At 36.6% G+C, this 63911-nt stretch overlaps 2 pseudogenes; one reads left to right on the top strand and one right to left on the bottom strand.

Annotated features, from left to right (window-relative positions):
• Nucleotides 1-8957: 8957 nt before the first annotated feature.
• On the bottom strand, nt 8958-9585 carry LOC129069972 (40S ribosomal protein S8-like; annotated as a pseudogene).
• A 20262-nt stretch (nt 9586-29847) lies between these two features.
• LOC129069475 (S-adenosylmethionine decarboxylase proenzyme-like) lies at nt 29848-59423 on the top strand (annotated as a pseudogene).
• The last annotated feature ends 4488 nt before the right edge of the window (nt 59424-63911 follow it).

Raw genomic sequence — 63911 nt, 5'->3', positions numbered from 1 at the left:
TTTCTCAGACTTATGGAAATATGTATCTAAAATCTCAAGAGGTGCCTGGTGCATAGCAGACCCTCTCTAAATGATCCTCAGATAAATAAATGAAAAAACAAATAAAGTTCTAATACTTATAGGACACAAACTATGTCAAAAATATTTTATAATTATTTCCCCCCACCGTTGAACCTCATCTCTATTGTGTGTATGGTGAGGCTCTCTTATGTGATTTGAAAGATAAAGACTAAAGATTTTCTAATATTGTATCCCTTGCTAAAAAGATAAAATGCTACTGTAATACTGTGATAACTGTGTGTGGTTTTGGTATGTGCAATCGGAGGAGTTGCTGCTAATTTCAGAAGTGATTGCGTCTGCTGCTACAGCTGAGCTGGCGTCACTTCACTCATATCGAAGCCACTGCCCAGTGCCCAGCTTGTAGTAAGTGCTCAACGAATCTGTCATGGGTATTTGAACTAACATGATTTGTGGGATATAATCAAAATACTTTTGGTGAGGGAGTTTTTCCCCTACTGCTAGATGAAAGCTTTGGCAGGCCCCGCAACTTCTCCAGCCTTTCTATCCTGCTGGTTATTTTTAACCTACAAAAGGCTGATTTTCTTCATCTGTAAAATAAGGGCTGGTACCACATACTAAGGTCTCCATTCTGTTCCTAAACTCCTCTCTCTTTTTTAAGTGTACAATTCAGTGGCACTAAGTACCTTCATGTTGTTGCTCTACTTCTTAATATTTAATAGCATGATTTTAAAATTTTTATATAGAGCCAGATATATCTTAACTTTGTTTCCCCATTTACAGTTTCAAGAAATGGGGTGACATTTCCATAGAGACCCCTCTCTGATTATAATACTGATCTCACATACAGTTTTCAGCAAAGACAGGGTTTGTGCACACAGTGGGTCTTGAGAGAGCTGAAATCATTGACTTACAGAAAATGTACAATCTGTCTGATGATTTTAACATTCTCATCAGACACTTGTCTCTTTGATTTTAAAGGGTTTAATTTCCACTTTATTGGCATACGTATTCAACATGCTTTCTTTCTCTCTATCAAGCTTATCCATAGTTGCCACCAAATCTGAATAAATGGTATTTTTTTATACAACTGATAGATGGATAGTTATTTTGGAACCTTTCCCCACCACCATCATTAATTTTTCATATAAAGAGCTAGTGCTCACATTTTCTGAGCTCCATCCATGAGCAAGTGACTGCAAAATACTGGCAACTCACATTATGGTGATGTCTCTAACTGAGTCATAACCGTCGGCTGCAATTGCATTGTCCCTGATTGATGTTCTTATTTTTTCCAGAATGGAACCAGAGTCAATTCCTCCCATATGTTGCAGGCAAAGGACAAAACAATTTTAGAGCCTTATCCTTTCTGCTTCCTAGCTGAAGCCCAAGCTTTGGGTTTTCTAATCTTAAAAAGAGATGTCAGAGAGAAGTCTTTTATGTTCCACATTGCTGAGCCAGTAATGCACAAATACAAACTAAAAATTCCATTCTACTTTCTAGTACCAACTGAAAAGAAAACACAACTTGGTGAATAACAGCCAAGAAATTGAACTGTGTCCTGAGGGGACAGGAAAGATGAGCATGGCGCTGTGTTGTTCCGAGCAGCGCTATTATGAGATGCAGAGGTCAATGGTGCCCGTGGCCCTCATAGAGTACATCCTGAGCTAGAAATAGGAATGTGTGGGTGGTGAAACATCCTCCTCATGTGAAATCAGGATCAGATCCATTGCTCTCTGTTTCTATTTTGGGAGGAAATAGCCAAGAGATTAATGAGGAACTAAGAGGAGGTTGGATCACATTCTTCTTTTTTCCATATTCATGTATGTATTCTTTCTTTTCTATCATAGATGGTTATTCAGCAGATATCTATCAACACTATGGGAACACAAATTTAAGTGAGGCAAAATATAGCCATCAATAAGCTGAAATCAAGTTGGAAAATAGTTACCTGTACAGATTATTATAATAGAAAGCCATCTGAAGATCATAATCTCTGAATTAAATTTTGCTCTAGTTGGATGCTAAACATATAACTGTCTAGATCATAGTACTTTACACTTGTGTAAAATTTTTTCTTTGCCACACTAATTCACACTCATCCATACTAATTATTAAATGATGAGTATAAACTAAATTTTGAGAGGAAATAAAGATGTGATGGAAGTAGGTATGGTGTCATGCCATACAGAGGAACTTTGTTGAGCAAAGGCCTAGAGAAACAATCACCAGCTTCTTTGAGTGGCTAGAATGCAGGAGACCACATAATTTATTGTCCAAAGTGGGACACTTTTGAGAGAGTAAAAAAGAATGCAAAAATAATTAAAATTATGTAACATAAAAACACAGATTGGCATAAATGGTTATTATTATTTTTATTATATTAGTGGCCCTACAACATAGATATATTCAACAACTACTGTATTTTTAAAAACAAAGTCCTTTCAAAATTTAAAATAAGATATAACTGTATATTGAAGAAACACTGACCATTGATTATCTAAATGTTACAAACTATAAGAAAATAATTATTCTTATAATGTTTATATAAATATTATAAATGTTTGAGTTAACCAGTTTCCAAAACAGTACAAGTCATTGGCAGCATTAAATACTTCCCCCTTTACTCTCTGATACACAGAAGCGTGAACTATTATTGCCATCATTTTTTGTTTATTAATAAATATTCTGCGTTGTGCCTTTGGAAGGAGGATGATATTTATATTAAGCTTGGAAAGGCCTGGGCAAAGAAAGATGTGTATCATTGATCATCTTTCAGATTAAGCCACATATTACAGAGAGAACTCTGTTTAATGTACAAGCAAGTAACTCATCTTTACTAGATAAGACATGACAAAAGCTGAAAGTACAACATTGAGTAGATCCATCCCAGCTTATTTGAATGCATGAAAAACCGTGGATAAATACTAAACCCTCAAACAACATTCATAAACCTGAAGTTTTATAGGCAAAGTGGACATATGATCAGCTGACAATTGAGAAAATGGTAATATAGAAAGCCTGAGGAGGAAGCAAAGGCCAGATTCTAAAGGGTCCTCATAGATTGCACACTGGAGCTTGGAACTGAGTAAGGGGAAAGCAAAGGAACAATTGTTGACAAAATTGTTTTAGTTAGAACACTCTGTCTGCTTTTGCAAGATGAGTTTTGAGGAGGCAGAGCTATTATACATCTCTGTATATACGGAGACAGCAAACCATGAGCTGCATCCACCCCACACATATATTTTTATTTTGTTTTGATTTGTTCTTTGCTTGCTCAATGGTAACATGCAGAGTATTTAACAAACTGGATTTGAAGTTAAGCAATGAAAAGGCAGGAAATATCACATAAAAATTTGGGTTGCTGGCTTCTATGGAAAAAGTGGAAGATCTGGAGTCATTAAGACCTGCTCTCCTGGATGATAATTGGCAGAAATTGAGTAGCAGTTGCCCTCTTGAGGGTGGAATGTGCTTTCCAGCTTGTCTGCCAGACCTGCATTCACTAACAACCTGCATGCCTGGGACCACGGCACTTAAGTGGGAACTTCCAACATATGTCACCTTTTAAATGAACAACACTTGATGAAAATGCCCAGAAGAAAATACATGCTTACACTGGTAACTGAATTCTCCTTAGATGTCCCAACTTAAAGGCACAAAAGTGCAAACCAAACAAATGCTAAGACAAGTTTTAGATGTGGGCAGGGGTAATCCCCATTCATAAGATCACTTCACACATTATTTTGATCTTGTGACAGCATTCCACACTTTATCTATGATGGCAAAATGACCCAAAGATAGAGCAATCTAATGACCATTCTCTTCCTAGGATTACAAGCAGGAATGTGCCAGAAGGAACTATCGTTTAAACTGTTGTTCATTGGCAGCTCCAAGATAAATAGAGCAGAGTAAGCCCACACTCACCTCCGTCTTCCCTCAACCCCATGCTTCGGTGACGTATGGAACCTGTAAGATTTTAAAGGAAATTCCCAAATGAAGCCACTGGTCACTCCCTTCCTAGCCCTGTCAAAAGAGCCACATACTCCACTGATCATTAACTCCTCTATTCCAGGGCCCATGTAATTTGTGGCTTCTACTTTTGGGGGTACTTATACAGTGATTAGACATTTTATTAAGAATTTTAGCCAAAGAGAAATTATGTTATTATAGAAAGTGAGAGAGTAAGATAAAATGGTCATTTATTTTATGCTAATTATACCATGTTGATGGTCCCCCTTTAGTAAATGTTACAGGCCACAGGAAGAATTCCTAACTCCTTTTCATGTTCTATAAAGACTTTCATAATATGCTCACCTCACTGCCCCCTCTGCAGCCCCTTCTGCCCCAAATTCAGCATCCCTTTAAGCTTACCTGCTCTCATTTCTTCAACCACGTTATGCTCTCCCTTCCCAACCTCTGCACATGCTCTTGCCTTGGCCTAGGACACTTTCACAACCACCCTTCTTATTCACTGCATATTGTTATCTCTTGCTGCATAACAAATTAACCAAATTTAGCCAGCTTAAAATAACAAATATTTATTATCTCAGCTTCTGTGGATCAGGAACCTGGAAACAGCTCATCTGGGAGGTTCTGGCTCAGGGTCTCCCACGAGGTTACAGTCAAGCTGTTACCATGGCTGCTGACATCTGATGACTTGCCTTGGAATGGAGGGTCCACTTCCAAGATGGCCCGCTCAGATGGCAGCAGGCCTCTGTTCCTCACCACCTATTGGCAAGGACCTCAGTTTCTCATCATGTGGGCCTCTCCACGTGGCTGCCTGAGTGTTCTGGCAACACACCAACTGATTTCCAGAAAGCAAGTGAATCAAGAGAGAGCAAGGCAGAAGCCAGGTGTCATTTATGACCTGGTCTTAGAGTGAAACATCATCACTTTGGCCATATTCTTTTATTAAAAATAAGTCACCTAGTGTAACCTATACTCAAGAGAGGAAAATTAAGCTCTATATCTTAAAACAAATGCCAAAACATTTGTGGACACATTTTAAACACCACAGCCTTGCTAAACCCAAATTTCAACCTGGTTGGTTACTTTCTTGATTACTCTCTGACTCTCTCAAGACTGTGTTGGTATCTCTGTTTAACTCTCAGGAGGCATCTCTCCTAATAGCTACTGCATTGCTCAAAGTATTCCCTATTTGCTAATCTGTCTTTTGCAGTAGAAAATAAGCAAGTTAAAAGAAGGACTGTGTCCTGCTCACATTTTTCCTTCCAAGCCTGACACAGTGTGTGGCCTTCAGTAAACCATTCAAGGTTTGTTGAAAAATCATCCCACTCAAAGAGATGTTTTTCCTGCCTTCCCATGTGATAAGCAGGAAGAGAAAAAATAAATTTTATGGCACATCCTCTGCTCTGCCTTGAAATTTTTATATATTATCTCAGTTACAGATGGAAACTTTGATAAAAGCATGGTTGTTTGGTGGAAAAGAATAAAGAATTATACTTTTATACTCTCCTGGCACCTATTACTGAAGGGAATTGGGCTGGTAATTAGACTGTTGAAACTTCAGTTTTCTCCTAAAAAGATTACAGGATATAATGAGACAATATAAATGAAAAGGAGGTACAAACCATAAAACATCATATCAATAAGATATGCAAATATTATTATATCTCAGATATCTATGGAGTATGGATGATCTTGCCAAACATGAAGGAGATGCTCTCATGTTTGTAAACATTTTTCTTTCTGATTCTTTTTTAAAATGTTTTAAATTCACCTTTAATTGCTTTTCTATTAAAATCATCCCAGTTGTCTCCCTTTGCTCTCCTCTGCCCATCCTACCACCCACTCCTACAGTCAATTCCCACAGTGTTGTCCATGCCCGTGGATCATTCATGCATGTTCTTTGTCTAGTCCCTTCCCTTTATTTCCACCATTATACCCTTCTCCCCTCCCCTCTGGTCACTTTCAGTCTGTTCCATGTTTCCATGCCTGTAGTTCTATTTTGTTCATTAGCTTATTTTGTTCATTAGATTCTTCTTACAGGTGATATCATATGGTATTTGTCTTTCACCAACTGGCTTACTTCACTTAGCATAATCATCTCTGTAAACTTAATCAAAAGTAAAACTCTTATCCCAGTGATAACCAATATTTTAATTAACTTATTCAATATTGATTGAACTCTTACCATGTGTATGTTCAAGGTACAGGCCAGGTGTTCAGATACCTTAATGTCTTCAGTTAAGTCCAAAGGCTAATGCAAAGTTTTCAAAACCTTTTTATACAGAGCTATTATAAATTCACTTGCAATAATTAACACTTTTAAAATGACAGAGGGAAGTTGTCAGAATGACAGTGCAAACAGTGGACTAGAGCTCTTAGTCGTTTCTTGAGTCAGAAGTCTGGTAGTGCCGCCTGCTGCTGCTCAGGCCTTGGGCAAGAAATGTTGGCACCTGGCATTCAGCAAGTTTTGGTTTAACAGAAAGAACATGTATGAATGACCCGTGGACATGGACAACAGTGTCGCAATTGACTGTGGCAGCAGTGCATGGGAAGGGCAGAGGAGGGCAAAGGGGGAAAATGAGGACAACTGTAATAGAATAACAATAAAAATGATTTAATATAAAAAGGATGAACTATTGTAAATGGCTATCCCTTGCACAAGCATCATTAAATGCTATAGCTGGATGGGATGGCTGAGGTTTGCAATCCAGCTGCTTCATTTTGCAGAGGAGGAAAGAGAAGCTCAATAGGGTTAAGCACTAAGATCATACAGGCAGGTAATAACAGAGTTTTAACTCCAAGTAAATCTTCTGACTCCCAGTTCTATGTTGTTTCAATGTAGTGTGCATTACCTTTAGGAAATACTGGACTCTATTTTGAGAGTTTATTTATAGCAATAACCTTGCCTCTGTCTCTTCATTTGCAAAATTTTGATGAAAAATAACACTGACTTGCCTAATAGGCTTCCTCAGAGGACTATAAAATAATGATGTAAATAAACTACTTCCTGTATTTCACAAATTAGTCCAATTACAGCAATTGTGGCCAAATTTTACAGACAAGCAACAGAGATACAACTCTTTCAGCCTCTAGGGAAACATTTAACGCAACAATCAAAATTGTGCATGAGAGAGATCCTGCAAAGGTTAATGTTATAGCCTCCTTTTTGATATAATAATTCCCAGAGTGAGCGAAGTATCAACAGCAACATACAAGTAAACTAGTGCACAAATTGTACTTTGATTTTGTGCCTTCCTCATCTTTATTTTCCTGATTATTGAAGGACAATAATCTTCCCACACCCCCCAAAAAAAATCAAGTACCATGTCTCAGACAATCACTATGCTATACAACACATGAATTCCCTTGTGTGTCAGTTTTCCAACTTAGATTATTCTGATGTCACTAAAGGAAGAATATTTGCTTTCTTCCTCAGTTTGCTTGAGAAAGAGGAACTACTCCATAGGCTAATCTTAGTAGTTGTTGAAACCTGGAAACATTTTAATCAATTCCCAATATCTTCTAGCTGTACTCTCATTACTTCCCCTTCCCCTAAACTTCTGATCTTGCACTTGTGATTTTTGCATATCATTGTAATATTCTTCACAGAGTACAATTCAGATCAAATCATCTACAGCAATGAGTGGATCAAGCTGGGCCTACATCAGCTCTTCTTAAGGAATTTGGCCTTAGGGTGGAAAATGTCAAATGACAGCAACTTAGTTATCCACAGAGTTATGCTTCTGGACCCATCAATCGACATGAACTGTGATTCATTTTGTGCAGAAAAATATTCACTCAGTTCCATTTTCCCAGAGGAATGTGTCTGGTCTGCTTGTCCGAGTTCCAAGGCAGAAAACCATCATCATGCCTAGCATTTTGGGAAAGAAGTTATAACTTGGAGCGAAGGTAAAAGGAATTATTTATTGTGTGAGTTTTAAAGCAAAATCGGTGCACAAATTGGTGAGAAATACAATGTGATGGTTAAAATATTAGCTTTAACATCAGAACTTTGTTCAAAATTAAGCTTTGTATGTGACAGTTTCATAAACCAGGGATGAAAGATTAAAACTTACTTATAAACTGGAGCTAATAATACCTAGCTGGTGGCAAAATTGTGAGGATAAGGAAAAGGATGACTCTAGGTCATTTATCCCATGCCCAGAGCATATTAAGTGCTGAATACACTGTGGCTTTTATTATTATAAGTAATAATACCAAACAAAGGCAATTCATTCCCTAAATAGCTTTCCCTACTCTTTAAGAATTTGAGTCTGCAATTTATACTTACTTTCACCATAAATATGTAAAGGGTTACTAAATTGACCTACACTCCCTGAGTCTATTGATGAAATGAGAGCATTTATTTCTGTCCCTAAGGATGGGCTCAGGTTCTGTAAAGATACAAAACTCTGAACTTCCAGGACATAAGTCGACGTAAATCGGAACAGTCTCATCTCTTTCAGCGGGCACATTCAAACGCTAGAGTGAAAAACTGTGTGCTGGGTAGAGTGGAGCTTTGCCAGGTGATGGGTGGGTCTTCCAAAATACTTCCATTAACAAAATCCTAGCTACACCACCCAAAATACTTCACAACAAATTATTTTCTTCAACCAGCATAGATTTCAGCATTATGCAAAGGAAAATACCAAGAGAGTAAAAGTCCAGGGTAATCACATTCAGTGATATTTGCTGTCCAATTTAATTTGTTTTTCTCTCTTGTGAGTAAGTAAGCCTAATGACCTAAGTATAATGCAGAATGAAAAATTACAATGCTACTTTAGTGTCATGGCAAGCAGCCAGTTCCTCCAAAGTAATGTTGCCAGATAGAGTACAGGATGCCCAGTTAAATGTGAATTTATGATAAACAATGAATAATTTTTTTTACCCGAGATTAAACACCTTTATTACATGAGCGTGGTTTTTTCTTTTCTTTTTTTAACATGAGCTTTAAAGAAAATAGGGAAGATTTATTTGCCTTTCTGGGCTTTAATTTTCCTCAGCTAGAACTCCAGCTCCTTGTCTTCTAGCACATAGCCATCTGCTCGGCCACGCTGGCCTGGTCTTGAAGCGATGCATTGCAAGCAGCTTGCCCTGCTGGGACTGTTCCTTCAGAAGACTGCTGATTTCGGCATTCTTTTTCCTTTCATCATATTTCTTCTGCATTTTCTTTCATTGTTTTTTGTTGAAAATCTATTCCTCTTAGGAGTCAGCGTGGCCCCCTTCTTGAGGCCCAGGGGCAGTGCCTAGTGGGATTCGCACCACTGTCAGTACGGTGTTCTGTCAATGAGCACCGTGCAGCTCTTTACTAGGGTCTTGATATGGACCAGCTGGATTGTTGGATGCGTTGTAAATAACATCAATAATCCTTGTTTTGCTCGTACAACACTCTGAGCCCCAGGAGAAGTTGCCCACATCCAGCCTCAAGGCTCGGCACCTCTTGTTGCTTCTCCGCACATGAACTGTGTGTATGCAGAGGGGGCCGACCTCAATGTTGGTGGCAGGGCACCCCAGCCCATATTTTTGCCTTTTGTGGTAGGGCTTTCTCTTGCCCCTGGTCTTGCAGGGCTTGTGCCAATTGTCCCGAGAGATGTCCATGGCTTGGTGCTAGCTGGAAAGGGAGCTAAATAATTTTTTTTAAGATAAGTATGTTCCAGTCCGATCCTGGCCTCTGAAGGTAGACTTAGAAAAATCATCAGGCCACCCCCAATGACCAGGTTTCATGTCAGATACACGTTTGCTAAAACTGGCAAACCTGTTGCAAAGGAACTGAAGCATACTAGCCTCTACAGATACTTGTCATACAATTGTTTGACCACCCTTCAGAAAATCATATTCTGATATATTTCAGACATTTTTCAGCACTTGTTTCTTTTAAAGGGAAAACAAAAATTATAGATTAGAAATTTATTGGATGCAATCACTTTTATCATTTGATTTTATATAATTGCTCTTTATATTACTGATAATTTCATAAAGAGGAACTTAGCATGCATAAAAATAGGGCTTAACTCTCCATTGACAATCATGAAATAAATAGGCCAATGTAGGCTTCTGGAATCCAGAGAGAAAAGTTTTACCCTTATAATTGGAACCAGCTGGAAGATTTTTTACATTAAAGCCTGCAGCCATTTAGACACAAAGAAAGTTCCCATTTCAAACTCTGAACAGTTTTCACCAATGCTGTCACAGCACAGAGTGCGATATTTTGGACCTGAAATCAAATCAATATCATATAATCATGGATGGAAAATTTAAATTTCACCCATGCTGATTTTAGACTTTTCCAGATTCATGCCATTAATGTTTTAATGCTCTTGGATGATAAGAGAGAAATTTCAGGAAATTCATTCCAAATCTCAGTGAACAGTTCCAGTGTGGTTTCACAAAACATGCCTGCAAAGAGCTTTGTAGAACCTCCCTCTCACAAGGAGGCTGCCCTATCCATCTGAATCTTTCAGTGTGTGAGAGATTTGCTAGGATGTAGAAATGAGTCTCAACATGTGAAGTTTATTTCTGAGATTCCTCAGGCTTTAGCATGGGTAATAATCTTGATGACGTCTGGCCCCCGAACTCATCGCTGGAGGAATCCAAATCCCTCTGCATTTCCTGTACCCACCGTCCCTGGTGGATTTTGATCCAAAATGGGTAAGACCCAATTCTTGGCTTCAAAAGTGTCATGGGGTCAAGAGAACTGCGGTCAGAGTCATTACCACTTCCCCCTCCATGCCTGTGTGCTGTTCTACTGCCTTGTGGCCCTTAAACCAAGAAAGGACTCTGCGCCCACCCCTACCCTCCAGCCAGCCTGCATGGTTTATGGCAGAGAGTCCATCTCTTTATGTGGATCCCCCTAGGCAAGCTGCTCTTTTTGTTTTTCACAGCCTCTCCACTGAAGGAACCTAGAAGAAATTCCAAGTGCTGGGCCAGAAGCTATTTCAATGGTTCCTGCTGTGTCTCACTGTGGTGAGCAGGACCAATAAAATGGCATTGGTCCAATCAAGACAGCATAAAGTATATAAAACAAAGTGGAGTCACTCATGCCAACCAAAATGGCTGTCAGTCAGCCATGACACTTTGTTTCAAGAGGAAAACAACCTAAGTTATAGCAGACACATCTGGCAAAGAGACATTTCTGCCCATGTGATCAGAACAGACACATCTGGCAAGGAGACACACCTACAATATCTGCACATGTAATCAGAATAGCCATGTTTGCAGAGCGGGACCACCCATAGATAGGCTCCTGGGCAAATTCCACACTTGGCATCAGAAGTGCTGAAGCATTTCTTGAAAAGAGGCAGAAGGGTGGAGTACACCATTTTCAGAATATAACTGAGGCAGCTTCCAGACCACTAAGGAGACAGCCGAGCTCCCCCAACCAGCGTGCTGCTCCATGCCATGCTCATCTCCCTTGGCATCAGCCGTCAGAGGCTCCACCCTGCTGGGCTGAGGACTCCATCTGACCTGCAGCCCACCTGGCTCCAGAGATCCTTCCTTGCAAGATGCCAACAACTCCCTTGCCCACTGTGCTGTGTCCTGGACCTGCAGACTGAGACTCTGGGACTCAGGTTCATTATCCCCCATTGATTGCTGTGTGTGTTATATTTCTCTTTGATTGTTAGAGTGTGAGTAGAATATTAATATATGTTGATGTTCTACTTGAGCAAACCTACATTCAATAAAAGTTGAGTGAATAGCATAGCTACCTTGTGTGACTCTTATCTATTCCTTGGTGCTGGGCTACTCAGTAGGCAGATAGCCGAGCAGTTGCCCGGCTGACTTATAGGAAAGACTGGATCATGAATACACGCTCATGACACTCACTCAAAAGAATCTCTCTCCTGTGAGCTTGCCTCCAGTGTCCCAATCAGGCTTCTGTGAATCCCAATTATTTTCTTCCCAAGAGCGAGCTTCCTGGTCATCCAGGCCACACTTAGTCAATCTGTTATTTTTTAAGACTAACTTTAGAACTTTAAATCATATGTTAAATATAAATGCGTTCCCTCTTTTATCCAAAATTGCATACTTGCACTTGCGTAAGTAACTGCCTTAGTGATCTACTAATTCTTTTATTCATGACTCTATTTATTCAAGTAGTATTTTGGCTCAACAGTGTCAAGTTAAACAATTTGGTTCCTGCCTTCATAAATCTTGTAGCTGAGTAAGGAAGATAGGTGCAGCAAAAATAACTTTTTAAAAAATATTATCTGATGTCTTCTCAATTTCCTCTAAATCTTGTGGTCTTGTAACTTCTCAAACATCAAAAAGAATAACATTTATTTTCTTCAGGGTGAATTCAGTTGTTGCCAGAACAAAGGAATCATTACTGAGGTTTGGGTTTCAAACTGGACTTCTTTCTAAGTACATCTAGAGCTGTCTTGAAAGCTTTATTGAAAAAGAGGTATCTGAATCTCAAAAATTTTCCCTTAAGTATCAGAGAAAAACCTGGAAAATTGACCTGGGCATAAATTATAGAATAGAGAGGACTATTCAGGCAAGAATACAGACTGTGGTATCAGGAAAGCCCCAGGCTTTCCAGGGCTGAAGTAGGAACAATAGGAAGGTCAAGAGAAGGCGAATCCAGGTTTAGATGCTACCTGGACCCCTCTAGACCCAGAATGCATCATGTCATAGGCTTCAACCCAGAGTGAAAATGGGGAGCAATAGTATATGTAAGGGGGAATACAAAACCCCACTGAATCAAACCAAATAAAAAGAATGGGGTTATTTAAGTTCTTTTCTGTGGAAGGCAGCCTAACTAATCACCAAGATTTCCCATTTATCATACCTTCTGGGCATGTGACTCCCTGGAATTAGGCATGGCCATGTGACTTACTTTGAGCAAAAAATATGAGCAGAAATGACATTTTTCACTGCTAGGTAGAAGTACAACACTAAACACGCAGAGCTCTCTGTGCTCCCTTCTGCCAGGCAGCCGAAAGGGACAGATTCTCTCAGCCTCAGTGATATTTGGTCTCTATCTGCCATTTCTTATTTTATTTTTTAATTTATCCTGAACTCAAGAGAGAAAACAAGTGGAATGGGATAAAAATTATGAGTTTGGTATTAGCCTAAAGGCAATATCTAAAACTTAAATACCTAAAAGAAGTTTTTAAAGTGTTTCAAGCAAAGCAGCTTCATGAGAGTAAGGGTATACTTTCTTAAGGTAATCATTTTGAAGATAACACTAATATGTTTGTAAAATTTTTATGCTTTAGAATAAATGGTTAAATTCAGTATCTTACACTGACAGGCAGGGTTAGCTATAAAATTTAGGGAGTGAAATGAAAGTTTGTAGTAAAAATAACCCTGAAAGTTATCTGTAAAGATATATGAACAAGCTGGACCTGGTTGGGGGTAATTATGAAAATAATTTTATTCTTTCTCACCCTGCTCTGTTGAACTTGCTTCATGGTCCTCTTCTTCCTTATTCCTATATGAAATATAGATCCCATCATTTGGGGGACATTTTTAACTAATAAAATTTCTCTCCTTAAACTTTCAAGCATTAAAGACTACAGGTGGAATTAGGTAATTCCATTCTAATGTTGTGTTCAATTTTTTTCGTAATCATTCAAAGGGAAAAATCCATACCTGATCAGGTGGGGCCTGCACTTAACTGCAATAGCCTGCATTGTTCTCTCCCTTTTCCTTCTGCGTCTCTGTCTACTTGCTAGCTGCTGTTGCTCGCCCCATCCAGAGGTTGTCCAAAGCAAAGAAGCAATAAGAGAAAGAGGAAAAAAAACACAACACAATCAATAGCACCCAAAACTATTGCAGCCCAGCATTAGAGACCCCTGGATGGGACTGATGTCCAAAGCTGGCCTGCTCTTTCACTGGATTCTTTATAGGTTCCCTGGAGATCTGCCCCCGAAGGTCTCTTCTCTATTGTTCTAGTACAAGCAATGCCCTCCTCTTGATGGTCCCTTATAAGCAAGACCTTCTCAACCCCTTGGGATTTCAGTTGTCACCTAACTGAGCTTCTTTGACTCTCCAGCTAGTCTTCTCAAAAGTGTCTTGTCTTGGAGTCTTCCTTTGTTCTCCAAGAAACACACTTCTGGCCCACAGGTTTCTCTGCCTGATGCAAAGGCAGCCCTCTCGATGCACCTCTTTCTCCTGCTGTCAGCAGGCGCAGATGTGGCCGTAGCCTCTCCTCTCTCATTCTCATCTCAGGTGTGGGAAGGACTTCAGATGAACTGAAATCATTTTGTGGCTTTACCCCTTTGACCTAGTGCTAAATACATTATATGAATAAAATTTGTAGTAATAATTTTTTGTATCTGAGAAGTGAGTTCTACTTGTTCTTCAAGTAATTACTCTTTTAAGAATCTATTTGCTAGCATCTTATTTTGTAGTTTTGTATCTCCACTCTTAAGTATGGTTGGTCAACAGTTTTTTGTTGCTGTTTTTTGTTCTGGTTTGGTTTGGTTTTTTGTTAGGTTTAGATATCAAGGTTTTGTTAATTTTCTATGGTTATTTGAATCAGTTCCATTGTTGCATGTTCTGGAAAAGTTCCTATGGAATTGAAGTCAGCTTTTCCTTGATATTTTAAATACTTTCTCATACAACCTGCTGCGTTAACATGATGCCGGGCTTGCCAAAGCTTGGCCTGACCCTGGGAGAGGATGAGCCAGCTGGAGGTGTTAGGACATGCTTTGGGTATCCAACATGACAGCCACCAAGACTGAGTAAGGAAGGGAGCACATGGGCCCCAGTGAATCTGGCAGGTACATCAAGTTCTGACAGGCCGAGTTCTTTTTCTCCTCCTGGATTCGCATACCTTTGCCTGACTGGACTATCCTCCCGCTCTTCTGCCTTCTTCTTAATCATCCTTCAGGTCTTGCTTTAAGTGTTCCTTCCTAAAAGAAATCTTTCACATCTATATGATCTGAAATTAGATCATGAGTTATCATTCCTCAGAGTATCCTGAAGTTTTAAAACTGCACTTATCACAATTTGTAGTTACATATTTATTAATGTGATAATTCTTATAATCTGTTTTGTCCTTTGAAACAGTGACCTTTTTAAGGGGTGTGACCTGTGTTTTCCACCACGGCTGTGTACCCAATCTACTGTGTACCTCGTAAATTCATGGCACATAGGAGGTGCCCAGTAAAAGTGTGTAAGTTAGTACAAAACTATATTTTGTAGAGTTACATATCCTTTTGCAACATATAGGTGACTCAATTTTTTTGTGTTGCAGTGCTCTCCTAGAAACCACATCAGTCTGAATCTCTGGAATTCATAGAACCTGTGTAGGAAACTATTCATCAAATCCAGCTCCCCCATTTTACAGACAAGGAAATTAAATGAGAGAATAGTTATGTCACATCTCCAAAGTCCTGCTACCAGGCAGAGCCTGGACCAGAAGCCATATCTTCTTGATTTTTGTTTTCATATAATTCCCACATGCCATCACCTCTCTCTTTTCCTACCAAGCTCTATTTTTTTTCACTCATTTATCTTTCCTCAATCAGGATTTCCCCATCTGTCCCTCCTTATTTCTGAGGTTCCATGGTGTGATAAGAGAAAAGCAGTTACCTTGGTGTACAAGGAACTTTGAAATCAGACAGATCAGTGTCCAAATCCTAACTCAGTATACAACACTTGTATGAATTGGGCCAAATTTCTTAACTCCACTGAGACTGTTTCCACACCCAAAATCTGGATGTAGCAGTGCTATAAGTATAAAGTGAAGCAGTATATATAAAACAAACATTCATCATAAGGCCTGGAACATGCTAGTGCTTAGAAACTATCATTCCGTATCATCAATTATTTGTGTTATGTCACACATGGGCATTTCTTATGTGCTCTCACACTCTGTTTATAAAGTGTAGAAACATCCATTGAGACATGACTGAATTCAAACCCAATATGATTAATATTGCGCTGAGTACTGGGGTTGTCTCTGATACTCCAATGTGGGAAAGTAAAGGCAAGCTCTGATAAAAGCCTTTCTACAGGCTTCTTGAAGCTGCAGTGGTTGCTACAGAGACAAGAAAATCAATCTGAACTCAATCTTTTAATTTCTAATCATGATTACTGTTCTCAAATGCTGAATGCAATTAAAACTAATGCTATATTAGTTCACTTTCCACAAAATGAACATTGATCAGATTCTATGTGAAGGGTCTGTAACATCTCTGCTGTAATCATTTTAAAATATATTAACTGGGATCTGTGTATTGTAGAACAAAAGGGGCTATTTCTGCCAGAAAGGAGTTCTGAGCTCTGGCACTAGCTCCTTCAGGCACCACCCATGTGACCTCAAAAAGTCGCTTCTGGTTGATCCTCTATCTCATCTATAAAATGAGTACATTACCACCCCAGGCTATTATTTAAGGATCACACAGGGCATGTATAACTTAAGGCAAAAATTGTAACACACTTATAATAAACTATTATAATTATTACCCCCATTCCTGAAAAATATGATCCACACAAGATGCATAAAAATCAGAATCATTGGGCTTGACATAAATATGTTATTGTCATTACGATACAAAACAAATGTTACATGAATACTCAGAGAGCTAACTAACTTATAACAAAGGTTATTTCTTTCATCTTTAAATGGCAGTCAGAGAGTGGTATGAAAACAGCTCACACTCACTACTGAATACTGAACATATTTATTAAATAAGTATACCTCCAAATGATTCAAAATAATTGGAATCTGAGCTATGATACATATACATTTGCACTCTTCTCAAAAAGTTTTCTTTGCTAATGTAGACTGTCGATCCATGCCTACTGTTTGTCATAATTACTCTCTGGATTTTGCCTTTTTTTTTCTCTCCTCAACACCTTCTCTGATGTCTCAACATACTATTCTCTAAGAAATGCTTCACTTCTGCAAACATTAATTTAGCCTTTTCAATACCTGTTAGCCTGAACTCTGACCTCTGACAGTGTTTTGGAACTTCAAGTATTCAGTTAACATGAAAATAAAAAATTCTATTGCTATAGTATAAATCTACCTTTAATAGCTCTAGTATTGGATTAATGGTGGCTATCAATAAAGCATGTGTTATGCATAGGGGTATATAATATTTAAACAGACACATAACTATGCCAGGCTTTGTTTATATCAGCCATCACTGTGTCATGAATTTCACCGCATTATAAAATATGGTCCTTCTACCAGCTCTGATTCAGCTAAACAAAATGCTTAACCTTTATTTCAGATCATGAAACTGACAACATTTATATCTAGATTGATGCCAAAAGAGATAGAATTTTCCTGAAGGGGAAAAAAGTGGTCTGCTATCTTACTGGAAAGGCTGGGCCAGCTGCAAACTCATAATTGTCATCAGTCATTACTAGATGGAAGGAAAATGAGAAATTACCTTTTTGACAGAAGCAAGAAACATCATCAGGATCCTGTTTCATTGGATCAGAGAGCTACTACTTCAGAAGTTAACACTTTTTAGGGTTACCTAGGACAAAAAGAAAAATACAATTGAGGATGCAAAGGATATCCTTATGAAAAAAAGCCCAAGTTTCTTTTGACAAATATTTCATTATTCCTTTTCTCCTCTAAATAGCTAAGCTAAATTTTCATTTAACATTCAACAAATGTGTACTGATCAATTAGTAAGCTTCTTTCATTTTTCAATGAATGATATCCAGCCAGATAAGGCACAGTACCTACATTCAGGGAGTGCATTGTCTGGGGGAAAGTAAAATGTGTAACCAAGCAGTCAGAAAACATTAGGATATATAGAAAAGACCGTCTTCTAAATGTTAACGGTGCATGGAAGCATGAATGATCTATGTTGCCAGCTGAAGTGTGCCAGTAAAAATTTCATGGAGAAAGCAACATTTAGCTTGAGTCTTAAGTGTTAAATAAAAGACAAGGAAATGATACTCTAGGAAAATGGAATTGATTGTAAGAAAACACAGACTTGCAAAAAACTATAATACCTTTAGAAAGATAACACGTAATTAATTACATTTGTCTAGATAATAGTTTTTATAGACAAGATTATTGACTCCCAACTCTGAAGAGAATAGCAAAATAACCTCTTTGATCAAGCAAAAAGCAAGCTTATTGCTAATTGCAATAAAGGGAACCACTTATGACCTTGACAGAATCTTAGTAGCATCTCAGATCAGGGCAGTCAAAGTGGCATTTTGTAAAGTTTTGGGGTCAAGTTTAAGGTATGTCTTTCAGTAAGGGATTCTGATTACATTCATAATGTAATTGTGAAAAATGAATGGATAAAGTAAGGGAAGAACTTTGAAGAAAGTCTTGGAAAAGTAAACAATCATTTGATCAGCCCAGTGAGGAATCTATTGTTCTAAGAGGCTATCTAATGAGAACAAGTCAATTGTTCAGGAGATAAATAAATTCAGGAGTTTCTAAAATAAACAATACTTATTTTCAACTTCATCTTCCTGGGCAAAGATTTTCTGCAACAACAAATTTAGGTTAATGCAGAATTTTAAGAGTAAAATCATGTTACTATAAACAGTAAGCTGTATGGGCATAGATGGTTTCAGGTGTCCAAAAGCAGGTAAAGTTTAAAATAGATCTGAATTATGACAGTCCATTTTGAAAAATCTGAAATAGGAAAAGGATAGGGAACAGTCTAGACACCACACTTAAGTGCTATGAAAAACAGAAAAGAAAAAGGAAGAAACTCAATTTAATTCTTGTAGCAACCCTCTAAAACAGATATTGTCATTCCCATATTTCAGATGATACTGAGGTTTTGAGAGGTTATACTTAAAAAGTAATTCTCACCCAATGCCTTTTAAGAAATTAGTGGAGCCAGATTTCAAATCCAGTTCTAGCTGGCTCCAAAATCATCTTGCAGCTTCCCTTACATAATGATGTTTCCAATAAGTTGTAAAGCAGGGGTGCAAAATAAAAAGATTTCTCTTTAGAAACTGACTATTTAAAGTACTTATTAGAAATGCAGAATCTCAAACCCCTCTCTAAAATCAAAATCTGCTAATAAGATCTCAGGTGATTGTTATGTAAATTAATATTTGAGAAGTACAGTTTCAGAGAACTCTGAAGTTACCATCCCTATGAGATTAGCTCATGCTGCACACACGGTGAGGTTTATGTCCCCTTCCAATTTCCAGCCCTGTCTTTTTTCTCCTTATTTTTTCATCAGTGATAAGGAAAAAAAAAGCAAGAGACATTGTGAGTATAGTATCCTATGAAAACTCTGCTTTGGAAATGTAGTGGATAGAGCAAAAGAAATATTGCCTTTCTTTTAGATGTTTCTCCCTTAAAGTTGAAAAACATGAGCCTTGTTTGACGGTGAGTACCACCACTGTCTTCACAATGCACCTGGAGTTTACATAGGGGCAGAACTGAGAGCTTAGATTAGGTGGTGAGGGGAAGGGAAAAAAAGTAGGAAAGACCAAAGGGAAGACCAAGGTTGGGGAGAAAGTGAATAAACAAAGATGGAGACCAGACTTCAAAGAGATTACTAACTACCCACAAAGAGGCAGTGCAATAAATTTTGAGAGAAAACAAATGTTTGACATCATCTGTATTCATATATGTTGGCTTTAGAAGATCATAATCATTCCCTTTCTTGTAACCATATGTACCTGTACTCTAACTAAATCTTTGTCACCCTCTCCATTCACTCAACATCTTTTTTTTTTTTTTTTCATTCTTACAATACGTCAGACTCTGTTTTAGGCAATGGAGATACACTAGCAAGATTAGTCTGCAGCTTCTTGGTGCTTATGTGTTATTGGGAAGGAGAGATAGATATTGGGAGGGTGGTTGGGAAATGATTTTGGCTGTTTAACTTAAGAACTTTTGTAAGTATTAATTTATTATAAATGGATATCTAGGCCATGAGGACAGGTAACATGTGAAATCAATTATTTTGGTAGGTCAAGGGGGCAAAACTGAGAAAGTTAAATGTCTAAAAGAATGGTGTCTAGCCATGTCTTCTTTCAAAGCAGCACAGCAATAGGCGATCATTGTGTCTCTGATGGGAGGGGAGAAAGCAATGTTCCCTGTACCAGGTGAGAATTTTGTGATATTTCTCAGTTTCATATCGATAGTACTCTCTTTGGGGCTCTGAACCCCAGAGATAAGCGCTCTTGCTCTTAATTTCCCTGCCTTTGAATCACATTGTTCAAGTCCCTCTTGTAAATTGCCTTTCTTCATATGAACACAAGGAAGCATGCCATCAATATCTGCTCCATCATCACCTAAGAAAGCCTCCCAAAGGGTCTGACATGCTGTCCCTTGGGTGTTTACTGTGTGAGACATTTCTCTGCTTTAGAAGCTTCATTGGGACTCTACCCCAGAGTGGTCTGGTTGTTCATCTGTGGCTGGGGGCATGGTTTAGTGATGTGACAGAAGCTACTTCCCTTAGGGCTGCTGTTTTTACCGTTTTCTCTGGGAGTCTTAATACTAAAAATTGGCATTTGTATAGTGCATGACAGTTTACAAAAGCTTTTCTCACACAGTTTTATATAGTTTTTATGTTTTACAGATGAGAAAATGGATATCCAAAGACAATGAGCATTTTTCCCAAACATGTCTGTGCCCAAGAAGTGTCATGCCTTCTCAGTTGAAACCCCCTATTCTTTCACTATTCCAGTGATAATATCCCATCAAAGCTAGTCTCTCCTTTCCCTCCCCTTCTCCTTTCTCTTCCTTCTCCCTTTCCCTCCTTCCTCATAGTTTGGATCACTTTAAGACTAAAGAAAAATAAAAATGAAGTAGCCATACTTAACCTGTTACATTACCTTACCTTCCATTTTCATTGTCTTCTTTATGGGAATAAAATGCTTAGCACTCCTCCCCCCTTTTTTTTAACAAAAATAACTTTATTAATAACCCCTATTATAAATTATATACACCATTTAGTTCTATTGGCACTAAACAGCACTGGTTGACATGTGACTGCAGATCTCAAAATAACTTAGATTTTGTTTTTTGCTTTCATTTATATCACATACTAGCATTATTTGTTGAGGCTATAATCAGGAAATAATGTTTGGCATTAAGAGAGAAAATGCCAGCATATCTCTCTGAGCACTTAGAAATATATTGCTAACAATAACAACAACAAAAGTGTTCAAGAATAAAATAATGTTTTCCTCTTCAGGAACACTTTCTTTGATAATATAAGATATTGATTAGTCAATTTCTGGTACTTGAGACAAACTTCCACTGAAATAGATATAATAATATAGTCCGTAAAAATAAATTATGGCAAAGATAAAAAATAAAAGTATGAGCAGTAATCTATGCAGAAATTTAAAGAAAATACTATGAGATTATCATCATCACTCCTCTTTTTGGTCAAATTATTATTGATGGGAACAAACACTTGACTTCCTCTACAGTGGCTTCAGTTTAATTTGGAACCACATAGTTTGGACACTGAAAATAAACTCAGTAACACCTCAATATTGAAGCCTTACAGAAAAGTCAAGTATATTCCGTTTATAGATCATACTTTGCCTCCTTAAAGTATTAAAGAACTATAAAGCAATAAGATTGATACCTAAGGGAGAACCATGTGGATTCACTTTATCTATGTCCTTTTTGAAACCAACGTACTAATATGGGGTGAAAAGTTACTTAGCAAAGTTCCAAGAAATGTCTTAACAGATATCCTTAAATCCTAAGGATAGATGAATCGGGCACCTAACCTGAAGAGACTACCTTCAAAAATTGTTCTTTGTTCATACAATTGTAATAAATAGCATGACAGAGTGAAATTATTTATGAATAGTGGAAGAAAATATGTCTTACTTAGCTTTGCACTTATGAGCTTACTTAGATAAGATATTTAATATAGATTAGACTGAATTAAATATATACTGATATATTGCATGAGCTCTTTTCTTTCCAACATACCCTGGAGAGTAGAAACAAATATGAAAAGGCCAAGAGTCTCTTTTCACAAACACACATGCATGCACACACATGACCTCTCTTGATTTCTAATCCGGCACATGCTTTCTGTGGTGAGACAAGAGCTTTCCCAGCTCCTGCGTAGCCTGACTCTAACCAAAGTGAGCTGGAGATGGAGGTGTTGCCCACACTCTGAAAGTAGGTACCCCTTTGCTGTTGTTTCCACCTTTTGCTCAAGCCCTGTAGAGAGTCACCCCAGGATTAAACTCACAAGCTCTCTTCTTTCTTTTTTGATTATGTCAACAATCTTTCTCATTATCTTTAATGTTTTGCCATTTTATTATGACATTCCTGAATGAATTGTTTGTTAATCCTGCTCCACGCCAAGTGAAATTTTTCAATTTGGTGGCTCAAATATGTGTCCTAGAAAACCTTAACAACCTTTGCTTAAGCAACAAACATTTATTGTGTTTACAGTTTTGGAGGCTAGAAGTGCAAGATTAAATTGTCATTGGGTCAGTTCCTCCTGAGAGCAGTGAGGGAAAAGCTATCCCTTTGCCTCTTTTGTAGTTTCTGGTCGTGTGCTATCTTTGATGTTCTTTGACTTCTACTGTGTCGTCTTGATCTCTGCCTTCATTTTCACAGGCCATTCTCCCTGTGTATGTGCCTATGTCAAAATTTCTCCTATTATAAGGACACCAGTCATGTTGGATTAGTGGCCTACTCTAACCCAGTATATGATCTCATATTACTTACATTTGCAATGACCTTGTTTCCAAATAAGATATTTGGAGATACTGGAGGTCAGAGCTTAAATATATGAATTTGGGGAGGTGGGGAGAACACAATTCAATCCACATTCATCCTCAGATACCAACAGTGCCTTCTATACTATCCTTAGTCTTGTGTCTATGTCTTCAGTCTCTAACCTCTCCAGTCCTAGTAATGCAAAACCTAAACCACATGGCTGCACGCTCACAGTGATGGAGGCTGGAAAGGAGGTATCTGGAGTTTACCTGGTGAAGGTGAGGCTCATAGTGTGGGAATCACAGAATAGAGGAGGGTGTTAAAAATTGTGAGGATCCACAATTCACAGATATGTGTTAAAACTATGTTTTAATTGTAGCTGACTCCTCTTAATCTTGAGTTAATTATTTAATCTCCTTGATCTTCAATTTCTCCATTTTGGCTTTTTGTGGGCTTAATGTTAAGGACTTAGCACTGTGTATAGCATATAAATAGGTGTTGGATAAATGCTAGTCCTATTTCCTTTCACTTCTTTGAACCCTCAAAGCTCTTTATTTCTTGTATGGTGTTCATTAGATTTTTTTCTGGTGTTTATGGTTGCTTGTCACATTTCTATAATTTTATGGTAAGTTTCAAGTGCCAGGGACATATTTCTAGACCACTGCTCTCAAGTTATTTGTGATGAAGAAATACACACACACACACACACACGCACACACACACACTACATATATATCTCCAAACTTTCAAAGGCCAATATTTTTTGTAAAATATAATAAAAATAAGTTACTAGAAAAATAAAATTAAAACACAAAGCTATACAAAATATAAGCCCCAGTTTTATTATTATATTCAACAAATATAAAAACCACTCTGTCAAAATTTTATAAAAATTTCCAAATGCTTACTTTCAATTTCTGTACATAACCCACTATAGACCAGTAACAAACAGTTCACTGACTATTCCTGGACTATGAACCACACTTTGATTGGCATATCCTAGACCTTGATTCTTGCTCTTCACCCAAAACCTCATAGGTCAGGTTTTGGCCTTACCTACGAGTTTGGTAGATATGCAGAATCTCAGATCTTATCTCAGATCTACTGAATCAGAACTTGCATGTTAAAGTTTGAGAAACACTTGTCCTGGATTATCTTGCATCCTTTTCATTACAGAGCTCCAAGTCTTCCATAAAACAGGAGTTCAATCAAAATCCATTAAAGTTTTTTGAGAGTATAGACCCCCAAAAAAGAGCCAATATGTGACAATGCTTCTGGCAGGAGACTCACTTTATTGTGACCCTGAAAATATTTGTTGATAAAAATTGAGCAGTTTTAGATGTGCACCCTTCATATGGAAAAACATGAATTTTTACATGATTTGATATTTTATACTTTTAAAGCATAGTATTATTACAACTTATATTCTTAATATGTGTGTATCACGGTGTGTGTATGTCTATCAGTCTGGGAAGTATATAAAGGAGGAACATGAGTTCAGGTGTAAACAATCTGCTCTTTGTGTTTCATTATGTCAAGATGAAGATTAATAGAGATACATTTCAAAATCTCTGTGTATTATAGTTAAATGGGATCAACCTTGAAGTCAGAAAATCTCCATCTGAATTCTTGGTATTTACCATTTACTACTTTTCTGTAATAAAAATTTTCTCATTTTTCAAATGGTGTAAGTGTTCTGATCCTGTGGGATTGATGTGAGGTTAAAATAATCTATGTTGCACACCAGTATGATGTCTCTTACATTGTTAGTATCCAACAAACTATTTTCCTGACAACAGAGAAATGAGTTTAGATTAAGTTTTTATTTTTTAAGGAGGCTATTGGAAAAATTACAGGTATACAAAAAAACTAATGACTATAAAGTGTATAAAACAACCTAAATGTGGAGATTTAATTTGGCAGAGAAATCTGTAATAGTTGTTTTTTGAATACTTGTTAGTTTAAAATGTCTGTTGCTATGTGTTACAATGCTGTCAATACTCATCAATGGTTTTCTCCATGGTAAAACCACATACACTGACTTATATCAACCTGTCATGTGCCCACAGTACCTGTTACTGATTATAGAAGATGCTCCATAAATGTTTCTGGGAGAAATTGTGAATCCTTTGCTGTCAGGGACCATATTTCACTTTCCTTATTCTGTGATCCTCTCATCAATTTTTTATAGCAGAGCTCACGCCCCCATCCCCCCAGTATGCTGTTGTACCCTGGTGAGCCACACACCGTTTAAAGTGTCCAAAGATCTTGACCCCTAGTCCTGCTGGGCAGCCGCAAGAGTCCGAGAAGCTACAGCAGACTCTTTCTGTTTATCTCAGCCTTACAGTGTTCTCCCATGAAAAAGGCTCAGTGACATGAATCCATCCTATCTTCTTTTCTAACTAGAATCATTGATATACATTTCTTTCCTGTAGAGGAAAATTCTTTGAAATGAGACCTAAATTCTTTTCATCATAGTGCTATTTCTGTCCCCCTAGAGGAGTATAATGCATCTTTAGGTGAGTTTGGGCAGCATTCTCACCAATTGCTTTCATTATAAACTTGACCCATGTCTCTAACTATGTGTGTTTCCTTCTACTACTTTTTCAGATTATGCTGCAACATGGGGATCCCTAGCATGGATACATTAGTCTGCTGTTAATTTTTTTTTCTTATTCAATTTGCTTTAAATCTTCAGAGAGAAAGTTCCAATGTAAAATTTGTGTGATTTTAACATCTTCTCAATCCCTTGCTATTTACTTTTTAACCAAAAGAATATGGACCCCAAGTATTTGAGTACACAATAGGCCTCAGCTAAAATTTAATAACTTTTTTATCTCTATTATAATTACTTTATGGTATTTTATTGTAAAGCAAAATATAAGGTTTTTTATTTAAACTACAGTGATATAAAGCTTTTAAATATTTGTTTATTTAAGGAACAAAATTAGTTAAAATTTTCAAGTTCATTGATATAGCAGTCTCAAGTTTATGGATATAATAGATACATAAAAATTGTATGTAAATAACTGAAATTTACAGAACATCAATATAACAGAAAAGACTCTGGGTTTTAAATCTGAAAACCTATAATTGGACAAAATTGGACAACAGCTAAGTCAATTACTTGAGCAAAGTGTTTAACCTTCCTTAGCCACATTTTTTTCTCCCTTATCTGTAGAATTGGGATTATAACAACTACCTGAAAAAGCATCTATTGGAGATTAAATGAAATAATGAATGTGAGAGCACTTTGTAAACTAAAAAGAATTATACAGCCCTGGCTGGTGTGGCTCACTGGATTGAGCACCGGCCTGAGAACCAAAGGGTTGCTGGTTCCATTTCCAGTCAGCGCACATGCCTGGATTGTGGACCAGGTCCCCAGAGCAGGGTGCACTAGAAGCAACCACACATTGATGCTTCTCTCCCTCTCTTCTCCTCTCTCTAAAAATAAATAAATAAAATCTTTAATAATAATCTAAATAAATCTTTAATAATAAATAAATAAAATCTTGAATAAAATATAAAAAAATAAAGTTAAATAAAAAGAATTATGCAAATGTTACTTTGTTATTTTTATGAATATATCATAACTGACATTTCACATTTTAATTTATATCACAGTGTTCTAAGAGAATCAAACAAATTGCAAGATGCATAATATGAGTGTATTAAATTTTAAGAATTTGGGCGAAACACCAAAAACAATGATTTTTAAAGATATAAAATTCTATAAATACTGATAACATTGTTATTAGGCTTGTTTTCTTCTCAAGTTTTATTATATTCCAAAGGAGGTTCAGAGCCAACTAAATATAATGAACTACACAAATAGCTAGGTCTGAAGAAATGACAGGCAATTAAGCTAATCCTTGGACAGCAGATGAAAGAAAATCAAGTGGAGTGGAAGAAAGCAGGTGGTACTCTGAGGAGAGGTGATTAGAAAACAATTCTGGGCGGTCTGGCCTACTTTGAGCTCTAACAATGTAACCATGGTAACCATAACAAATATGATGGGAAGAAAGAAAGGGTGTCAGATAATCTGTGGGACTTTCATACTGGTTGGAAAGCCAGGCTATGTGCCCTCAAGCCGAATGCCAAAATACACAGTCTATAGCTGACTAAGCTTTGAGAAAGAGTTCACTTGTCTCCTAATCATCACAGGCCACATGCTTCAAATATTGAGTAGGAAAAAGTGGGGAGATTTGGACTGTCTGGGAGTGTCCAGAAGAGAAAGCCAGCTGGGCTCCCACAGGCTTGTTTACACACTGGATGCCTGATGGATTTGTTGAGGCTGGACACTGGAAAGGCTGGAAAGGAATATATATAGTTTAATCTCACAACAACAACTCCCTGTTACATGGCTTATGGAACCAGTCAGGTGAGGTTCTAACTGAACCAAAATCAGTAGTGACAAAGGTCCCTGACCTTCCTGCAGCTCATGTGAAAGTTTTAGAACTTACAGACCCAAATCTCTATTTATGTATTCTGATACCTTATGCTACTAAATAGCCTTTTTTAACCTTAAATGATATCAGCCATGAATATTATCGTACTACCAATCAGACCAACAACATCAGTGAGATACTTCTCTTGGCATCAAGTTTATTGGCCCAGGCAGTGATTCTCAAGTGTGGTCTAGGGACCTCAGGAAGTCCTTACTCAGGGGATCTGTAATATCAAAAGCTATTTTAACAATCCTTCTAAGATGATTTTTGTTCCTTTCTCTCATATTCTATCATGGGTGAGCAACATTGGTCTGCAGAGTCCATATGAAGTGTGATGACATAACAAATTGAATGCAGAAGAAATATGAGCGTATACCTGTCTTCTATTAAGCTATCAAAGAGATAGCTTACTGTTAAACAATGCAAAAATGTTAAACAATGACACTATCCTTACTAATTTTTTGGAATATAGTTATTTTCATTCAAAATATTTATGTTGACATCAATTTACATTAACAGGTAATGGGTTTATTATTATTTTCAGATGAAAATTTTCTGAATATTAATTTTTAATATGGGACACAGCATTAGGTATATAACTCATAAAAATATAGATATGTAATATCCATAACATATACCTTGGGTCCTTGATACTTTTTAAGAACATAAAGGTGTCCTGAAGTCAAAAGATTGAGACCCACTGCACTAAGCTATTAAGCTGCCAGTTCCTGCAGGGCTAATTTTATTTTTGACTGGAATTTTCTGGTATTGGCTTGAGGGAAGGTTGCAACTCTATTAGCAAGTTCAAATAGATAGCAGCTGGATTAACATTTGTGAATTTGTGTGTAACTACAAAAGACTCAGAGGAAAACTCATTTTCTAATTTGCTCTGCCCATCCTGAGCTCCAAAACCTTCACTGCAAGTACATTATCCTTTGGAATTTATCTGTTAGCTATAAAACTGTAAAAATACTTGTGAAGATTTTTAGATCTGTGATTTTAAAATAACCAAAATTTTCACTAAAAATGGCTGAAACTGTAGTATAGCATAAAAATTGTATGGGGACAGGTTTCCATACAATTATATTAGGCCAAATTACATATATATCACAACTACAAAGATTATGCAACAGAGTTCTGACAAGGACTTAAATATTTTCTCACTAGAAATACTTAGAAAAGAATGTCATGCAGTGGTGAAGAGTCCAGGACCTAATGTCAGGTAGTGAGTGTGAATACCATGTCCTATACTTTTAACAACATGGCTTTGGGAATTTTAATTAATTTTAATTTTAATTATTTCTCTATGACTTAGTTTCCTCATCTATAGAATGAGAAATAATAGTAATAGTTTCAGTTCACAGAGTAACTTCAAAGTTAAATGAAATAATATGTAATATGTTCAGTATACAGTATTTTGTTTAACCCTCACAGCGCCTTTAAGATGTATGTGCTATTATTTCTTTTTATTTTCCAGGCAGGAAAACTGACAGTTAGAAAAGTTGAGTAGTTTTCCAAAGATCATGTTATTGTAAGTGACAAGGCAGGGAATGGCTTTTGACCGTAACTCCACAAACAGCCATATTATTGTGTTTTCTTAGCAACAAAGGTTAGAAAATTGCCAATGTCTCTTTCTCTTGTGCAGTCTTTAGGCCAATATTTAGCTTTTTGTGAAACACGCACAATCTCAAGTTTCTTGTAAAGCAGGGCAAGAAAATGTCAATGGGCTCATTATAGGAGAGGAAGGAAAGAGGTATTTTACGATTCCCTGAGATACGGACACTGACAACTCCTCTTTTATAGACGTTTTATAGCCACACAGCACACATGTGTTCTACAAGTTTCCTTTAATATGGTCCGCAGTAGGGTTGAGTATTTGTGACAGTTACATGCAAATATTGGTTTATACACGGAGCAATACTTGCTAAGTGACCTTAAGGGAAAAAAAATGACTTCCTTATAAAATGCTCCCACTGAAGCATTCTGGATGAAAGGGCTTGAAGCAGTGCAGGCTCCTCCTCCTCAGGTCAGCAAACTGAGGCCGGATGCCCTAGAGCTAGAATAGTCTGTGCCTTAATATTGTAATGGAGACAGAGTGGTTGTGACTATTGCCCAGATCTTGCTATTTAAGAAGCACTTCTACTTGGAGCAACATTCCATATATATTCACCAAACAAGTTGGGGGTGGGGGGAAGACCCATCAATGTCTTCTTGAAAAACATTTGTTGTAAATTCAAAGCAATAGACTAGGTATTACATAGTTAATAATCTATGTATCTCTTTACATTTTGCAGAGGTGTATAGCCAGAAACTTTCTCCATTTCCTGTCTGGCAATCTAAAATTGTAACTAAATTTTTATATTTAATGTCTGTGGTTACCACTTTTCTCTGAGCTAGATAACAGGAATTGCTTACAACTCAAATCATCTGATATTTCCTGGAGGCACCGTAGCTTTCCGCCTCCATCTGTACTTCAGTTGTAAAGGTGACTGCTGGGTGAGTTAGTGGTGAACCGCACCGGGTCTTGCTTGAAGGAAGAGCTGCAGTTCAGCAATGAATCATGGTCATAACCCACAAGTCAGGCTCTGTTTTAGCTCAGTAAACCATAATTTTGATTTTACCTTTCCACTGGGAAGGAGATAAGAAATTATATCTGTCCAGGCAAAAGTTGGCAGTTTTATATTCCCTTGTTATTATCAAATACATTGATATTTGAAGCTATTATTGTTACAGGGGGATCTAGCAAGATTGCTCAGGAGAGGAGAGGGGCCCCGTGGAGGCGTGGGAGAGCTTGTGTTCCTTCCTTAGGGAATGGAAGGGTCAAGAAGCACTGGAGGCAGCGGGATTGAAACCACGGCCAGCGCAGGAGAGATTTCCCTACCCCCGAGAAAAGGTAAATGAACTAGCATGCCTTTTGTGACAGCAGGAGAAACCTTGCACAGAATTTATATGGGCTGAAAAAGTCACAGAACACATGCACTGTGGAATTTGCCATGATGGTCAAGGAGAAGTGTAGACCTGCCAGTCTAGCCATTATCGGCTAGAAAACCCACTTGCTTCCAGAGCTCATAGGATTTGGGGGCTAAAGATTTAAATGGAGGTGGGCAGAGTCTCGTCCTTTCTGGTTCCTCTCACTCCCTGAGTCGGGGGCCTGAGCTTCCCCGGCCAGCGGGCCCTGAAGACCACGTGGTCTGGCAGTGTTCCAGGGACTGGAAGACCTGGAACTAGAAGCGGCAGAGGAATGGATGACTGGAGCCGCGCTGCCTGGTCCTGCTCAGCTAGGTGCAAGGACACACTGGAGAGCCGATGGCCAGAGGGACAGGATGGTCAGCTGGAGGGCCAGAGCAGAAGAAAGGGCAGCACACACCAAGTAGGACTCCCGTGAGCACTCAGACTCCAGAAAGGTGCCTGAAGCCCGACTGCCACCTGGAACCAGCTAAACCGGCTGGATGATTGTCCTGCAGCCACCTGCATTTCCCAAAGGGTGGTGTTTTAAATGGGAGAAGGAATTCCAGGCACAGCCTGGAATTAATCTGGTAAATGGTGGCAGGGTTATTTTTCTTTTGAGTGTTTTAGAGGGAATAGGCTCTGAGGCAGAAGTCTGCTATTCTTCCAAAATTGTGTAGCCTTTGTATAAATGACCCCAATCTTTTTCACCAAACCTCTGCTTCCAGAGTTTGCCTATTGGGCAGCAAGGGGTAGAACCCCACTTGCTATTTGATCACATTATGTGTCTTTTTCTTATTCAAGTTATTTATGCTATTTAAATTGCGCTGAAGTTTTTCATGGATTAGAAAAGCACAGCTGCAATAAGCTCCAACTTCAGTTTTCCCTCTTACATTCTGAGGGAAGCACAGGTCAGGACCAGGGAAATAACAGGTTGATGCTCTGCATTTCTATAGCACCTTTACTCCAGAGTAGAAAAGGGCCATGTATCTCTCTACAACTTCATTGTTAGAAGTAAGAGAAATAAGACATCATGGTTTTTCTAAGATTAGAATCCAAATTATGACTTCACACTCTCTAGCTCAATACAGATATTTCTTCCAGAGGAAAAATAATTATCAAGATATTTTATTATTTTTTTAAAATTTTAATTGCACTTTATGTTTTATTATTTTTTAAGATTTTTAAATCATGTTTATTCTATCACAGTTGTCTCAATTTGCCCCCTTTACCCCCTCCACCCACCTCCCCCACACCCCGCTCCCACAGTCAATTCCCACTCTGTTGTCCATGTCCATGGGTCATTCATACATGTTCTTTGGCTAGTCCCTTCCCCTTCTTTCCACCATTGTCCTCTTTCCCCATCCTTTCTGGTCACTTTCAGTCTGCTCCATGTTTCCATGCCTGTGGTTTATTTAGTTCATTAGTCTATTTTGCTGAACAGACTCCACTTATAGGTGAGATCATATGGTATTTGTCTTTCACCAACAGGCTTATTTCCTTTAGCATAATATTTTCCAGTTCCATCTATGTTATCGCAAAAGGTAGGAGTTCCATCTCCTTCCTTCCTTCCTTTCTTCCTTCCTTCCTTCCTTCCTTCCTTCCTTCCTTTCTTTCTTTATTTCTTCTTCCTTTTTAAAATGCAGATTGGTTTTATTTATTTTTTTAAATGTCAAAGTCAATTATAAAATATTAAAAAACTTAAAACCATTATAAAGTCTCAGCAATTAAAACAACATGACACCAGCACAGAAATAATCAAGTAGATCAATGAAATATAATGAGCATTCTAGAAACTAACATATACATCTGACTAACAATGTAATATATGATTAAATTGATATTTCAGATCCATGGGGAAAATAAGGCTTATTCAACATATATATATGCATACACACACACACACACACACTAAGATAGATAGATAGATAGATATACAATTTTTACTTTCAAGATTCTATTTACTTCAAAATTTTATTTCATATATATACATATATATATATATATACACTTTCAAGATTTTCAAGATTCCATTTACTTCAAAATGTTTTATTGCAGCCAAAACAATGGGATTGACTGTACTTAATAAACTATACATATATACAAATATTTTTTAAGTGCTGGAAACAGCTTAAGTGCCCATCAGTAAATGAGTGAATCAAAAAACTGATACATTTACACAATGGAGTACTATGCAGCAGAAAAAAGAAGGAACTTTTACCTTTCGCCGCAGCATGGATGGAACTGGAGAGCATTATGCTAAGTGAAATAAGCCAGGCAGTGAAAGACGAATACCATATAATCTCACCTATAAGTGGAACCTAATGAACAAAACAAGCAAGTGCTCAAAACAGAACTAGAAACATGGAAATAACAAACTGACAGTAACCAGAGGGGAAGAGGGAAGATGATAACAGGGGAAATAAGGGGAAGGGTCAAGTCAAGGAACACGTACACAGGACCCAAGGACAAAGACAACAGGTGTGGAGGGAGGATTGAATGTGGGAAGTAGGATAGGTTGGAAAGGGGAGAGTAATGAGGGAAAATGGGGACAACTGTAGTTGAACAACAATAATTTTTAAAAAAATAAAATCTATTTTGGTACATAAGGTTAAAATTAAAGTGGCATGCATTAGTAACATAACTCAACATCCTTAATTTGACCTAAGTGTGGCACATTTTCTTGCTTTTCTGTATTCTGCTAAATCTAAACTGCTTTATAAAACTGATATGCTATAATTTAGCTTTATTCCTTTTGCTTACACTCTGATTCCAAACAAATATTTTCATAACCTTTTTCTATGTCAGGGTTCATTTTATCATAAATATCATTGATGGGGACCACCAGCTCCTAATAAATCTGTTCCATTTTCTTCATAATCTGTGGGAAAGTCTTCTCTTTCAAGTAACTTGATATTACTTGAAAGAAATTACTATGATTAATTAAAATAAATTAGTAATTGTCTTAAATAAACCTCCCCTTCACTAAAGTCCCAGAAGTTTCCCTTTTAAGACCATCCCAGTGCATGGTAGTCTTATCCAAATGGTTCTGGCTTTGAATCTCACAAAAGTCCTAACAGGAAGGAAATAAAAAAAGAAGGGAAATAAAGATCAAACATCAATTTATAAATAAGTATCTCCTCAGCTAAAATTTCTTTGGGGTTCTCAGGCAGCTGAAAGAACAAAAAATCGTGGGCTTAGCTTACAAATTCAAAGACGTCAACATCTCCTCTGTATGGCTTTGTTAGTGGAACTTCAGCTCTACCATCACCATTAGCATTTATTTTTAACCCACATTTTGTCAGGTACTGACTGTTTCCTGACATGTATGGAAATATGGAGTCAGCTGGGAACATTTCCCAAGTCCTCTCACTCAGATTTCCCATAGGATCTGGGAAGCTTACAGCAGTAACCTTGGGCTTTACTCTGAGCCTAAATATTCTGCTGAGAACCACAGTTCTGTTTACCTCAAGTAAAGGAAACTCTTTCTCAAGACCTAAAGCTGGCAGCTGATAGAGACTATGCTCTCACACATCATGTCCTGTCACTTCTTGTTAGTAGAAAAGATTTTAGAAAAGTATAAACACAGATTCAGATTCCTTACTATACGATATGGGAACATTTCTTCTTGTATAAAATTAGTAATAATAATACTTGCAGATATGTTGTGAGATTAAAATAGGAACATTGTTTATATGCACCTATCAAAATGCCTGACATTGAGCATGTTCCAAATATGTGACATACACTATCTCTAAGTGACTAAAGGAGGTACCAAGTTTACTATCATTTTGTTATTGATGTCTTCTGTATCCAGCTTTTATTAAACCAGTGCATCATCCCTCTATAAAAACAAAATAATCACTCTATTTTAGAGACAACTGAGAAGTCTCAACCATGACAGAGTCCAGAATTGAAATGTATTGGTTTTCATCTGAACATTCTAAAGTGGCCAACTTAAATGGAAATGCTTGTCTTTCTTCAACAGATATCTCAGTTCCCTTACACTTTTATTAAATTAGGAATGCATCATTTTTATCTTCTCTGTAGCAAAAATGGAAAGTTTAGTAACCCCATCAAAATTACTTCTGGACATGTTTTCTGTATTTCCAACTCATCCTTCATGGGTTTAACTGATCTGAAATCAAAAGCTCAAAACAAAATATAGTTTTTTTCAAGGCTACAAAATCCAACAAAGGTTTTTTCTAAATGTGATAAATCTAACTGTATGCTGCCTCTCTGGAATCAATCTGACAGTAACCAAAAACAGACTGAGAGAGAACTAGATTGCATAAGAGGAAAAAACATGAACAAACCTTCATACTTCTTTATTTCTCTCTTCCCTTTTGAAGATCTGCCAATGAATGAAATAAATGAGTCAGTGTCTTCACAGTACAGCTCACATTGTCATTTATAATGACTATGTCTGACAACCTTTGATTCAACAGGATTTGTTGAAAAAAGGGGCTAGTTGTATAAGATGCCTTACTCGATTCTTCAAGTCATTTAATATAAATAAAACAACAACAGCAAATGGAATTAAGTTTCCATATGTTTGGGGGATTAAATAAATAATTCACTTCAGAAAAAGAGTCATCCACCTTCCTTTAACATCTTTAATATTTCATACCTAAATTCCACAGTCAACACTGCAGGCATGTGCTACTTCTGCTGGGAATGTTTCTGTAACATTGAGATTTTCTCTCACCACATGACTCTTATGAAAAGCATTAGACAGAATGGAACATCGCAATGACTCGCCTCTACTTTCTCTATACTAATTTCTATCCTGTGCCATATTTCCAGATTCTTTTTATAATACACAAGTTTGGTAAGCCTCTATCATGTAACCATACTTGTAACAAGGCTTCCAGTCTACAGCATTCCAACACTCACCCCTGCAATACTTCAGTATACAACCCTTCAGTTCAACCTAATTGGCCTCCTCACTGCTACCCAATTATTCATAAGTATGTATCATGATTTATGCTATGGCCAGTCCTTATAACTAAAATACATTGTCTTTATTCTCTTCTTTTACAATAAAGATTTTTGAGATATGGGAGAAGCTGTTCAGTAATGTCTTTCGTTAGATATACTTATTTGGGATTAATATTCTAAAGAAATGGTGAAGTAGGCAGCTCCAAGCCCTAATATCCTTAAAACCATCAAAAGGTAAGCAGAAGCCATCAAAAGCAAATTTGTCATAATTCTAGAAAACAGTCAAAGTTTTATAGCAAACCAGCAAATGCTGAACCAATAAAAAGTCAACTGTAAAAGAGTAGGAAAGCTTGCAGCATTGTTACTTGCCCTTGCTCCAACTCCTGCCCACTGTGACAGCAGGCTTGAAGTGGTGGCAGCTTGTATTCCCAGGATAGGACCTTGGTTTCTGACTGAGAGTAGAGCAGACCTTTCTTGTAAATTATTGTGTAGATTTTGTTTCACATGTCTGAGGGCTATGTGAAAGACTGACACAAAGCACCCATTTCTGTTTTGCCTATTTCAGAACTCAGTCTTCAAAAGCAGAGGTCATCCCTTGAAAATGCTGCAGGGAAAACTAACAATGTGCAGACACCTAGCACAAAAGAATACAGTACAGATATACAATTGTCGCCTAAAGCCCAGGAGGTATAGCTAGGGGAAATTTAGTGAGAAATTAGGATATTGAGAAGAAGTGTTTAGGTTATCAGATATATGAAAAGATGTTCAACTTCACTAGCTACTGGGGAAATGCAAACCAAAACTACAATGAGATACCACCTCACACCTGTTAGAATGGCTATTACCAACAAGACAGATAGTAACAAGTGTTGGAGAGGTTGTTGAGAAAAGGAATCTTCATTCACTGCTGGTGGGAATGTAAACTGGTACAGCCACTATGGAACACAGTATGGAGACTCCTCAAAAAACTAAAAATAGAGTTACCATATGACTCAGCAATCTCCCTTCTGGGTACCTACCTGAAAAACTCAAAAGCATGTATTCACAATGATATATGTGCCCCAATGTTCACTGCACCATTTTTCATGGCCAAGACATGGAGACAACCAAAGTGTCCCACAAAAGAGGATTGGATAAAGAAGATATGATACATATATACTATGGAATCCTAATCAGCCATAAGAAAATATGAAATACTGCCATTTGCAACAACATGAATGGACCTTGAGAATATTATACTAAGCAAAAATAAGTCAGTCAGAAAAAGTAAAGAACCATACATTTTCACACATAGGTGAATTATAAAACTAAAACTCATAGACAGACAACAGTATGGTAGTTACCAGAGGAAGGGAGTCAGAGTAGTAAAGGGTAAAGAGGACCAAATATATGGCGACAGAAGATGATTTGACTTTTGGTGGTGGGCAATATATAGACAGTGCAATACGTAGACCATATAGCATAGAAATGTACACTTGAAATCTATATGACCCTATTAACCAATGTCACCTCAATAAATTTAATAAAATAAAAAAATGGAAAATTTTAAAAGTCATGTACTTTCTCAGGGTGAGACACATGCTCAGAAAAGACTCCAAGCTATCAGTCTGGACTAATCCCTAGGCTCACTGAAAGCCTGCCTAGTTACTGGGGTGCCCCAGCACAGACTCAGCCTGCATAAGCTAGAAGAGTGGTTTTCTTGTTGCTTTGTCTTTTATTTCTTAGCATTCAAGGACATCTCTGTCAAAAGATTAGGACACAGACTAAAGGAACAGAGACTTTACTTACCAACAGGGAGGAATATAATCTTTACAAAACAGTTTGAAAAATTCACTGAACAAATGGACTGCTCTAGCTTTCAACAATCAAAAAAAAAAAGCAAACAAACTCTGAGAATGGGGAGAATCTGACTTCCAGAGTAACTACATTACAATATTCAAATGTCACCTTTTAACAAAAAATATGAAACATAAAAGAAACAAGAAAGTAGGACTCACTCAGAGGCAAATAATTTATTGACAGAAATCATTCTCAGGAAGCCCAGATCAGATGTCAACATTACTAGAAAAGACTTTAAAATAACTGTCTTAAATATGCTCAAAGAGCTAAAGAAAAACACGGAGAAGTAACTAAAGGAAAGTAAGAAAGTGATATATGAATAAAATGAGAATATCGTGAAGACGTAAATTATGAAAAGGAACCAGACTGAAATGTTAGAGATGAAAAGTACAATAACTGAAAATGAAAAGTCTAGTGGAGAGGTTTAAAAGCGTAATGAACAGGCAGAAGAAAGCATCACAAAACTTGAATTTAGACAAGTGAAATTATTACGTCTTGGGAGCAGTAAGAAAAAAAGAATAAGAAAAAGTAAACAGAGCTTAATGGACACATAGGATGCCATCAAACAGACCAACATACCCATTAAGCAGGTTCCAGGAGGAAAAGAGAAAGTGGCAGAAAAAAATATTTGAAGAAACAATGGCTGAAAACTTCACTAATTTGATGACATAAATTGACAAAGAAATAAACTAGGTCTTTAGATTAGTGTTGTCAATATATTTTTGGACACAAATACAGTCATGCATCATGTAATGACAGGGGTGTATTCTGAGAAATGCATTATTAGATGATTCTGTTTTTGTGCAAAACATTTTTGGAAATTCTAGATAAGGTATGACAATATTCCAGTTCATCTTGTTATTCATACTTTTTAATGCATATAATCTGTTTACTCAACCTGATTAAAAGTCCCTAAAGAGTAACAATTGCTTTGTCTCATGGAGTGGCTAGACATGATTACAGAATTCATGACATGGAATGAATCACAACCATTAAACTGGGGGACAGATCTTGCTGCAAGATGAACAGAGAATTCAAAAATAAGATAGCAGCAAAGAAACAGTAGTTAGCATGGATAGGGTCATAAATTGCAAGTGAATGTCTTATTCATGGTCAGAGTAAAGTGAAAGGAAAATGTGAAGCAAAACTCAGAATCCCCAGATTTCAGGAAAGCAGCTGATATCAAGAAAATATAGTAGCAGGGTGTAAGGAACCCATTATGGTTCAGGGTCATAAATACCGTTTTTCATAGCTTAGGGCAATAAAGAGTAATGGAGGTAGAGAGAAGTAAGATACTGATCATGCAGTTTCTGGGGAAGTTACCAAGACCTAGACTGTAGCCTCATGTCAAAATCTCAGTAATAAAATAAGAGCAAAACAAACTTATTCAACAGCAAGAGTATCTTGATTTTGAGCCTCAGAATCATGAAATTAAGCTCCTTAAAAGTTTTCAGTCTAACTTTCAGGGTGTTCCCTGAAAAGTAATGAGAATAAGCCTGTACATTTAGAGTTCTTGTTGTGATGGCAACAGGTATGTAGCACTAAGCAACCACTTGGGTCATACAGGAACTTTTGCTCTTTAAAGTCATCTAGAGTATTTAATAGCTCACTAAATAAATATGAGATAAAAAAAGTGATCTGGACCCTGTGTGGCTAAGCCCACTTTGAAAATTCTAATTAGAAAGCTCTGCAGCTTCTTAATATTACTTTTTGACACCGTTATGAGAAAACAGAATAGAGGAGACAGTTTTTTTGTTATCAAAAGTGTATAACTTCACTCTAAAATAACATTTAAAAGTATGTTTTTTATATGCATTCAGGTTTAAGAGCCTGCTAAAAATAGATCCTTCTGATTTTCATAAACAGATGGCATTTTTATAGAAAAAAAATAAACCTCAAGTAAGTGCAAAACAAAAAATAATCTCTGTGTAGCACAATTTCTCTATAAAACTTATAGGATTTTATGACTAGAATTTTAGCCTAGCTTAATACATTTTTAAAAGTTTAAATGGAAATTAAGGAAATAGACAAGATGTTAGAAGTATTGTAAAAATATATGAGACATAAACTTTCCCATCAAGGTACATAAAATCTTAATAAGAAAATAAAGCATGAAAAACACATGTATCCCAAAGCTACAAAATAAGTTGCATATCTTAGACAATTTCATCATTTCATCTCTTTCTGGCCATGTTAATGGGGTTATCTGGGCTCTCCCTAAAGTTTATTTACATATAGGGGAACTTGATAAGAAATGAAAATGATGAATCACTTTAAGATCGCCAGTCACAGGACTTCTTTATAAATATGGTAGTTTAAACACAACTATTTCCTTTGGCTCCCTCTCCAAAATCCACTAAAATAACAATAGCATGCTTAGGTTTAAGATATAAACACACAAAATCAGAGAAAATGGGAGACAAGCCTACAATAACAAATGTATGGAAGCTGACACCATATCTGAAAAGGAAAACATGAGAAACACTACAAAATAACCTGATTTACAATTCAAAATGTCCCCCAGGTTTTATAAACTGTTGGCACAGGAAAGTGGAGAGAAAACACCTAAAATGAGAGGATTTTTGAAAATTGGCTTGGAGAAGGTAGATCCTTTCTGTTTCTTGACTCTGATCATCTAAGCGACTGTATTTCACTCTCACAGAATCCTGGAGGAATTTTTTGTGTTGGGGGGGATGATCTTTGAATTAGAATATCATAACAAGAACAGAAGAAATGAGCAAATAGATATAAACTGGATGCTGAACTTCTGGCCTCTTTCTCTCACTTGAATGTTGGAAACAAGACATTTAACTTCCAAACATAATCTGGAAACTACCTAAGATAGAGATTTAACCAGGACAACAGAGAACTCCCCTGTACTCCCTCACCAGGCTACCACCAAAAAAACAATCAATAGCAGCTGGCTACTAGAGGAGGGACAAGAGAATGGACAGAAATGAGGGAAGCACTAAAACTTACAGTAAAGCAGGAAAGTTGAGATAAAGGCTCTGAAAAACCACCCCCATGATAAGAACAAGGTCATGGTAAAGAACTTCAAAGCTGTTGGTTTACTGCACAGAACCATGGCAATAATAAAACACAAACTTAATTAATATACTGACTATACAGACTCAATATCCCACACAAATGGCCCTGGCAGTAGGAAGAGTGTGCCCATTGCCAGTCATGAATACTAGTAACCTCAGTCTCTGCTCCTCTACGCATTATGTTCAATAATCAATAAGAAATTTTGAGAAGCACAAAAGGCTAAGAAAAATAATCAATTGTTAAGTTAAATCAATAGAATGAGACTCAGCGATAACCTATATAACATATCTATTAGAGAGGGAATTTAAAATAACTATGATTAATATGTTATCTAATGGGAAGAGTGGGCAACATGCATGAATAAGAAATTTCAGCATGAGTAGAGAGGAAATATAAAGGATAATAAAAAAATCAAGTAGAAATGCTATGGGAAAAATATGACAGTTACAGAGATTAAGAATGCCTTCAATTGGCTTATCAATAGACTTAACAAAACCAAGGATATCACTAGATATCACTCAAACTAACACACACACACACACACACACACACACACACACACAGAAATACACAGAGAAAGAGATAGAAAGAGAAAGCAGAACAGAGCATCTAAGAAGTTCTGGAACACTATCACAGAGCCTAACATATGTGTAGTGGTAATTCCAGCAGGAGACAGAGAAAGAGAGAGAGAAAAGCATTGAAGAAATACTTGAAGATAAAATGGCTGAAAATTCTTCAAAAAGATTAAAGATATAAAACCACATGTTCTGGAAGCTCATGAAAAGCCCAAAAAGGATTTTAAAAATTAATAAAATAAAATTAACACACCTAACATATGATACTCAAAATGCTGAGCACAAAAGATATTGAGTAAATATTAAAATTATCCAGAGAAAAGGCCACATTACATAGAAAAAAACAAAGATAAGAAATGCACCAAATATCTTGATAGAAACTTTGCTTGCCATATGAAAATAGTTTGACATTTTTAAAGTGCTAAAAGAAAACAAACTGTCAACCATATATCTCATGACACTATCATTCAAAAATGATGAAAAAATAAACAGGTTTTCTAACAAACAAAAACAAAGAGAATTCATTAATGGCAGATATAAACTATGAGAAATGTGAAATGAAATTTCTTAAGAAAAATAATTATGACACCAGACAGACTTTGATCTATACAAATAAATAAGGAACCCAGGAAATGGTCAAAATAAAGATCAACTTAAAAAGACATGTTTTCAATCTCTCTAAAATTATTGACTCTCTAAAGTAAAAAAACAAACAAAAAACAAATACGCAGTGTGTTGTAGGCTTATAACATATATAAAATTAAAATAGATATGACAATAGCACAAAAGGTGGACAGCAAATATTGTGAGTATACTGTTATGTGTTCTTATACTGAGTATAAAGAGGAATAGTATTTACTTGAAGGTAGACTGTGACTAAAGATACGAAGTCTGTCCAGAAGGTATCCAGCCATGTAATATGAAAAATAGGGATATTTTTTGAAGAAGATACACCATTCAAGAAACATTGTACAAAGGACAATGACACCTCTGTCCCCTTTGAAGTAGGCACCATGAGACCTCATACAGTTCTCTGTATTGCCATCATCTGCCTTGTCGTATTTTCCTGAATCTCATCAATGGTCTGAAATCTCTCCCCTTTCAAAGACAACTTTAGTTTTGGGAAAAGCCAGACGTCAACAGAGCACCAAATCTGAGCAGTAGTAGGGAGAAATGAGTTACCTGTGTGATTTGATATTTCACAAAAAAAATCTCTGTACCAGATGGATTCATGAGCAGCAGTGTTTTTGTGATGAAGTTACCAATCACCCGTTGCCCATAGCTGCAGATTTCTGAATGATCTGAATAGTTTCTGCAAAGTAATATTCAAGCTTAATGCAAAATTTGATACAGATTCATTGCTCTACTCATTCAGTCATTTTGAATATGACAGTCACACAGTATGCATGTTCACTCAATGGCATCTACTGCCCCCATTGACTAGTACAATGAAGTCATTATTGTTCATACATGTGCATTTCAGTCCTCTCTCTGGCTGCCAGGTTACATCGATGTCACACAAACTGTTCTCATTATATTAACAATGGCTGGACTTTTTCTGAATAGACCTCATGTATTTGGGGATGGGCAAAAGTAGGTTTATAGTTGTAAGTACATGAACAGTTTATTATTGTGTTATTATTTATTAATTATTGTATTATTTTCCTTACAAACAACTGTGAACTTATTTTGCACACCCCTATATAATAAACCTAAAAGTAATCATTACAATAAATTAAAATAAGAAGGTAAATAAATCAATATTGAAGAAAAATTTTAAATAATCTTTAAAAACATGGAACTCAAATATAAGCCAAACAGAAAAAAACAAAAATAGATGAAAATCTAGCAGCATAGTAGATCCTAATGACACCATAACAATACTTTCTATACATATATTCTAAACACAAAAACTAAAACCAGACATTGTACGATTGTATTAAAAATAAAAATAAACCGGCTGTATACAAAGGAACCCAGTGTTAAATATATTTAGGTTACAAGATAAAACATATTAAAAATATAGCATTCACACATGAACCAAAAGAAAGCAAGAGTAACTATATTAATGTCAATGTACAAACCAGAGGAAAGAATATTACTAAGGGTAAAGGGAAGTATAACAATGATAAAGTGCTCAGTTCACCAAAAAGTCATTAATTCTATATTTATGTACCTAAAAATAGAGTTTCAAACTATGTGACTCAAAGACTGATAGAATGAAATAAGAAATAGAGAAATTGATGTTTATAGCTGAAAACATCAGTAGTTCTCTTTAAATAACTGATAAAATAGGAAGATGAAAAAAATCAGAACATCTATGGAACATCTGAATAACACTAAAAATTAAGCATACTTAACTACCATTCATAGAATTTACCATGCAAAAGCAACAGAATATACATTCTTTTCAAGTACACATAGAATATTCACCATGGTAGACCATATCGGAGGAATAAATAAAATCTCAATAAATTTTGAAGAATTTAAATTGTACAAAATATATTTTCTGATCATAATAGAATTAAACTAAAAATAAATAACAGAAAGATATCAGGAAATCTCCCAAATTCTTGGAAATTGAACAGCATTCATCTAAATAGGCCACACATTATAGAAGAAGTCACAAAGGAAACTAAAGAATATTTTGAAATGAATGAAAATTTTAAAAATCAATAATTACAGTTGTGGGTTGTAACTAAAGCAGTTCTTGGTAGAAGTTTATAGTATTATATTCTTATATTAAAAACAAGAGTCTGAATTCAATAATATATGCTTTCATCTATGAAACCAGAAAAAGAAGAGTAAAAATAAACCTAAGTCAAGCAAAAGAAAATTAATAATCAAGATTAGAAATAAGTAAAATTAAAGATAAAAAAGTAAGGAAAGTTAATGTAACCAAACTTTGATTCTTATAAAAGATGAAGAAAACTTTTTATATTTTCTGACTGACCATAAAAAGCATAAAACAAAAATTCTACTGGCATTCGTTGCCCTTGTATTTTTGCTTAATCTTACTTGAGTGATTTTATGTGCCTTAGAACCAAATATAATTAACCAGAATAGGGATGAATACAATATAACCAACCCTGGAAAGACACAATTCTATCAAAATGTGAGACCTCATCTCTGTTGAAACAATTTACAAAGACTACATATTTGATTAACTTTATTTATTTCATTTAAAACAATATTCAATCTTCACTTGGAAAATGTGTAAATACAAATATACTTCTTGATGAAATCATATTACATTTTTAATCAATCCTAAAACAGGTAATACTGTTGGTAGTGAAACACCACTGGAATGTTATCAGTGAATGGACCTCAATTTAGCAACCTCAGTACTTGAGTTCTGGCTAAGAAAGAATTCAGAGTCAAGACCCAAACCATAAGGAAAAAGTTTATTTAGAAAGCCATAGAAGAAGGAGTGAGTCATACAAGAAATGCGCTCAGGAAAGAAGAGGTTATTAGCAAGAAAAAGGTGCCTGGGGGAAGAGGGTGAGGAAAGGCACTGGCCTGTGTGTGCATGTGTGCATGTGTGAGAGAGAGAGGGAGAGAGGGATTTTAAGGGCGGGGTTTATGTCCTTTGGGCATCGTTAGTCTCCACAGCTGGTCCTGATGTCAGCCATGGCTTTGTCTGGTTTTGTTCTCAGGTTCTGCTGCTTTTCTAGGCCTGGAGTTGAAACACGACTGAGGCTGTGATGCTTACAGGACTTACTTTGCAAGGGCTTGTATGGGAGTCATATGAAGCTATTCTCTGGCCCTTGTTTCTCCTCCAAAGGCATCTAAAACCACATAAGTTGCAACATACCAGGTGAGGAAAGGTCAGGGGAACTTCCCAATGACATGGCCAGGCATATGGAAGGTCAGAGGGGTCTAAACTGCATGACCAGCAATATGCTAGGGAGGAAAAGTCACCCTCAGGGCAAGGTCCCTGTTTTCCCAGCTGGTGGATACCTGGTGCTCTCTGCCCTGGTGGCCCTCTGTACCTGGCCCATCGTCCTTGCTCTGCTCATGCCTGTCTAACTGCCCACCACAATACTTCTAGGGGACTTGGTTCTATTAACATCATTGAAGATTCATTTTCATTTTCACTGAGGGATTTTACTCCTCTCACCCATATCTCCTGGTTATAATTGAAATTGAAGAGGCCATTACCTTTATTTCATAAACTCTGCAGGCAAAACTAATTTTATATAGCAATGTGTATTTCTTCAATTTAGAGAATTATAATTTTTAAAATTATTTAACTAGTCTAGAGACAAAATACCTAATAAAATAAAATAAAAATAAGTCTCGTATTTGGCAATAATAGGAGCAGTGAAAATAATCCTAATACCAGTCAGGCACCAAGATGTGAGAGTCTTTGTACCATGTCTTAGCAAAGAACATAAATAGTTTTAAAAAACAGTATTTTATAAATTAGAGATATCAATCCATGTAAGTAGAGAAAAATGCTTCTTGTAGATAAAATCAATGTGAAAGGTAGGAAAAGATTTGTTCAGAGAACAGAGACAATTTTAGTAGGTGCTTCTGGAGTAAAAAAATGCGTAGGAAAAAATAGTTGAACCAAGAGATAAAACTAAAAAAAAAAAAGTAGCTTATAATCATTAAATGCTAACCTAAAGTTTTGAACAATATTCTGTAATAAAGAGAGCTCATGTTTATTTATTCAATTCCCTTATGTCAGGCATTGTAATTAATCATTTCAATAATCTCATGAAATAAAGACTATTACTTTAATGTGAACATAATCAGTTTTATAGAGGGAGTGTAATTCGCCCAAGATAGAGCTAGAATTACAACCCAAGGATCTGTGACTCTAAAGTGCATGTTCTTATCCATTCTAATATATTTCCAAATATCTCCTAATGCATCCAGTTAAACAGAATTAGAAAACTGGAAATTCCAGCTACTTACCTAAGGGCCTCTAGGATGGTTAAATTTTATGCCAATTTGAGGGCACCCCAGAGTATCCATATTAAATGTTATTTCTGGGTGCGTCTGTAAGGCTGTTTCTGGATGAGATTAATAATTGAATTGGTAGACTCAGTACATTGCTCTCTCCAATGTGAGCAGGCATCATTCAATCTCTTGAGAGCCTGAATACAACAAAAGGTGGAAAAAGAAAAAATCCATCCCTTTTTCTTCTGCCAGTCTGATTGAAGTAAAACATCTCATCTCACCTTTTCTTACTCTTGCGCTGGGATTTGTGCCTTCAGCTCCCTTGGTTCTCACTCCTTAAACAGAATTACAATACCCGTTTTTTTAGGTGTCCAGATGGCAGATGGCAAGGAGTGGGATTTCTTGCCTCTATCACCATGTGAGGGAGTTCTTCCTCATAATAAATTCTCTTTCTCTCTCATTCATTCTCTCTTTCTTTTTCTCCCTCCACACCTTCCTTCCCCTCTGTATACACACATCCTGTTGCTTCTCTCACTCTGGAGAACCCTGGCTAATACAACCTCTTTATCCACTTGCCCCTATTTTAAATAAATTTGAAACAATAGCCTCATGAAGAAAGGCACTATCCTTAATTCTGTTTCTTTTTGACATTCACTCTTATAGACTATATGTTTATATTTAAATAGAAATGTACATTTGAGCGCTATAAAGTCTTATTAACCAATGTCACCCCAATAACTTTAATTTAAAAAGTGATTTTTGAGAAAGATCTAGCACCTCACTATTATCTCCTTTGAGACTATAGTAACTTAAAATTTCTAGCCTTTGCTTGGGAATATACTAACATTAAACCAATATTTCCACTATTGCAAAACTCCAAATTGAGAAGTAGTCAATTTAAATTTCAGGCCACTGGTTCAGAGAACCTCCCTTAGAACAACTGTGTATGTATCCCTGCCCGGTGTGGCTCCATTGGTTGGGTGTCACCCCACACACCAAAACATTGCCAGTTCGATTCCTGGTCATGAGACCAGCATGATGTCCAGAGTGAGGGATGGGCCAAGGGAAAGCCCCAAGGCCTTTCAGGAGGAGCTGCATTCCCCTGGGGCGTGACAACAGATTTCCCCACCCCCAGCAGAGATGGCACAAGAGGATGAAAAATGCTAAAATGTTTAAGAAGGTCCTTCAATAAAATTCAGTACTTACCCATAATAAAACATCTCAGGAATCTAGGGGGAAAAGTATTTTTAACCTGATAAAAAATATCTCCAAAAATATAAAATAAATGTCATATTTTATGGTAAAAGTTAGTAGAGCTGCAAGATAAGAATGCTCTTCACACTATCACTACTAAACTTTGAAATGGAAGCTGTAGCCAGAATGAGACAAAAAAATATATAAGCTTTAGAAAGCAAAGAAACAAATTATTCTTTGAAGATGTTATTATCTACAAAGAGCATACAAGAGACTCAACAGAGAATCTGAAAACTAACAAGAGTCAAAAAGCTATTGTAATCTAGTTTAATATATATAAGATCCATGAATAAATGGTGATATACTATGTGATAGGTAAGAAGAATTAATGTGCTTTAACAAGTTATATCTTTCAAAGTCGAAAAAATAGTTTTAGCAAAATTATCATGCTGATAATAACATTTATATGATGAGAAAAAGACAAAGAATAGACAAAGATAATTTGAACAGTGACAATAAAAAAAAAAAAGGAGGGAAAATGTGTGGGGAAGACTTACAATACCAAATCCCAAGAAGCATAACTACTGTGGCGATTAAGAGTAATCTTGGTGTAAGAATAGAACTATAGAACACAGGGCTCAAAACAGAACCAAGGTTTTATGAAAACTTCTGAGAGATATGGCTCACAATTCAGAGGGAAAAAAAGATGCTTATATGGGGGGGGGGAATTATATAAATGAAAATAAGAACTTAAATCTTTATATCTTACAGCAAAATAAAAGTCAGATGGAGTAAATAACTATAAACAGAAAGGCCAGCCTTTAAAACTATTATAAGGAAAATTGAGGTGAGAAGGAATTCAAAGGAAGATTGTAGACAGCATAGTTTTTGACTTTCCAAATTCCCCTAAAAGTAAAAGAGAAAAAGAAACTAGAATAACAAAACATTCAGCCAATATCTACATCAAAACTAAACAGAAAGTACCTCTCTAAACCCTAAAATTTGGGGCATTGAAGTCAAGCTAGCTGTAGCAAGCCTCACATGCTACTGGCAACTGTGCGGGAGGAAGCAGGAAGAAGGGAAAGGGATTTTTGATAGCTGGGAGACCTGGAGGACTCAGAAACTGAATTGCTCAAGGACCCAAAATTAAGGGGTCTTATTTAGAAATTCAGTGGGCCATTTTTAGAACAACATCAAAATAAGTACTGGTTTCATGGGCTCCCAGTTGTAGTAAGTGCTAAGTGACAGTAAAAATTCAGACTAGGCAGGTCAGTTTAATGCCCTAGGAAAATATGAAATAAAACTAAAGCTCCCTTGTAGGACAATGATCAGCCTCCAGGAGAATCGTCTGGGAGTAGGAGGTAAATCGAGCAGGATGGAGGCACTAGGTTCAAATGAAAGAAAAAATCCACATAAAAGTAAACAAAGAGAACAGAGAAGGTAGACCACAGTTAGCATAAATTTATATATTTGAACATTTAATATTAATAAGAAGAAGTTCTACAACTGTGAAGCTGGAAAAACTACTGGCCAACATTCCTCTTCTAAGATTTTTTAAAACTCCATCTCACTTAAACATGAACAAGAAAAAAGATTATGGTTAAGTCATGTACAGAGTTATTATAAGATAAAAGAAGATAATGAACAAAACCATGCAGTAAAATGTGCATTGAGTTTTTGTCTTGTTTGGTTTGTTTACTTTTTTAATATTCCACATATGAGTGAAATGATAAGATTTTTATCCTTTTCTGTCTGACTTATTTCACTTAGCATAATACCCTCAAGATCCATCATGTTGTCACAAATTACTATATTTCATGTTTTTTTATGAGTAGTATTCCATTACAACTATATCATATTTTCTTTACCCATTCATTCATCTATGACACTTAGTAACAAACAAACTAACATAAAAAAACTCATAGACCACCGAATGATGGTTACTAGAAGAAAATAGGGTGGGGGGAAGGAGAATTGGGTAAAGGGGTTCAACATATGGTAGTGGAAGAAAACTAGACTTTTTGATGGTGAGCATGCAATTGCATAAACAGATATCATTATAATGTTTTACACCTGAAATTTATATAATGTTATTAACCAATGTTACCTCAATGAGTACGTCTCTAGTCCTATAGCCAGAAAGTGATGGAGCTGAAAAAGAAAGTGCATTTTGAATTCAGGATCAGTGTTTCTCCCATTTCATCATCCTGTTTTTTCTTACTTTCTTCCTACTCTGTATGGCTTTCGAAATATTTTTTTTTCCCTTCACTTTCCTTCTTCTCCCTTACCACCACATTTTTTCCTTGGCGGAAAGGAAGGTACTATGAAAGATGAACAGATGGATGGATGGATGGATGGATGGATGGTTGGATGGACAGACGGAGGGATAGAAGGATGCATGGGTTAATGGACCCCTTAGAAAGAGGCACTGAGATTGCTGTAAAGGTAGCAACTGGTAGGGCAGACATCAGGGGTCATCTGGTTTCTCTTGATCCTCATCCTATGGCTTTGCTCTTTGGATTAGTGGTCTCAGCACACTGACCTTCTTGCTGTTCCTCAAACAGGTCAAGCTCAACTGTACTCTCCGTTGGCTGTTACTCTCCCCAGAATTCTCCTCATAGTCCCTTGCTTAAGAAGGACTTCATTGAAATAACACCACTCTACTCTTCTATGTTTTTTTCTATATATAGCTATTATCACCATCTGTCACAGTACAAATTTTATTGGTTTATTTGTTATTTGCCTTTCCCCACCAGTGTAAACTCCATTATGGCAAGGGTAATAGCCAGTGTGTTCTATTCAATAGTGTAAGAGTAATTTTATCTGATCCCAGTGATCAGTTAGCTTCTGGTGCCGGGCTTGTCAATAGTTATATCCTAGAGAAAAGAAAGAAATACATATTCAAAACATAAAAGTAAATGTCTACTTAGGAACTCCAAAAGGTGTTGGTGTGGAGAGAGGGGCAAGAATGGGCTGTGAAATAACGGGTTCCTTGAGGAAGAAAGGAAATAAAAGGAAGCAGTAATTGCGATTGGAACTCACTTTTCAAATGATGTTTTAAACCTTTCTAAATGCGCTTACTGTCTCTTTGGTTAACCAAGGTGGCAGATCATTGTAACTCGGTAGATATCACACATCACCTCACATCAAATCAATGAAGCGCTAGCAGACACAAGAGAATCCAGCTCTCCAGGCAGCAGTCCTGACCATCATGCAGTCACCCAGAGTTCTTGGCTCAACCAGGAAATTTATCCGAAAAGGTCATAGTTGTTTGGGGAATGCAAGAAGAGTACTGAAATCTAAGCCAGTGTCCGCTCATTAATCAAGCCCAAATGAAAACATTGCTTCTGTGTCTAGAGGAGACATCTTCTGTATAAACTAGAGATTATTTTGTGTGTGGAAAAAAAAACTTTAATTTCAGTGATTACATCAATATTTTAAGTTTTATAAAGTGCCAAGGAAAAGGAGTGAGAAATAATCCAGAAAAAAGCTTGCACCAGAGATAAAGAAACAGTACAAATGTCAATTGAAGATCACTGTAAATTTCTGCCTCCTCATTAAGCCAGCTCCTGTTTCACTAAACATGATGAAAGTATTGTTTCTATATTTTATCAATCTTTTTCATCATTCCTCTAAATGATATAATATTCTGTATTAGAAAACTATAACTGTACGTGATTAAAAAAATAAAAACTAAACTTTTAGAACAATAGAAATAGAAACTTTATAATGGGACCTCTTCCCATATAACTCAGATTTGAGTTAATGCAATTCCTGATTCAGTGTTTGACATTTGAAGAGTTTTAGCTTATTCGAGGACACTTTTCCTCTGCTCTAAAATTATTGCTCCAGAGAACTAACACACAGGTGTGTCTCTCGGTGGTTTATTATTGAGTGCCCACAATGGCAAAGACAAGCATAGGTACTCTTTCCTCTCCAGTCCCACCATACTCGGTGTACGTGGTAGCACATTTCACATTGCAGTTAAGCTTCCAGCCCTTGAGAGCTAAAAAGTTCTTAATTTCATCACTACGGTGCCTGGCAATATTTAGTACTTCTTTGAATATCTTTTAAATTAATAAACAAACAATGGATAAATTAGTCATCACTGGGAATGTGCAATTGTGTAAGACTCAACTGATCTTACAAGTTAGCTGAATAGATAAGATATGCAAAGTTAAATAACAATCCAAGAGTTGAATTTTCCCAGAGGCTAAACTTCTACAGAGAAGAATACCTGGGCAATAACTATTGTGAAAGGAAGAAAGGCAGGACAATGTGTTGGGTAAGAGTTTATAGGCTCTGAAATCAGATGGAACTTGTCTGTTGCTTTGATAGTCAAATGTTAATGAGACCATCATTCATTATCTGAAATAAAAGACAAAGTTAAATGTTTCACTTGTGATGTTGCTCAGGCACAGGCTCTGCTGATCTTCCATAGGATTTTGGGAAAGCATGTAGTTCTTGGAGACTTTTAGAGGTGTGCAGAAGCCTCATTACTGGGAGATAAGACGGTTCTTGATTGGTTGAAACTCAGAAAACTGTTTATTAGAGTAAGTGTTGATTGGCTGATTTACAGAAACAAAAAGCTGGCCTTGATTGGTTGGCTTATAAAAGGACACCCACTGGTTTAAAACCAGTTCTGTTGACTATGTGTTGCAATGGCTATAGACCAATTAATCTTTATTTACATTTGTGAAAATTTAACTTTTCTAAATTTCAGATTTGTTACATATAAAACTCACTGGAATTTTATAAGATTTTTTTAAACATCAACTAACGGTATTTTATTTACAAGATCTAAGATTAAATAGGTTTCCATTATCTAGGATCCTGCTTTTCTTCTGCTCTACCTTACTTAACTCACCTAAGATTCTGAAGGCATGCCATAAATAGAATGAATGTGCTCCAGGGCTCTAGGAGAACAGGTGGAGATGTGATAGGCTAGATTATCGTCTCCCACCTTGTTACAAAATTATGCATGACTTTACCATATCATCTACCAAATAAACAGAATATGTCCTCACCTCCATTGATACTGGCATTAGCCATAAGAATTACTTCAGCCAATAGATGGTTGCAGACGGAACACAAGAAGTTTTAGGCTTGCTCTCAGGATTTTGGCTTGGAATTTGAATTTCTGTCATCTACCAGGAAAGTAACATACTCCATCCAAGAAGAACAAGGAAACACATAGAGCAGATTTGTACCCAACACACAGATTGAAGCCAAGACCAGTTCACCAACAGACCCTTGAGTGAAAAATAAATAAATACTTGGTGTGAAGCCACCAAATTTTGAAATTTGTTATGTAGCGAAAGCTGACTAATATATAAGGGAAAGACGTGAGGCAGAGCTTGGATGGTTATAGATTAGAAAAGAGAAATGGAGCAGGAATGGGAGTAAAGAACCAAGGGAGAAGATTAGCCTAAGGAAAATATTGCCATTACTTTGTTTTGCTTCAGCTGTAAAAGGAACATTAACACATTAATACTTTCTTTCCTCCTAGGTACAAAGTAACACTAACATAGAACAATCTTTTGTCTGCCACATTATCTATTTCATAACAATATTTTCCTAGAATATGGATTCCAAGACTTCTGGGAATGAACTGTCAAACTTTTAAACATTCTATCAGTTAAGTTTTTTCTGGATGAAAGCAATATAATCTGACATTGGTTAACCTAAGCAAAAAGAAAATTCATTATGGAATGCCATTTACTTAGTAGCATCAGATAGTCAAGATAGAGCAGCTCTGAGTGCCTTTACATGAGCTAATAGTGTCATCAACGTTAATAAGCTGCAATTATTTTTAGCCTTGTGTTTTTCCCCACGAGTTTCTGAAACCAAGGCAAGTGAGATAGCTTGCTTTGAGCTACGCCATGTCCTTCTGTACCACCAGTTTGCAAACAATGAGGGAGAGAGGTTACCCAGGAAAGATATTGCTAATTACCAAAAGGAGAAGGGAGACCTCGAAGCTAGGTGGCAAAAATAGCAGACATACAGAGGGACAGTTCTTGTTTTTGTTCTTTCATTAAAATGCATCTTGTGGTCTCTTTCTCAGAGTTTGGCCCGGAGTGAACCCTCAATAAATATTTGTTAAACAAATATTGAACAAATGAACCCAGCCCCTCATTGACAAGCCCCTCTTTTCCATCATTTTTAAAATGGCGATCTCATTATGTCCTACTTTCCTCTCATTTGTCTCAAAAATTCATTGGAGTGCTATGACACAAAGCATTTAGAAAATTTGATGCTTTATATAAACAAAAAGGAGTTGGGTTGTTTTGTTTTGTTTTTTGTCTGCAATAACTGGCATTTCTTCAGCACTTCCAATGAGTCAGCCAGCAAGCTGAGTACCTTACATTTTATTTGCTTTTCAAATCCTATAAGGTAGATGTTATTATATACACCTCCTTTGCTTCCATTTTGCAGATGGAAAACTAAGGTGTGAGTAATAGTATATGAATTTGTTTAAGGTGACACAGTAAATGACAGAGGCCAAAATTTCATGATTTCAAAATCCACACTCTTAACCATTCTGCTCAGAGTCTCAGACTTTTCTAATCCAGAAGGATCGTGCAGATTTTAAAATTATCAATGTCAGCACACATTACCTTTTAAATACTAATGTGCGATAATGGGAAAGTGGCTCATATCATTTAAGCCTTCTAGTTTAAATTATGAAAAATTACATTATATTATGAAATCAAATATCATGTGTTTTAGAAATTGTTACTTTTGATTAAACTAATATTAAAACTCTGGAACAGCTTTGGTTATTTAGGTCAGATCCATTTTCCAGAGAAACCTGGTTAATTTATGAGTATATAGTTAATATCTATCATTTTTTCAGATTCTAAGGATTTTACAATGACATCCAAAAAAAGATCCTTTTTAAAAGATTTTATTTATTTATTTTTTTAGAGAGTGAGGAAGGGAAGAAGAGAAGGAGAGAAACATCAATATGTGAGAGAAACATCATTCACTTGCCTCTCACATGCCCCCATCCAGGGACCTGGTCCACAACCCAGACAAGTGCCCCAACCAGGGATCGAACTGGTGACCTTTCGGTTTGCAGGCCAGTGCTCAGTCCACTGAGACACACCAACCAGGGCCAAACAAAGATCTTTTTGAATCCAAAATTTAAATTTAACAGTTTAAATTATGTATGCCAGATACAGCTCATAAATTTAGATACTCTTCTCAAAAGATTAGAATGCAATGAAGTTAAACTGTTTATATTGGAAAATTCTAAATTTCAGAAAAAAGCCTATTCAGTCCCCATCAGCTCCTCACTATTTAAAACAGTTGATGTGTATTTAATGGCTATGAGGTTTTCTTTCCTCACACTGATTGTGTTATAACAGTAACAACTTGGAAAAGAAAGTATACTTTGTTCTCACTTCAGCATATCTTCTTTATAACAGTCTTAATTTATCTACATAGTCAAAAGAAAAGCAAAATTAGAATCTTCTTTTTCCCCACTTAAACTGCTATTGCTAAAAGAAGACTTGGAATCCTGAATTGTTTTGTTGAATAACAATTTAAACTTTCACTTTGGTTCAGCAAAATAGGCTTTGAGGAATTAGTAAATGTGGCTTTTAAAACTAAGGAAGCACTTTGAACTAGTAATTATTTATCAACTACAATAATTCCAGTTACCATTAAACACACACACACACACACACACACACACACACACACACAAGCCAGTGATTCCATTTCTGGGGATTTTTCTGAAGAACTACAAAACACTAGTTCAGAAGAATATATGCATGCCTATTTTCATTGCAACATTATTTATAATAGCCAAGATCTGGAAACAGAGAAGTATCCATCAGTACATGCATGGGTAAAAAGCTGTGGTACATTTACACAATGAATAACTTACACATTTACACAATGGTAACTCAGCCATTAAAAAAAAACCCAGAAAATCTTGCCTTTTGCAACAGCATGGATGGACCTGGAGAATACTATGCTAAGTGATATAAGCCAGTCAGAGAAAGACAAATACCATAGGATCTCACTCATATGTGGAATCTAATGAAGAAAATAAACTAGCAAACAAAATAGAAACAGACTCATAGATACAGAGAACAGACTGACAGCTGTCAGAGGAGGGGGGAGGGACTGGATGAAAGAAGGAAGAGATTAAGCAAGAAAATACACACACACACAGACACACACACACACACACATATGTATATATCCCATAGACACAGACAACAGAGTGGGTGACAGGCGGAGATGAGTAAAGGTGGGAGGGATGGGGAGGGAAAGAGACTTTGGGATGATGGGTGCACAATACAATGCACAGATGGGGTTATTTTTGTCTTGTACACTTGAAGCTTTTGTACGGTTCTGTGAATCAATGTCACCCCAATAAATTAATAAAAATAAAAAATAAAACACACAAGTCAAAGTTTCTTTAACATAAATTCTATTAACAGGAAGTTCAGCGGTAGAGAAGCTCCAGAGTTGTTTAATTCACCCGCTCATTGGGGCCAGGGATCTCGCGTCATTCATGCATTGGTTTTTGCCCTTGAGCATGTGCCCCCTTGGTTACACGAGGACCTCAGCAGCCCTGGGCGTCCCATCTCACAGCACAACCTCCACAGGCAGAGAGCAACATGTCCCTGGCTTCGGCCCTCTTCCTTTTTTCAAAAGTTCCTCGGACAGACTTTCCTCTGATTTTACTGGACAGAAGTGATTCACTTGATTATTCTTTAATCCATTACAGACAAGCAGAATGAAACCAATGCTTTAGGACTGCTAAGATTCATTCCCTGGGCTGAGAGAAGACCCAGGCGCCCTTGAAGCCTAGGGCCCCAATGAATAAAATTGGATTTAATACCTACGTGGCATGGAGAAAAAATTACCATTAAATAAATAATAGTGTCTGCCATAGGTTTTTAGCTAGTTTTATAACAAATTTTTTTTCAAATTTTAGATACATAGTTAAATTCTCAAAACAACCTGGAAAGATGGGAAACAACTGATTATTCCTATTATACAAATGAGAAAACGAAGGCCCAGAGAAGTTAAATGGTTTACATGAGGGCACAAAGGTGATTTAAAAAAAAAAAACAAAAACAATAAAACCTTGCTCTGTATCATATTCATTTTTTATTTTATTTAAAAAATTTTTTTCAGTACCATTTAGTCCCCTTATACCTCCCTTCCCCCACAATCACCTCACCATTGTCCATGTCTGTGAGTCCTTTTCCTTTTTTGCTCAATCCCCTCACTTGGCCTCAAAGTTTGGATTAGAACTCATGCTGCCTGGTTTCTGGTTCAGTTGCCTTTAAATGATAGACTTTTTGTTCTTTTTCTTTCACATCATCACTCGCGTCTCTGAGATCAATCCAGTTTCCTCCATTCTTTATGGCAGAGGAAACTGTCTTCAGCATTCAAGTGGCATATTTAGAAAATTATGAAAAGAAGAAAAAAAGCATCAAAACAATGTTCAAGACACAAGGACAATAAGTCATTCAATAAATGCAAACATTTCCTGAAAACTTGTATTAATTTAATCTCTTGCAGTTGCCAGCAAGGAGCATGCATGGTTGGCTGTGAGCAAATAGGAAACTGCTAGCAAAATTTAATCTGAAAAACAAATGTGCTATGTAAAAGAATTCTCCAAAATATAACCAACATGTCATGTCATTTTTATAATAGAGCCTAATTCAAGCAATTTTTCATCATGGGCTAAATATTATACACATTTATGTTCTCGAAAAGATGTCACAGTAAGAGCTACGATGTGTAAATAGTATATATAAATATCAAAGGGCTTCTGTGAAGGGCCTGCGTTTTGGGAAAACACGTAATTTCTTATCACATATTAGATATTCAGCAGATATCTGTTGACTGGATTAATGAATGTGTACTTCAAATCTAATTATATAATTGTATATCTGCCGCCTGTCCATTTCTGATGCACTAGAAAATTTTCTTTCTTCTTTAGTATCCTACCAAGTAAAACAAAAAGGGGTTTTTCAATTTAATACCATCTGAATCAATGACCAGTGTTTCAATTTTTCTACTGACATAAACACTACACACTGAGAAATAGTGTTTCTGTATGTAAACAAGCTCCTCTAATGCATTTCTGATAAAATTTCATAGAAATCTCAAAAAAGAAAGGGAAATGGAGAGATAGTGAGAGATAAATAAAGAGAGAAAGAAATGGGAACTGAGCTATGTCTGCAGTGTGATGACTCTAGCCCTGGCTCTCAGGTCTCAAAACAACTTCATCCCCCACATCCCTATGCCTTCTAAGATCCATAGTACTTTAGTTTCCTGGGCAGAATGCTGACTTCCACAGTCCTTGAAGACCATTCTTCCTCCCATTCAAATTACCTCTACCTGGTGTTGCTTTTTCTCCACCCACCCAAGGCCTGGGAGAGCATGCCTTCTTTGACCCATATTCAAAATAGAAAGCAAAAGATTAGATTTGCTTTCTACGACCTGTCCTTTCATCTTCTCTTCTTAGCCTGAAGCATGAAGCATAAAGCAGAGTGCACCTTTTTTTTTAACTTCTTTCAACCAAACTACCATTTTTGCAGCATCCACTAGAGAAAATCTATACAAGTTCCATAAATAACAGAAGAACAGGGAAATTCTAAGAAGATACTTAGCTATTATATACAGCTCTATTCCTGGAAGACTATTGAGATTTGAAATTAAGAGACAAAAAACAAGACAGCTATAAATACAGCCAGACTGGAAGCTACTATTTCTGGAATTAGTTGGGGTTCAAATGTGTTAGTCAAGAACATTTATTTACGTAGCTTTGACATGTTTGTGATTTGTACTCTTTTCTTCCCTCTTGTCATCAGAAAATCATTTCAGACACAGTCATCATTGCCACAGTGTTATTTTGGTGTCATGCTGTCAGAAATAAAATCATCATTTCAATTTTCTTACATGTTTTATTTATGCTACCAGATTCTGCTATTTTTTAATCTCTTTTATATTTTACAGATTACCTTAAAGGCTATACTATAGTCTAGGGTTTGGTTGTTGTTCTTTTTTTTTTTTTTCCACAATTATCCTCGGATAAAAGCTTTAAGGATTTGATTAGCTTATTATGAACTGTGTCTCCTGTCCTTCTGGATGATTACAAGAAGCTCTTCAGAATCTCAGTGGCCACATACACTGCTTCTGAGAGCCCTGACTCCCACTCAGGAGCACAACATGCAGGTTTATCTGCTTCCTTAATGTTGTGCCCAAAGCAAGGTGATTTTTTTTACTTGTCTTCTTTTTCCACTTAAAAATAAATATTCTTGTTTATTACAAACATCCCAGACCAATACTGGTAAGAAATACAATCCAGAGCAACAACTATTTAGTACAGATTAATAGTAAAAAAAAAAAGAAGAAGAAGAGGAAGAAGAAGAAAGAAAAAACCCTAAGAGATAGTATAGGAAGCTCCTTCCCCCTGTGATTTTACATCTACTTTGAACTATGATATCCTAAACTAAAAGGAAAAAGCCTGGGTAGATAACTTCACATTTTTGCAGCTCTAAGTTCTATGATTCTGTTAAAAACAAAGGTTTAGGTTTCTACGGCATGGCAGCTGACATCAGCTAGTGCTTCAGGAAAGAGCAGATCACAAGAGTCTGAACCGTGCCATCCTCTACTTCCAACAGACTCTTGTTCAACTTTTGTACTCTCTCTCTCTCTCACACACATACTGGAAAAAAGTTATTAATCCTTTTTTAAAAGAATAGTAAGAAATTATAGATTTTAAAAAAGCAGCCTGAACTTTAGCAACAGCTGAAACAATCCACAGCAATGGTGGAAGAAGAGATTTAATTTAGTCGATTTTCTGTAATTGTTGGTTGTGTGTCAGTCTCACCAAGAAGCTGCATGAGGTTTGGTTCTCCAGGGAGCAACCCAACACAAATCAAGGATTTGGGAATCTTCGCATCATCCCAAGATTCAAATGGGACATACTTATGAAGGATGGGCAATGTTCAATCATAAGGGTGACAAAAACTTACAAGCAGGATACATGTGTACTCGTTGACAGTAGCATGTTTGTCTCCAAGAGACATTTCATTCTGAAAGCATGTGGGACCACCCTCTTGCTGAAATCATGGGTCCCCCTCCTGAAAGTTGCTTGGGAATTCCAGCGGGTGTGACTCAATTCAGAGCTTCTTTGATTCTCATAAAAACTTCACGAAGGCTTCTCACTAAGGGTACAAACACCAAAATTTCCAGGAAGAAATAAAGTTTCTTAACTCAGTTTTCCCAAATGGAGTAGCATATTGTATGGGACGTATGAATTCTGACTGTTGGTACTTGTATACTTTAGATTTCCCAGCTGGTACTTATATACTTTTTTTTTCCAAAATACTTTTAATCAGCTAAGTCAAACCCTGGAAATTCTGATGAAAATTGACCCAGCAGTTGTGGACCAGCTCTACATGAAAGATGGTATTACTGCAAAGGATGACATCATGAGAGTGGAATTCGTGACCCGATACCAGGTTCTGGCATTGATGCCACAATGTTTAATCCTTGTGGGAATTCAATGAATGGCATGAAATTGGATGGAACTTATCAGACTATTCACATCACTCCAGGACTAGAATTTTCTTATGTTAGCTTTGAAACAAACTTCAGTCAGACCTCCTACGATGACCTGATTAGGAAAGTTGTAGAAGTCTCCAAGCCAGGAAAATTTGTGGTCACGTTGCTTGTAGACCAGAGTTCTGAATGTCGCAGAGTGCTGCCTTCATCCAAAAGATTGAAGATTTTAAACATCTTGATTGCTAGAGAGCTATGTTCAATTATTACAACTTTGTTTTTACCAGCATTGCTAAGAAGCAGCAACAACAGCAAGAGTTGATTAAGAAAAAGGAAGAAAAAATGCAAAAAGAAAACACACATAGAAGGTGGTGGCCACTACTTAGATGTTGATACTGGGGCAATGCTTTCCATAACCACCACCTGGTAGTTGGCAGAAAGCCCTAGAGGTAATGATAGGGTAACCGTTATGAATTGCATGCATTGTTATATCAAGGAGTTAGATATCTTGCGTGAATGTTCTCTTCTGCATTTAGGTATCCTATACCTCTCTTGCTGTGAAATTGAAGTGCATGTAGAAAAAAAAAAACTTTTACTGTATGAAACTACAACTCTTGTGACAACAGTTCAACTTGGTTTGTGCAGAGTGTAATATTTCTCCAGGTATCATCCAAAATTCCCCACAGACAAGGCTTTCATCCTCCTTAGGTGTTGGCCTCAGCCTAACCATCTGGGACTGTTCTATTAAATTGCTGCCAGGATATTATATCGAGTTACCTCCAATTTCTAGAATGTATTCTCTACTAATGTTATTGAAACCAATTTCTACCTCATACTGATGTTTTCTGCAACAGCAATTAAAGTTTTTGTTCCACGTGTCGAGTCCCCTTAAGAGAGTGATTGCAGTTATCCATTTTGTGTATTATTATTTTAAAATTACTGCTTCCTGCACTTGTATTCCTTTCATTGATTTTGTACCTCACCATGGTGTCTCCTCTCCCAACCCTGCCCAGTAAAGCAGTACCACTCTTACACTGTGAGTTTATACCAGATTTATATCCCAGAGGGGAAAAGAGATGGACCCTGAGCTTAATTTTCTTTTAAGATCAAGAGAGTTTAGCTTCTTTTTTTTTTATTTTCATTGGCTCTTTTGATAGTGACAAAAATAAACTTTAAGTGTTGATCAGCAAGAAAGACACATAGATTTATATTAGAATATACTGGCAGAACTACATGGGATTTGTATGTCATTCTGTGCTCTCTAATAAATAAGATTAGCTTCTCATGGAAAAAAAGAACAAAAGATGAATGAACAACTTTAAATCATAAATCAAAATAGATTAAATGCATTCCAGTGTTTCCAAAGAACTATGGTGCTTATTTTCAGTGCTAGAGCAGAGGAAAGAAAGAAGTATTTGCAACTCTGTCTCAAGGGAGAGTATGAGCCTTCTCATTCCCTGAGTGATCTACCTCACCTATATTATCGTTTTTGCTTCCCCATGTGTCTTGCATCCCTCAGCAGCCTGGGAATCCCTTTGCTAAGTGCTCAGCGATCTATGTCCTTTAGCATATTTCCTTGCCACCCCTCTTGCCTCCCTATCCCACCTCACTATCAATTCCTGAAGAGCAGAGATGGTGGAATTAATCATCACATCGATGAAGAGTTCTTCTTTATTAGATAGATGATATGTTTGTAGACTGAGAAGAATATGTATGGTAATTCAGGAATCTATTATGTTGTATTTCTGTGGTGCCTTCTTACCTGTATCTCCTTATTTTCCCCCAGTTTACACCCTAGATACATTTCAGGACTCCTTGCCAATAACCCAGCCAGGAAAGGACAGTGATATGGAGCCAAAGATGCTCTAGCACAGCAAGCCATTTAGACTGCTTCCTCAATCAAAAACCTGCTTTAGATCTACACTATCATCAAACAAGGGAATATCATAGGCAGGCATGGACCAGTGCAGACCCATCTTTATTTCTGTAGACCAGTACTTGATTTACAAGGTGGATATAGTTCAGTGGTGAAGAACATGAGCTCTGGAGTCAGATAGACCTGAATGCTAGTTTGTCTCTGCACTTCTGGCTGTGCAAACTTGAGCAAGAAACTTAGTCTTTTTAAGTTCAGTTTTTCAATATATGAAATGTTGACACCCATGATAAATCTCTCATAGAGTTATTTGGAAGAGTAAATAAACCAGTATGTATAAAAATAGCTAACAGTGCTTAACACTCAATGAGTGCTTAATGAAAAGTAATTAGAAAGTGGGGCAAAAAATAGGTTTACAGTTGTTTGTATCAAAAATAATATAATAAATGGCTATATAAGAATAAACTGTTTTCTGTACTCTAAACTGTAAAGCTACTTTTACCACACTGTGTGTAATAATTCATTCATTTCTTCATTTATTCATGCTTTAAATAAATATTGATGCTAACAAAAGAGTGAGGAAAAGGAGTAAAAATATTTTTATGAGCTTTTCATCTAGTAATGGAGACAACAGACAAGATTCATAAATATAATGCATGATATGATTATGCAGTGCTAGGGAGAAAAATACAGCGGGTGAAGAAAATTGAATGGGCACAGCAGCAGCAGTGGCTGCATTTTTAAATTAGGTGGCCAGGAATGGCTTCATTCTGAAGATGATGATTACACAAAATTATTACAACTCTTCCAGTTCCCTGTGCCTAAGTATGGTCATATATAGAAATAAAATTTTCAGACTGTAAACATTATGAGGTCAAAACTTGCATTTATTTGATTCATTATCATATACTTAGTGCTTAATATGTAGGTGTCCAATAAACATTTAATGAATGTTGGTGAATAAATATTAACCCTATGAAAAGCATTATGTGATGTGCATTTTAAACATCTTTGTTCACAAAGAAAGGTATAATCATTCTGGACAAACAAGTATAAGAAACAAGTGATAGAATATAATCAATGTTAAATTGTTAGAAGTAATAAACATTTGACTAGAAATACTTTATGGTACCGCTCTCCAGCCCTCCCCACCACCAATTTCTCCCTTAGGGCACCTGCTTCATTTCTTGCTCCTGTGTGGTGAGCAGCGGACTACAAAACAACAAAGTAACAAATGAGTGGAAAAGGGCTGAAGAGAAACTAAGCCAAGCAGATCCTCTCCTTAAGGAATGTGAACTGAAAGGACAGAAAAACATTACCTGTGATTTGGTTGCTCCAGCTAATGGTTAATCTAGAGTTTGAGCTGGAGTGGTCATATCTGAGCCATAGTTAGGAGGAAACAGAGGCACCGAGAGCGCTGGCCAGGAGTGGGATATCGGAGTAGCTGGAGAGGGGAAAGGGAGGCCAGGCGACAGAATGACAAAGATGGGAAAGTGGCTGGCACTTGGGACTACCTCAGTTCCCACTGACTCTGCAACCTGGTTGTTTAGTTTGTCCTGAGTTATTTTGAGACCTCCTTGTGTCCTTAGAATAAACTCATTTTTACTTAAATTTGAGTTGTTTTTATCCTTCTAATTTAGAGAGCAGACTCTTGGTCATCAACTATGTGCTATGTACTTCAAACATATAATCTGACTTAATCATCAACGCTATCTTATTATTTACTTACTATAGCAAGAAAAAAAATCAAAGTTCAGCACTGGCTGGTGTGGTTGGTGTGGACTAAGCACCAGCCTGTGAACCAAAAGGTGGCTGGTTTGATTCCCAGTCAGGGCACATGCCTGGGTTATCAGCCAGGTCCTCAGTGTGGGGTGTGTGAGAGGCAACTGATCAATGTTTCTCTCACACATCAATGGTTCTTGCTCTTTCTCCCTCCCGTCCCCTTCTCTCCAAAAACCACCACTTCCTGAAAATAAAATAAAATTTCAAAAAATTTAAGTAACTTATCCAAAGTTGAATGACTGTCAAATGAAAGATCTAAAATTTGAACCAAAGCCTGTCTAAGTCCAAGGCTAATGATTTTCATCCTATTCTGGAGCAATAGAATATAAGCACTATGGAAAGTCATGAAAAACAGATTCATTCTAATTAGAGTATACTGATGAAACTTCATTAAGAAAGGAATAACTTGAGCAGATCTTAAAAGATGAGTAGAATTGAGAAGCATGTAGACTATTTTGAGTAGTACAGGATGCCATTCCAGGTATAAGTACAACATAATCAAAATCATAGTGATGACAGTGAGAATATCAGACAAGACCAGAGAGAAGTGAAGTTGGCCAAAGGTGATAAGCAGCTTCATTTTGGAGGGTGGTATGAAGACAAGTTAGACAGTTGAACTCTTATAAAATGTGAATTCTTGACCTTGCATATTGAACACTGCTAAATGGTTGTTAAACATTCTTTGAGCCTTTAGTAGAATGTGTAAGTGGTCTTATTCCTGAATTTTAAGAGTTGAGACTCTAAGCAAAGATATTATTTTAGAAGGAAACAAAGAATACCCCAATATTTTTATGTCTCCTACCCATGCTCATTTTCCCCACTCCCTCACCCCCAAAATAGAAGTCTTCCTGACTCTATGGAAATGACAGCATTTCTAACTTTGGAACTGCTGATAACATTGCTGTAACAATAAATGCTTTGGCTCATCCTGTGATCACAAATAGATTCAGCAATTACTCTCAAGTACAGGCAAGGTAGTGTATCCACATAGCTGAAATACATTTTTTAATGTTTCTTATAGAAATAAATTTTTAAAAAGTTAAAAAATGTCTAATTCTAAAAGTCACTTAGAAGAAACTATACCTACAGCAATCAAATATCCTGGGAGAAAATCATGGTGTATTATTACTCTCATTAACATCTATTACTTTTCCAATAGCTTCTACTCCTTTGCCACCCACTCATTATTAACCAAATGTATTCTGGCTTACCTAGACTCTTTGAAT

The sequence above is a fragment of the Pteronotus mesoamericanus genome, unplaced genomic scaffold (assembly GCF_021234165.1).
Source record: "Pteronotus mesoamericanus isolate MK-2021 breed Mesoamerican mustached bat unplaced genomic scaffold, CSHL_Meso_final contig_105, whole genome shotgun sequence".
Classification (NCBI taxonomy): domain Eukaryota; kingdom Metazoa; phylum Chordata; class Mammalia; order Chiroptera; family Mormoopidae; genus Pteronotus; species Pteronotus mesoamericanus.
This window is presented reverse-complemented; position numbering and strand designations above follow the sequence as displayed.